This window comes from Sceloporus occidentalis, unplaced genomic scaffold (assembly GCF_023333645.1).
Source record: "Sceloporus occidentalis isolate IW3139 unplaced genomic scaffold, rSceOcc1.0.p SCAF_57, whole genome shotgun sequence".
In the NCBI taxonomy this organism is placed as follows: Eukaryota; Metazoa; Chordata; class Lepidosauria; order Squamata; family Phrynosomatidae; genus Sceloporus; species Sceloporus occidentalis.
Window position 1 is genome coordinate 3,407,589 of NW_028317037.1, and position 71,906 is coordinate 3,479,494.

At 44.6% G+C, this 71,906-nt stretch overlaps 2 protein-coding genes across 2 annotated transcripts; one reads left to right on the top strand and one right to left on the bottom strand.

Moving 5' to 3' along the window:
* Positions 1-9,646: 9,646 nt before the first annotated feature.
* LOC149287720 (uncharacterized) lies at positions 9,647-25,174 on the bottom strand. Its single transcript, XM_089492573.1, has 2 exons — positions 25,082-25,174; positions 9,647-11,054 (listed from the first exon to the last, which is right to left on the bottom strand). Exons 1-2 carry the CDS (start codon positions 25,172-25,174, stop codon positions 9,726-9,728), a joined length of 1,422 nt encoding a protein of 473 aa, XP_089348699.1. The 3' UTR covers positions 9,647-9,725.
* A 22,215-nt stretch (positions 25,175-47,389) lies between these two features.
* LOC149287721 (uncharacterized) lies at positions 47,390-56,503 on the top strand. Its single transcript, XM_089492574.1, has 4 exons — positions 47,390-47,398; positions 47,867-48,010; positions 53,203-53,323; positions 55,851-56,503. Exons 1-4 carry the CDS (start codon positions 47,390-47,392, stop codon positions 56,414-56,416), a joined length of 840 nt encoding a protein of 279 aa, XP_089348700.1. The 3' UTR covers positions 56,417-56,503.
* Positions 56,504-71,906: the final 15,403 nt, after the last annotated feature.

A 71,906-nucleotide genomic window follows, 5' to 3' on the forward strand; every position in this document is an offset into this window, starting at 1 on the left:
GCCCCCTGGACCTATCATAGATTCACTGCAGCTCCCCTACACAACAGATACTCCATGACTTATTAGAGTGGTGAAGGATGAGGGGATGGGGAATTGGAGAGGGCCCTGGTTTTGTCCCTGTAGCTAGATGTGAAATGAGGGCATCATAAATACATAAATAAATAAATCATCTGCTGAAACCTCCAGAGTTCCCCAGTGCTTTCCCCCATCATCAGCCCCTTTCCCAAGAAGGCTGCATCCACACTGCAGAAATAAGACACTTTGACACCGCTTTAAACACTCAGTGCTATAGAATCCTGGGCTTTTACCTTTAGAACTGGATTATTTCTGCAGTGCAGATACAGCCTGAGTTGGTTGTAAAAGGGCAGAAGCACCAAATACCAGTTTTCCTTTAAAAAAAAAAAGCAATCTGCTTTTCTGTCTAATCCTTATTTTTGTTGTTCTTGCTTGTTTCTATGTTTAATTGTTCATATGAAATAGTCTGGTCAGTCAGCTTCCTTCTTGCCTGAAAATCTCTTAATAAGAAAACTGGGGAGACTTTTAAAACCTCCCAAAGGAGCCACTTTTGGCCTTTTTTGGGGGAGTAGCCTCCTCTTAGTGGCCAAAGCCCAATGTTTGTGAAGAATAAGAATAAGGCTTGTATTAAAACTATCCTCCCCATTTCTGATCCCTTTTAAAACCCATGTTCCCCAGAAGGAGCACAACTGTATGAGACACACAAAAGACACACAAAGAGACACACTTCCTTCCTTTTGGCCCAAGGAGCCTGGCCTCCTTCTGACTCTGGAGCCCCAGGAGAGAAAGAGAAGCCTCTGTTCAACTGAGGCCTCAGAGAAGGTTCTGGAACAACATTCCTCACAGGCACAAGCAGCACAAAATGGCTGCCAGAATACAAAATGGCCACTGGGACACAAAATGGCTGCCTCTGCCTGAGCGCTTGGCAGTTGTCAGTTTGAGGCCTTCCGGGAGAGAGAGAGACTGAGGGAAGAGAGGAAGGAGGTCCTGGAGGGAGGGGGCCTTGGGAGATATAGGGCCTTCCTGAGATATTCAGTGTTCGCTTCCTAACAAAGGGGTTTCTGGCCTCATAAAGGATTTGGGGCAAACTGGATCTGAAAGGCAGAAGTAGCCTTTTCTCTTTCCAATGAGATTTAAAGTGTATTTCCGGGACTCGATCTCCCAGCATCCACAGGGCCAGAAAGAGGAGGGGCCCTGCCCTGCAGTAAGGCCCCTCCAATCCCCTCCAAACTAGGACTACACCTCCCACGTCTTCTTTCTTTCTGTCTGTCTGTCTGTCTGTCTGTCTGTCTTTCTTTCTTTCTTTCTTTCTTTCTTTCTTTCTTTCTTTGTTTCTCCCTAGCTGCCTTGTGTTAGTGGTGTTACTCCTCTTGTTGTCATTGTGTGCCTCCAAGTTATTTCTGACTTATGGCAACCCTAAGGGACGCCCTTCGCAGGGTTTTCTTGCCACAATTTGTCCAGAAGTGGTCTTGCAAGTGCCTTCCTCTGAGGCTGAGAGAGTGTGACTTCTTGCCTAAGGTCACTCAGTGGGTTTCCGTGGCCAAGAGGGCATTCGAACCTTGGTCACCAGGGTCATAATCCAATGCTCCAGCCACTAAACCACGCTGGCTCTTTCTTGAGGTTTTGTGGTTTTTTGTGGTGTGGCTCCAAGTCATTGTCTACTTCTGGGGAACCTCTCCTGGGGTTTTCTTGGCAAGAGTTGTTCAGAGGAGGTTTGCCATTGCCTTCCCTGAGGCAGAGAGAGTGTGACTTCTTGCCCAAGGGACCCAGCTGGTTTCATGGAGGAGTGGGGCACTGGACCCTGAGTCGGTTGTAAAAGGGCAGAAGCACCAAAGTCTTGTTTTTACCTTCCGAATAATGGGTTTCCTTTAAAAGAAATAAGCAGTTTGCTTTTCTGTCTAATTATTATTTTTGTTGTTCTTGTTTGTTTCTATGTTTATTTGGTAAAAATATGAGATGGTCTGGTCTGCCTCCTTCCTTCTTCCCTGAAAATCTATTAATAAGAAAATTGGGGAGACTTTTAAAACCTCCCAAAGGAGCTACTTTTGGCCTTTTTGGGGGACAAGCCTCCTCTTAGAAGCCAAAGCCCAATGTTTGTGAAGAAGAAGAAGAAGTCTTGTATTAAAACTATCCTCCCCATTTCTGATCCCTTTTAAAACCCATGTTCCCCAGAAGGAGCAGAGCTGTGTAATATAAAAACCCTCTCTGAAAATATACACACAAAGACACACAAAGAGACACACTTCCTTCCTTTTGGCCCAAGGAGCCTGGCCTCCTTCTGACTCTGGAGCCTCAGGAGAGAAAGAGAGGCCTCTGTTCAACTGAGGCCTCAGAGAAGGTTCCGGAACATTATTCCCCACAGTCACAAGGAGCACAAAATGGCCTCCAAAACACAAAATTGGATTCCATCCAATCAGGGCCAGGGATGATGGGAGGGACAGGGACTCCAGCCAATCAGGGCCAGGGATGGTGGGAGGGAGGGGATTCCAGCCAATGGCAGCCCTCAGAGTGTCCTCTGGAGCCAATCATGTGTAAAATACATGCCATAAAAACATCACAAAGTATAAACATTTAAATTACAGTAATCGCAGGGCAGTTATGCTGTTATGACTGGAAGTGAACATATACACAGTTATGATTACATATACATACTGATGTTGATCAGAACATGGGGGGTGTATACATGCGCAGGTGCATCCATGTGCATTCATATGTACCTCCATATTTCTGCATGCATTTGCTTATGTTTAAATTGTACACAAGTAGAAGAGTATATATAAATGTGTGTGTTTATTCTAGCCAGCTGCAACAAATCCCAACCCCCCTCTACCTAACCCATTCCACGACCCACAATCTCCAGCCAAATTTACAGCCCAAAGCAATTATCTTTACTATTAGCAATGAAAACCTAATGTTAACAAAATATAACTTTAAAACATAAACAGACATATGGACAGACAAACCGTAAAAGCAAAATCACAAGGGCCTTTTCTTAGCAACACTGCATTGGAAATATAACCTTTGCATTCCTTACTGACAAAAATAATGCTAGTTCACTACTGGGATTTTTGTGGCTTCTCTCCTGTCTGGACTCTCTGATGTGTCAATAATAATAAGAATAATAATAATTGTTATTTATAACCCACTTTTCCAAAAGCGGGGTACAGCAAAGGAAAAAAATGTAGCACAATATGCAATATAAAAACATACAGTATAAAAACATCATAAAATAACCCAATACTTTAAAACACTATAAAATCTACAACAACCGTTAAAACCAAAGAAGACAAACTAGCTAGTTAGAACCATTGCATATCAGGTGAGAACAGCATGTAATCAGGGCACATGGGTGAAAGCCTGTCGGAAGAGAAAGGTCTTTCATTCCTTCCTAAAAAGATCAAGGGAGGTGACGGAGCTTGACTTCAAAGAAACACATTCCCCACAATGCTGGCATTTGTATGGCTTCTCTCCTGTGTGGACTTTCTCATGTGTCACTAGGTTTGATTTCAATGAAACACATTTCCCACAACGCTGGCATTTGTATGGCTTCTCTCCCGTGTGGACTCTCTGATGTCTAACTAGGACTGACTTTGATAATATTATATGTACTTATATATTCCTCTATATATTATACTTATACAGTCTGCCCTTCCTAAACATGGATTTTTTATACACGGCCAGAAAAAGTTCCACAACAATATAAATATAAAATATCAAACCTTGATTTTCCAGTTTTTATTACGGACTCCATTTTGCTCTCTCATTATAGTCAATGGGACTTGAGCATCCCCGTATTTTGTTATACAATGGGGATCTTGGAACCAAACCCCGGCCTACAACAAGGGTCCACTCTGTGTGTGTGTGTGTGTGTGTATTATCATCATATATAATCCATATATCTATATCTATATTTCTCATTAAAACACATCAATAGTGGCTTTTTTTGGCGCATGCGCAAAAGCCTCCTACACCGCCATCTGCTGTCCAGCAAAAAGTTTTCGTGGGAAGGCCCTGTGGCGAATAGAGCCTCAAGCTGACCAATGAAGAGGCAGCTAGAGCTCAGCCAATCAGGTGCTGGATGAGAAGAGGGGAAAACCAACTGGTGGCTGTCAGTTGGAGAAGACTGACATTTGGGACTTTTGATCTGAGGGGAAGGCTGTAGCCAAGGCAGTGTGAGGGCTTGGGTTGTTAGCAGTCCTCCCGAGGGACTGGAAACGGGGTTTTCCTTGAGTCCAAAGGAAAGGACTTGGGTCGCAAACAGACTCTAGGAAAGAGAGGGATGGGTTGCGTACCTTAACTGTGTCGATAGTCTATGGGGCTTGGGCCCTAGAAGGGAATTTGGTAGCACTAATTATTTATTCATATTGAACAAACTTTAAAACGAGTTATATTTATTCCATCCTGTATTACAATAAGCCTTTGTTTTTATTTTAAACATCACTTGGCTCATGGTTAGGGTTGCCATAAGCCAGGACCTCCAAACCGGGACAAATGTAGGACAACATTTTCAAATGTAGGACACAGTTTTAATAAATGGAGGACAGGCGAAAAAATTGATGCTTTTTAAAAAATGTTAATATAAATGCATGTTTCTTAGGCATGATCAAAATGGAGGACATTTTCAAATTTGACAGAAGAGGACATGTCCTGGAAAAGGAGGCGGATGCCTGGTCACCTTGTCTCTGGTCCAAAAGACACTGCAGAAATAAAACATAGCTGGACTGAAATGCCCAGAGTTCCTCACCAAAGCTGCATCCACACTGAGGAAATAATCCAGTTTGAGAGTGAATTAACTGTCCTGGGTTAGTGCTGGGAATGCTGGGAATTGTAGTACACTGTGGCCCCAGAGCTATCTCTGACAGGGAGTCCCATAACCCTCCAAACGTAGTTGAACTGCAGTGCCCAGAATTCCTCCTCAGGTGCATCCGCACTGAGGAAATGGTCCAGTTTTAGACTGCTCAGTGCTGGGGAATCCTGGGAATTGGAGTCTATTGTGGCCTCAGAGCCATCTCTGACAGAGAAGTCTCAATGTCTCCCAAACACTAGCATTCCCAGGATTCCCTAGCACTGAGTTAAAGCAGTCTCAAAGTGGGTTATTACTCATGCAGAGTGTGAGAGAGATAGAAAGGCTAGGGACTGGATTCATTCATTAACTCACAAAAGGAGGATATGTGTGTCCAAAACACACTGCTTTGACTGCCAGGGCTCAGTGCTATGGAATCCTGGGAATTGTAGTTTATTGTGGCACCAGAGCTCTCCAACAGAGAAGGCTAAAAATGCCTCACAGACACCAGACTTCCAGAGCATTGAGCCCTGGCAGTCAAAGTTAGAAAAAATACACAGGGGCAACATAAATATTGAAAATGGCCACGCACCTCCTCCTCCTCCTCCTCCTCCTCCTCCTCCTCCTCCTCCTCCTCCTCGGTGCCAAAGGAAATGGCCCTCTCCCCACTGCTGCCTTGCTGGGACCAAACAGAGGAGGAGCTCCTCTTCCTGAGTCTGGCAACCTCCAACAAGCCTAGAAGATAATTCCCCAAACGTTTGGCCAAAACTCACCAAATCCCCCCATATCTCACCAAATATTCAGTCAAAATCCCTGAAAAGTCCCTGTAATGTTAATATGGCAATAAACCGTAGCCCTAATTGAATAAAAATAATTGGAACTTATTTCAACTCTCAAAATTGCCATTAAAACCAAGCACCAAAATCACACCAAAGGCTCTGAAAAGTACCCATTTTGGTGTGAAAGTCACCAGATTGGCAACAGACCGGGAGACAAGGAGGAAACCGTGCAGGGACGCCCCCTAGTGGTGAAAAACCGGGAATGTCCCGACGGCAGGAGGGTTATGGCAACCCTACTCATGGTGAGGTTAAAAACAGCAATGCTACCCATAGTTTAAAATCTTTGGTGTGCCTCACACATATTTTGGTGGCAGTGGTGGGATAACAAAAGTCCCAAACACCTGCCACAATAGAAAGGTTGACCCTCACAGGCCCAAACTCCTGAGGTGAGTTTTGGGTCCTATGGCTGGGAGTATTGGTAGTGTGCTTTGCTTTACTCTGCCCATAGACAATGCCCAGAGAGTGGAATCACTGGACCAATGGGGAGGTGCAGTACTTTTATCACTGTCTGGAGAGGAATGTGGACCTGGACGTCATAATGGGGTCCACATCCCACCCTAAGAGGGCAATCTACTCAAAGATTGCCAAAAAGATGAGAAGGGGTCTGAGAGGTCACAGAAGCAGGTGGCCTCCAAAGTGAAGGTGATGAGGACAGCCTTCTATCTTGCCATGCGCGAGCATGGCAACAGCTGCGCACCATGACACAAACCTCCGGTTTTTTATGAGATGTGGCATCTCTGGATGCTGGCTGGGGGTCCTATATTGGACCTCAATGCCACTGCGGGTGAGTCTTGGTTGTTGACATTTCCTGTACTGGGGTGCTATGATTGGTTGTCTTGAGGCACCTGAGCTCATTTCTGCACTTGTGTCTCCTGTTCCTCTTTCCTCCGCACAGAACACCTGGGGAGGCGACACAGGGCGGCCATGCGGAGTCCACCTCGCCCGGACGAGGAAGACAATGGGAGTCCACGGCATCACCCTGAAGGTTGGCGTATGAATATATACAGTCAGCCCTCCTTATACACGGATTTATTATACACGGATTCAAGCATACACGGTTTGAAAAGGTTCCAAAAAAGTATAAATTTCAAATATCAAACCTTGATTTTCCACTTTTTATAAGGGACACCATTTTGTTCTGCCATTATATTTAATCGGACTTGAGCATACACGGATTTTGTTACACACGGTGGATCTTGGAACCAAACCCCAGCGTATAACAAGGGTCCACTGTATATATATGTATACACACACACACACACACACACACACAGAGTTAATATATATACATATATGATATATATATATACACACACATTTATGTATATATAAAATATAATTATATATACATACACATATGTATGTAAGTACGTGTGTGTGAAGATGCACACGTTCAGACAGATATCTATGGTTATGTATGCAAAGACATGTTCTATGCAAGATTTATGTTTAGAGACTTGCAACGGTTATGAGTTGCCTTCAGGCACTGGAGCTCATTTCTGCAGCCACTAGGTGTTCAGATTAAGGTATAAGTCTGAGTGCACTTAGATAAAGATGCCTCCACGTATATACATATATGCACACATCCATCTGTTGTTGTCCATTGTTCTGGTTCGTTGTTCCAGGTGATGCTGGAGAAGAGGCCCTGCCTCCAGCGGAACCAGAGGCTGCAGGCAATGAGCGAGAGGGACTCCTTGCCCAATGCATTGCTCACCTGGAGGTCCAGCACCAGGAAGGTCAGTTCCCCACCTTCACAAAGGCCCCATTCCCACTTGGCCCTGTTTATTTGTTCCTTTCCATGATTTTCCCATTCCTCTATAGTTATAGATTTATTTATATCATATGCCCATCTTACCATGCTGTGTTTAATAATTTCATCTTCTAGATCTCTTTCTTTTAATAGTTTATAACATTTGGATATGTGTTTACCTTTTGGGTCCATCATAATTTTATCTATTTCATTGTTATCCATCGTTAACTCAGGAGCTTTATTATCTGCCTTAAAACGATTGTTTAATTAGTTGTATAAAAACCAATCCTTCATGTTTCCTCTTTCGTTAACTTCTTCCGTAGATTTCATATTGTATTTTCCTTCTGGTGTTTTGTTTATTAAATCTCCATACCTTAGCCATGAAGTATCTTTGTCCTTTGTTCTATTGAAATAGGCTTCTTGCAGTGACACCCAAAACTGATGTCTTATTTTATACCATACTTTAAGCAATGATCTTCTTATAACATGATGGTTAAAAGCATTATTATATTTTGGTTTTGTATACCACATATATGCATGGATACCAAGATTCAGGTTAGCTTTTTCTATATTCAATAAATTCTTGTTTTTTAATTTGAACCATTCTTCTAACCATTTGAAACAAGCTGCATAATAATACAGCTTAAAGTTTGGTAAGTTACATCCCACCTTGAAGCAAAGATCATTTACTAAGGCAACCATAACAGTTTCGACTCCGTATCCCATCCTGAGGCCAGTTTGAAATGGGTCCAGATAATCTGTCTCATCCAAGACCGCTTGGAGATGAAGAGCAACTGCCCTCAAAATTATGTTGGTTAGAAATGGAAGATGGGAGACCGGTCTGTAATTGTTCATGTCCAAGGGATCTAGGGAGGGCTTTTCCAGAAAGGGCCGTAGCACCGCTTCTTTTAAGCATGATGGAAAATAGCCCTAACTAAGAGATGCATCTATGATATATCTCAGGTGATATAAAAAGGGCAAGGGTTGGGAGGACAAGTTCTCCTCTTCACACTTAAAAGGAGCTTGTCCACATCCTCAGTACTCAGATTCAAATTGATCCAGTATGATCTTACTCATGGACACCTCACTTATAGCCTCTACAATAATGCTGATGTCCAATTTGGCTCTTATCTGAGAGATATTATCTGTGAAATAGCCATTTAAAGTATCATAGTGAACTGTGGAAGGCTCTAATAATGGGTTCCGGGAGGAAGGTGCCTGATACAGGTCCCAGATCCAAACCCCCCCCCCCCCCGACTTCAGCAGTCCCTTTATGCTTCTCTTCCCTTGGCACTTTCATTCCTTTATTCCTTCCTTCTCCTCTTTTAACATACATCGCTTCAAGGGGGTCCAAGGCCCTTTCAGCATGATCCCAGAACCATGAGATTCCCCCAAATGAATGAGGGCTCTCCCCACTTCCCGCCCTCAGAGCAGCTTCAGGGGCTGAGAGTCTGCATGCGCAGATGCCCCAAAGACCCCTTCTCAGCATGCGCAAGGACCATAAGGCCTTTGCTGCTGCTGCTGCTTATTCCGCTGGCGGCCTTTGGAAGAAGGGAAGGACTATGGCCTTTTTTCCTTCCTTCCAGAATGGAGCCCAAGCTGCAGAGCTGGACTCAGGAGAGAAAGGCTGGGAAGGCTCTGCTTTGTACATATAGCTCTGTCTCTCTGAGTGTGTGTGTGTGTGTGTGTGTGTGTGTGTTTGCCTCTGTTTTTATGGCTGGGAAAGGAGCTGAGGGCTGAGGAGAGAAGAAAGGGTACATTTTGTGCAAATGCAGAATTTCTGTACACCAATGAGTCCAGTGTGTTGAAACAACAAAAACTTTATTGCAAACACATAATCAGAAATTCAGCGCTTAAATCACAGCTGCCCTCCCCAAACCAAACATTAAAACCCCAAAACAGAAAACATCACCCTCTTCCAAACCTAGCCCCCCCTCCAATTCCCACAGTCTATGCCCCACAGATAACAAGGCCCCCTTTGCCCTTCCCAGAAAATAGCCCTTTCTGTTAATGCCTGTCCCAAACTTTCTTCAGCCAACATCCCACACATTCCAAATGCTATAATTCCCATAACTGTTCTAACCAGCTGGAGCCAATCCCACCCCTCTGTTTAACTAACCTATTCCACCACCCATAATCCCCACTCAAATTTATAAACTAAAGCAATAATCTATACTCATGGCAATTAAAACCTCAACTCAACAAAATATAACTGAAAAATATAAAGAGACATATGGACACACAACCCTAACACACGAAATCACAAGGGCCTTTTCTTATCACCACAGGATTTAAAATATATTCTTTAGTATTGCTTATTGACAAATATAATGTTAGTTCATTTCTGGGATTTGTGTGGCTTCTCTCCTGTGTGGACTCTCTGATGTATCACTAGGCTTGATTTCGATGAAAAACATCTCCCACAATGCTGGCATTTGTATGGATTCTCTCCTGTGTGGACTCTCTGATGTGCCAATAGATATGACTTGGAAGAAAAACATTTCCCACAATGCTGGCATTTGTTTGGGTTCTCTCCTGTGTGGACTCTCTGATGTGCCAATAGGTATGACTTGGAAGAAAAACATTTCCCACAACGCTGGCATTTGTAAGGCTTCTCTCCTGTGTGGACTCTCTGATGTGCCAATAGGTTTGACTTTGAAGAAAAACCTTTCCCACAACGCTGGCATTTGTAAGGCTTCTCTCCTGTGTGGACTCTCTGATGTGCCAATAGGTATGACTTTGAAGAAAAACCTTTCCCACAACGCTGGCATTTGTATGGCTTCTCTCCTGTGTGGACTCTCTGATGTGCCAATAGGTATGACTTTGAAGAAAAACATTTCCCACAACGCTGGCATTTGTATGGATTCTCTCCTGTGTGGACTCTCTGATGTCTCACTAGGTGTGCCTTTGAAGAAAAACATTTCCCACAATGCTGGCATTTGTAAGGCTTCTCTCCTGTGTGGACTCTCTGATGTGCCAATAGGTTTGACTTTGAAGAAAAACCTTTCCCACAACGCTGGCATTTGTATGGATTCTCTCCTGTGTGGACTCTCTGATGTGCCAATAGGTTTGACTTTGAAGAAAAACCTTTCCCACAACGCTGGCATTTGTATGGATTCTCTCCTGTGTGGACTCTCTGATGTGCCAATAGGTATGACTTTGAAGAAAAACATTTCCCACAATGCTGGCATTTGTATGGCTTCTCTCCTGTGTGGACTCTCTGATGTGCCAATAGGTATGGCTTTGAAGAAAAACATTTCCCACAATGCTGGCATTTGTTTCGCTTCTCTCCTGTGTGGACTCTCTGATGTGTCACTAGGACTGACTTCCAAGTAAAACATTTCCCACAACGCTGGCATTTGTAAGGCTTCTCTCCTGTGTGGACTCTCTGATGTGCCAATAGGTATGACTTTGAAGAAAAACATTTCCCACAACGCTGGCATTTGTAAGGCTTCTCTCCTGTGTGGACTCTCCGATGCATGACTAGGACTGACATGTAAGCAAAATATTTCCCACAGTGCTGGCATTTATGTGGCTTCTTTCTTGTGTGGACTTTCTCATGACTGACAAATTCTTCTGTAAAGGAGGACAATGACAGGCAAAACTGAATATCAGTGTTAAGAGAGGAAAGGGTTACCCCAAGATTCAGCCCCACGTTCACCCCTCTCTATTTGAGATTAAATTAATAGAATTGGTGTGAATGACCTGAGCATGACCCTGTTCTAGATGCCCCCAAATCCATATAATGACTGTATTCTTACTCATAGGTGCTACCAAAGAAGTGATTGAAGGGGAACTGCCATGAAGAAATCAGGGAAGGAGATAGTCAGGCAGTTAAAAAATATTCCATTAAATGTATATAAAACTATTTCAATTGAAAAGTGGCATCATTTCCTGTGAGACTGCCATAGAGTGCTGAGTCAGAATCCAAGACATGATGGAAGCTAACTGCAGAGGATGCTTCATGCTGTTTGGCACCAGGATATGACTCACAGCCAATACAGTATATAGCTCAAATTGCGGATTGGTGTGGGTTGGAGTTGGGTGTGTAAGAGATTGTGAAATGGATAGAAGTCAGAGAGGAGAGTTGGTAAATATTTGTTTTATATTGCAACTCAAGATAAAGAACCTCTAAGGACTTTGAGCAAATCAACTGTGTCTGTGAGTTATTTTTAAGTGTGGAAAGTGGTTTGTGCATTGCCAATGCCTATATCTGGAGATTTGCTTCTGTACTCTGCTATGTTATTGTTGAGTTCTGGGAGTGTCGCCTTCAGACTGTGCTATACATTGGCTTGTGAATGGGATCAGAATTCAGAGCCAAGAAGGACCTAAGAGCCAGTGTGACAATCCTGTTTGGCTGAAGTATTTCACCAAGCACCCATTGCACTTATTTCAGTTTCAGACAATTGTTTCCCCACCCAGGAAACATCCTAAAGCAATTTAAACCTTTTTGAATGCTCGGTTTCTGCCCCCATGCAACAACTTCAGTATAAATATCAGCCCCAACTGGCTGTTCTTTAGTTTCAGTCCAGTTGCAGAGAGACAGTCCATTGGTGTACATCTCACTACACTCGCCAGCCCCACTTGCCACAGGACTTACTAACTTCTCTCCCCTTTCTGGACCTTCAGCAATTGGAATCAAGATCCATCTAGGTAATGTATTACCATTTGCAAAGCCTCAAAGTATTCGCCACTCCCACCTTTGTTTCTCAGTTCTTGTGTGTATGCGTGAACACCTATATGTGTATATGTCTATGTATGCGTGTATTTTGCTTTTCCCCTAAATAAAACACAAAAAACTATTTGAAATGCCTCTGGAGTTCTGTGTGCTTCTGGACCTGGTATAGTTGGGATGAATCCTGAGGTCACTGTTGCTTCAATCTCTCCTTTGAGCTAAGTATGAAATTCCCCTAAAAGCATAGCACTTGTGGGTCTCCTCCCCAGACTCCAGCATTTCGAGTGACAAAGGGCCTCTGGAATCACCCACGGAGCTAAGCAAACTTAGGTTGGAAAAGAAACATTAGAGAAAAAGGAGTTTTTGTGTTACCCTTTCCACTCTTCATAGACATTGCTTATAATTGCTAAATGGAACCCTTAATATGTATGAAAACAAGGGCCTGATTTCAAGTTCAGTTCTTAAGTTCAGTGCTCTACAAGGGGCTACCTTTGTCCCAAGTTCAGAAGCTTCAATTAGTTCAAAATGCTGCACCAAATTGGTCATCGGAACATCTAGGTCAGACCATTTAACACCAGTTCTAAAATCTCTTTATTGGCTTCCAATTAGCTTCCAGGTGCAATACACAGTGATGGTTATTACTTTTAAAGCCCTACATGGCTTGAGCCCGAGCTTCTTGAGGGAAGGCCTCTTCCTACACAATATGCCCCATACTCTCAGAACATCTGGGAAGACATTATTAGATTACCCAAAGGTCAGGCTAAGAACAACTTCCCACAGAGCGTACATAGCCATGGCCCCCAAGTTATGGAACAACTTGCCGGAGGAGATCCGTCTTATCACCACCTTGGATGCTTTCAAGAAAGCACTTAAGAAGGATCCTTTCTGGCAGGCTTACCCACCCGACCTCTTCTAAAGAACTTAAGGGAAAAACCACTTCTGATCGCAATTGTGCATTTTATACGATGTTTTTATTTGTCCCTAACTGAGTTTTAAGCAACTTGTTTTTTGACTGTGTGCAAATTGGATGCTATTGTGGCTATTTTAAAGGTAAATACAAATAAAACCTATTATTATTATCTGTCCAGTTGGTGGCTGCCTCCCAATCCCTAAGGCCTCTCTCCTGGCCCTTCCCAGAGGTCCCTTCCTGTCCACACAGAGCTAGGCGATCCTGGCTTTGCTCCTGCCTTCCCCTCCTGGCTCCCAGAGGCTTGATCCCCTTCCCTTTCTCCCTCCACTCTCCAACCTTCCCTCATGCCCATCTGCACTGCTTTACCATTTCACCTTCAGCATCTCTTTCCTGCCTTTCTGTTTTTCACATTCCTTCCATCTCTCTATCACAGACAGAGTGTGTGTGATGCATAAACGGGACACTTTGAGTCCCATTTGTTGAGAAAGGCAGGATAATCAATATACAAATAACTCATTGGGAAAGGCAAAGCAAGGGGTCTGGGACCTGGTTTCTGATATTAGTGAGGGTCAAGTGCCAGGGAGGAGCCTTAAAACAGCTTTAAGACATCTCCAATACTGGGATGGATTACTGTTGGGATTTGGGGGGGGGGGTATATTGGACCCCAGGGGTTCTCAGAGAGGAGGTGGGGGCTGTTTTGCCACTGTTGGGCCCTCTCTGATCCACTGCAGGGCCAAGGGAGCCTTTTTCACATGAAGCCTCTCCAGAGCCTCAAAAGGCTGGAAGAGGGGCCACAAAAGCCAGGAAACTTACTCAGGAATGTGCTGAGGACTATTTAGGGGCAAAAAGAATTAATCTCCATGGGTCCTTCCCACAAAATTCCAGAACTGGCAGTTTAGGATTGGATATTTAGAATCCTTACAAAGTGGAGAACAATATTGCCTCACTAAAACTAGACATTCCAAGATTCCACAGGAAGTTGTTATGACAATTATATTACGTGTGAAAGGGAACTAGGAATGGTAGTAGAGCACAAGTTGAACATGTGTCAACAGTGTGATGCAGCAGCTAAAAAGGCCAATGTGATCCTAGGCTGTATCAATAGGAGTGTAGTGTCAAGATCAAGGGAAGTAATAGTGCCACTCTATTCTGTTTTGGTCAGGGCTCACTTGCAATAATCCTGTGTCCTGTTCTGGGCACTACAATTCAAACAGATGTTGAGAAGCTGGAGGATGTCCAGTGGAGGGAAACCAAAATGGAGAACGGTCTTGAAACCATGCTCTCTGAGGAATGACTTAGGGAACTGGGTATGTTTAGCTTGGAGAAGAGAAGGTTAAGAATGGATATGACAGCCCTGTTCAAATATTTGAAGAGATGTCATATTCAGGATGGAGCAGGCTTGCTTTCTGCTACTCCAGAGAAAAGGACATGGAACAATGGATGCAAGCCACAGGGACAAGAGATTCCTCTTAAACTTTAGGAGGAACTTCCTGAGAGTAAGAGCTCTTCAACAGTGGAATATACTCCCTCAGAGTTTGGTGGAGTCTCTTTCTTTGGAGGTCTTTAAACAGAGGCTGGATAGCCATCTCTTGGGGTGCTTTGAATGTCTATTCCTGCATGGCAGAAGATTGAACCGGATGGTCCTTGTGGTCTATTTCAACTCTTTGATTATATCATTCTAAAGTAGAATCATAGCGCTCTGACAGTAAATTATGAAACGGCCCTCAGTCTTCATAGAAAGAACAATGGATTCAGGTTCCTTACCCACAGAAGCCACATTCCCATAATTCTCCATCATCACAGAACTGTACATAAGTCTCTGTTTCTTCGTCAACAGTTTCCATTCCTCCTCGGTGAAATATACAGCCACATCTGCAAAGGTCACCTGCAACAGAAAATAGCCCTCATCCAGAGAATGACTAAACAAAAGGGGAGGAAAGCAAATGGTGCATTGCAAATATTGTTTCAACAATTCAGAATTCAGTCCAGGAAATAAACTTTAAATTCTGCAAACAAGCAAAAAGTGTCTCAATCCTTTCAAAATAATATACAATTTGATAAACAGTATAATTTAGGCCATGTCTGATATATTATTGATTGATTAGGATACTGACTATCCCAACATGTATAGTACATTTAGTCACCAATGAATTATAATGCATTTAGCCATATCTCACCTAATTTCAGAGGCATATTTCCTTTTTAAAAAACAGTTCTGGGGAGTACTCTGGGCTTGGGGCCACTAGGCTCACCCTCAATTTAGGTGCAGAGATATTCCTCCATATCCCCCAGCATTTTACAGATGGGGAAAGCAAGACATATGTGGCTAAGCAACACCAGAAGGGGGTCAAGATGGCCAAAGTTGTTAATGATAAAGATCACACAAGCAAGGAAGGGTACCGCAGTTTGCTTTTGCCTCCAACTCCTGACAAGGACAAGACCCTGACTCCATCCCTCCTCCCATCTTCCCTCTTTTAAGATGATGGGATGCAGACTCTTTTGAACTTGTAACACATTTTGCAGCAACTGAACTGACCTGAGGAGAAGAGGGAAAGTGGGAGGAGGAGAGTGAAACAGGACATTTTCAAAGCCCCTGAAAAAATGAGGTGACAGAGGATTAACCAGGACTCTTTCTGCCAAACTGGGACAGTATGTTCTCCGCTTGCTTTCATGAGCCGGCCCAGACATAGATAAAACTAATAGTAAGGATGGCAACTTACCAAAGAGCTGTTGTACTTCAGGAGCCTCTTTCTTTTGGAGCGCAACTCCCTCCGCTTGGCCTCTGTGTCGGCCATCAGGTGGGCAGGGGTCCTGGTTGTCCTGCACTCGGGTCTCTTCCAGAAAGACAGGTTCCAAAGCCGTGTACAAGAAGGCCGAGATGAAGGCCCTGAGAAAAGGGACCAGGGTTAGGATTGGCTTGGCAAGAAACCCTGCAGCACTCAAAGACACATAGAACAGCATCCTGCTGGTGACATACGCAGGTGACATATACCTCCTTTGGGCCGATGCACAGGTGGATATCCCCTTCCTCCCTCTACACCAAACAAAGCCCCCTGGACCTAGCATAGATTCACTGCAGCTCCCCTACAGAAGAGATACTCCATGCCTTATTAGAGTGGGGGGGGGGAATTAGGGGATGGGGAATTGGAGAGGGCCCTGGTTATGTCGCCATAGATAGATGTGAAATGAGTGCATCATAAACAAACAAACAAACAAACAATCTGCCAAAATATCCAGAGGTTTCCAGTACTTTTCCCCAGCATCAGCCCCTTTCCCAAGAAGGCTGCATCCGCACTATAGAAATAAGGCACTTTGACACAGCTTTAACCACTCAGTGCTATGGAATCCTGGGATTTTACCACTAGACACTTAGCCTTCTCTGCCAGAGAGCTCTCATTCCACAACGAACTACAAATCCCAGGATTCCACAGGATGGAGCCAGGAGAGTTAAAGTGGTTTCGAACCGGATTATTTCTTCAGTGCAAATAATTTCTGTAGTGCAGATACAGCCTAGCTCTGTTGTAAAAGTCAAATTATTATCTGGTTAAAAATGGTTTTCCTTTTAAAAAATAAGTTTTTTTAGTCTCTAATCCTTATTCTTTTTGTTCTTGTTTGTTTCACTCTTGGTAATATGAGTTATTCTGGTCTGTCTCCTTCCTTCTTCCCTGAAAATCTATTAATAAAGAAACTGGGGATACTTTTAAAACCTCCCAAAGGAGCTACTTTTGGCATTTTTGGGGGACAAGCCTCCTCTTAGAAGCCAAAGCCCAATGTTTGTGAAGAAGAAGAATAAGGCTTGTATTAAAACTATGCTTCCCATTTCTGGTCCCTTTTAAAACCCATGATCCCCAGAAGGAGCAGAGAAAAGAGACACAAAAGACCCACAAAGAGACACACTTCCTTCCTTTTGGCCCAAGGAGCCTGGCCTCCTTCTGACTCTGGAGCCTCAGGAGAGAAAGAGAGGCCTCTGTTCAACTGAGGCTCAGAGAAGGTTCTGGAACAATATTCCCTCAGACACAAGCAGAAGAAAATGGCCACTGAAACACAAAATGGCCGCTTGAACAAATGTCTACTAGAACACAAGGAACAGGGACTGGGATTCCAGCCAATCAGGGCCAGGGATGGTGGGAGGGACTGGGATTCCAGACAATCAAGGCCAGGGATGGTGGGAGGGACTGGGATTCCAGCCAATCAAGGCCAGGGATGGTGGGAAGGACTGGGATTCCAGCCAATCAGGGCCAGGGATGGTGGGAGGGACTGGGATTCCAGCCAATCAAGGCCAGGGATGGTGGGAAGGACTGGGATTCCAGCCAATCAGGGCCAGGGATGGTGGGAGGGACTGGGATTCCAGCCAATCAGGGCCAGGGATGGTGGGAGGGACTGGGATTCCAGCCAATCAGGGCCAGGGATGGTGGGAGGGACTGGGATTCCAGCCAATCAGGGCCAGGGATGGTGGGAGGGACTGGGATTCCAGCCAATCAAGGCCAGGGATGGTGGGAAGGACTGGGATTCCAGCCAATCAGGGCCAGGGATGGTGGGAGGGACTGGGATTCCAGCCAATCAGGGCCAGGGATGGTGGGAGGGACTGGGATTCTAGCCAATCAAGGCCAGGGATGGTGGGAAGGACTGGGATTCCAGCCAATCAGGGCCAGGGATGGTGGGAGGGACTGGGATTCCAGCCAATCAGGGCCAGGGATGGTGGGAGGGACTGGGATTCCAGCCAATCAAGGCCAGGGATGGTGGGAGGGACTGGGATTCCAGCCAATCAAGGCCAGGGATGGTGGGAGGGACTGGGATCCCAGCCAATCAGGGCCAGGGATGGTGGGAGGGACTGGGATTCCAGCCAATCAGGGCCAGGGATGGTGGGAGGGACTGGGGTTACAGCCAATCAGGGGCAGAGATGTGGGAGAGACTGTGGTTCCAGCCAATCAGAGCCAGGGATGGTAGGCGGGACTGGGATTCCAGCCAATCAGGGCCAGAGATGTGGGAGGGACTGGGGTTACAGCCAATCAGGGCCAGGGATGTGAGAGGGACATAGCAACATCATCTGAAATCTTGGGATTTGTAGTCCATTGAGCTACTAGATCTCTCTAGTTAAGGATCGCAAATACTCCTTCCTTGACTGCCAATCCAAGGATTTCCTAGGAAGGAACCATGTCAGTTAATGTTTTTGGCCCCAAAAGTTCCCCAGTATAGCCTTCAGCAAGTTTACAGGGATTTTTTGGTCCCTGTTTTTCTATGCTCTGGAGAAGCTTCCAATGTCCTCTTGGGGAAAAGGCCTCCCTTGGCCCTACTACAGAGTTGGGGCTTAGAGTGGCCCCAACAGTGACAAAACTGCCTCTACTTCCCCTAAGGAAAGTGGGGGGGTATTGAGTTATTTCAACGGGAGGTACCTCTGAGATCCCTGTGGGTCCAATGTTTCTCCTCAACCTTGTTTTGACGATGCCTTCAGGCTGTTTCAAGTGTCAGGAAAAAGCCACATGGGATATATAGTCACAAGAAATATAATATGTATATGAATGTATTTGAAAGTAACATGACACAGCAAAAGTTATTGAATTGTCACACAGGTGTTGTAAGTAATGTAATTAGAAGGTCCTGAAAGCCAAGGACATATGAGGCAATGACAAAGTGAAAAGGTGCAAATTGATATCACCTGAGAGTCATTGAGTGGACAGTAATGTATGATGCAATGTGAGGTCTAGATTGAGCCAAGTATGGTATGTCAATCATAATGTATGTACACGCCCAGGAGGTGGCAACTGTATAATGAATAGAGAGACAAATGTCTATATAAGCAATAATGTATGGCAATACTTTTTGTGGGTATTGAGGAGTATAGTAGTGTGGGTATTGAGGAGTATAGTAGTGTGAGTTTTGTGAGTAGTGAATTGTTTTGTGCATAGTGTATATATTAGAATAAAAGTAGATCTTTTATAGAAGACTACTGTGTTGACTGGTGTCTTGAGAGCTGAACAAGAACCAGCAGACTCCAGAGAAGATTGGAAGACATCTTCAGCCAATTCTCAGAGCTACTGGTCAAACTGGTTGTTCTTCCGCTGACCAAGGGGGTGAGAGTGAAAGCCAGGAGAAGAGCTGCAACTCCCATCATCCCTAACATCAAGGCTCCTCCCTTGAGCCCTAGCCTCACCAAAATTGGGGTCTAATTCCAAGCCCCCTTCTCCAGCCTTTCCTATGGGTTCATTTATCTATGCATTACCCTACCTTTCTCACCAAATGGACTGAAGGTGTCTCTTTCCTGCCCCATACTATCTCAGTCCATCTAAGAGAGAGAATGGCAAGGAAGAGATGCTGAAGGTGAAATGCTTTAGCAGTGCAGATGGAGAAGAGAGCAGGTGGGGAAGTTGGAGAGAGGAGGGAGAAAGGGAAGGGGATCAGGGATCTGGAAGCCAGGGAAGGAGGGAAGGAGCAGAGCAAAGATGTCTGGCTCTGTTTGGACAGAACTCAGCTTGGGACTCTGGGAAAGTGCATAATAGAGGCGCCTCAAGTATTGTGAGGAAGCTGCGAACCTAAAAAACGTTAACAACCGCTACAACTAAACTTGTGTGACCCAGGTCAAGTTGTTGTTTTCAGACATTTTAAGGGGTTCCATTGCAGCCATTATGACTGATATCTATGAAGGGACACCCAAACTCCTTTATCTCTCATATCTGTTTTCCTAGTTGAGCTTGCTTAGCTCCATTGTAGATTGTGAGGCCTCTCCTCTCTTAATGCTGAGCTGAGCCTTGTCTGTCTTTGGGCTTCTTTCTAGAAGAATTTGAGACTCGTGAGAGAATGGAGACTGGGGAGAAACCATACGAATATCCGCAGTGTGGAAAGTGCTTTGCTCAGAAGACGCACTTTGTGGTGCATAAGAGAGTCCACACAGGAGAGAATCATAGAATCATAGAATCGTAGAGTTGGAAGAGACCACTAGGGCCATCCAGTCCAACCCCCTGCCATGCAGGAAATCCAAATCAAAGCATCCCTGACAGATGGCCATCCAGCCTCTGTTTAAAGACCTCCAAGGAAGGAGACTCTATCACCTTCCAAGGAAGTGCATTCCACTGCCGAACAGCCCTTACTGTCAGGAAGTTCCTCCTAATGTTGAGGTGGAATCTCTTTTCCTGTAGCTTGCATCCATTGTTCCGGGTCCTGTTCTCTGGAGCAGCAGAAAACAAGCTTGCTCCCTCCTCAATATGACATCCTTTCAAATATTTAAACAGGGCTATCATATCACCTCTTAACCTTCTTTTCTCCAGGCTAAACATCCCCAGCTCCCTAAGTCGTTCCTCATAGGGCATGGTCTCCAGACCCTTCACCATTTTTGTCGCCCTCCTTTGGACACGCTCCAGTTTCTCAATGTCCTTTCTGAATTGTGGTGCCCAGAACTGGACACAATATTCTAGGTGGGGCCTGACCAAAGCAGAATACAGTGGCACTATTACTTCTCCTGATCTAGACACTATACTTCTATTGATGCAGCCTAAAATAGCATTGGCCTTGTTAGCTGCCTCATCACACTGTTCACTCATGTTCAACTTGTGGTCTACTTGGACTCCTAGATCCCTTTCACACGTAGTTTCATTCAGCCAGGTGTCACCCATCCTATATCTGTGCATTTTATTTTTCCGCCCTAAGTGCAATACCTTACATTTCTCTGTGTTGAATTTCATTTTGTTAGCTTTGGCCCAGCTTTCTAGTCTATTCAGGTCATTTTGAATCTTGATCCTGTCCTCTGGGGTATTAGCTATTCCCCCTAATTTGGTGTCATCTGCAAATTTGATAAGTATGCTCCCAATTCTGTCATCCAGGTCATTGATAAAGATGTTGAATAGCACTGGGCCCAGGACAGAGCCCTGTGGGACCCCACTGGTTACTTCTCTCCAGGATGAAAAGGAGCCATTGTTGAGCACCCTTTGGGTTCGGCCGGTCAACCAGTTACAGATCCATTTAACAGTTCCTTTGTCTAGCCCACATTTTACAAGCTTGTTTGCAAGAATGTCATGGGAAACCTTGTCAAAGGCCTTACTGAAATCAAGATATACTATATCCACAGCATTCCCTTCATCTACCAAGCTGGTAATTTTATCAAAGAAAGAGATTAGATTTGTCTGGCATGACTTGTTTCTCTGAAACCCATGTTGACTTTTTGTGATTATGGCATTGCCTTCTAGATGTTCACAAACTCTCTGTTTAATGATCTGCTCCAGAATCTTTCCTAGAACTGATGTCAGACTAACTGGACGATAATTGTTGGGATCCTCTTTTTTCCCCTTTTTGAAGATGGGGACAACGTTTGCCCTCCTCCAGTCTGCTGGGATCTCTCCTGTTCTCCAGGAGTTTTCAAATATGATTGCCAATGGCTCCGATATTACTTTTGCCAGTTCTTTTAATACCCTTGGATGGAGTTCATCTGGTCCCGGAGACTTAAATTCATTTAGATTAACAAGGTGTTCCTCTACTATCTCTTTACTTATTCTGTGCTGAAATTCCCCTATTCTGTCCTCTGCTCCATTATCCTCAGGTTGAGCACCCTTTGCCTTTTCTGAGAAGACTGAGGCAAAGAAGGTGTTGAATACTTCTGCCTTTTCTCTATCTCCTGTTAGCATTTTGCCATCTTCTCCACGCAGTAGCCCTACCGTTTCCTTCTTCTTCCTTTTGCTGCGGACATATCCAAAAAAGCCCTTTTTATTGTTCTTAACCTCTCTAGCAAGCCTGAGTTCATTCTGCGCTTTAGCTTTTCTGACTTTACCCCTACACATGCCTGCTATTTCTTTGAATTCCTTTTTCGTGATTTCCCCCTTTTTCCATTTCTTATACATGTTCCGTTTCAAACTTAGCTCGGTTGAAAGGTCCTTAGTCATCCATCCTGGTTTCTTGAGACACCTCCCGTTTTTCTTTCTCACTGGAACTGTTTGAAATTGTGCCTTCAGTATCTCCCTTTTGAGAAAGTCCCATCCGTCCTGAACTCCTTTATCTTTTAGTATTTCTGACCATGGAATCGCCCTCAATACTTCTCTAAGTTTACTGAAATCCGCTCTCCTAAAGTCTAGGATGCGTGTCTGACTCTGCCTGGCTTCTCCTCTCCATTGTATAACAAACTCCAGGAGAACATGGTCGCTTCCACCTAAGGATCCCACCACTTGCACCCCATTAACCAAGTCATCCTTGTTGGTTAGGATCAGATCTAAAATAGCTGACCCCCTTGTTGCCTCTTCCACCTTTTGGACCATGAAATTGTCTTCCAGGCAAGTGAGGAATTTGCTAGACCTTGAGGATTTTGCTGAGTTTTGCTGAGCAAATATCAGGATAGTTGAAGTCGCCCATCACTACTACATCTCTCTTTTCTGAATGTGTGGTCATCTGTTCTAGAAAGGCATCATCCAATTCCTCCGTCTGACTTGGGGGTCTGTAGAAGACTCCCACCATAACATCCTTGTTGTTTCCCTCCCCTTTGATTCTTATCCAGATGCTCTCCACCTGGCTTCCATGATTGATGTCCAGGATCTCTTCACTGGTGTAAATATCTCTGACATATAGTGCTATTCCTCCTCCTTTCTTGTTTGGCCTATTTCTCTTAAAAAGGTTATACCCCTCTATTTCCACATTCCAATCATGAGACTCATCCCACCAGGTTTCAGTGATGCCTATTATATCATATTTGTTTTGTTGTACTAGGAGTTCGAGTTCATCTTGCTTATTTCCCATGCTCTGTGCATTAGTGTAGAGGCATCGCAGACCACGGGTCCCATTTACTTTTTGCTTGTGCAAGTTTTTTTGCCTCCCACTGTTGGATCCTTGCACATTTTTCTTGTTTCCTCTATGTCAGTTTGACTATTTTCGCCATCCCTTTCGCCTTCCTTAATATTGTCTCCCTTCCCCTCGGAACTCAGTTTAAAGCTCTCCTGATCAAGTTCTTGAGACTGTTGGCAAAAACATTTCTTCCAACTGGTGTGAGATGCAACCCGTCTGTTGCAAGAAGTCCCTCCTCATGGAACCGCAGCCCATGATCAAAGAATCCAAATCCTTCTCGGCGGCACCATCTGCGAAGCCAGTTGTTCACATCCGCTATTTTCCTCTCCCTTCCTTTATCGTGCCCTTCGACTGGCAGAAGAGATGAGATGACAACGTGGACATTCATTCCTTTCAGTTTCCTACCAAGTGCCTCGTAATCCCTTTTGATGTTCTGCAGGCTGTGTCTTGCAGTATCGTTGGTTCCCACATGGACCAAAAGGAAGGGGTATTGGTCAGTAGGCTTGACCAGTCTTGTCAGCCTCTCTGTCACATCACGGATCTTTGCCCCTGGGAGACAACACACCTCTCGAGACATCTTGTCAGGCCTACAAATCACTGCTTCTGTACCCCTCAGCAAGCAGTCCCCCACTACGACCACACACCTCCTACAAGATTTAGCAGCAGCTGTTCCCTTGGGTGGGACACCCAGGCTTGCCTGCTCTGTCCCTGAAGTCTGTCCATGCTGCTCTTCTTCATCCTCTTTGACAAGGGAAAGAGCTTCGAATCGATTCTCTAGCTGCAAGCTCCCAGAACAATCCCTTCTTGGCCTACTTCTCTGTGTGACCTTCCTCCAGCTGTCTGCCTCCTGTGTATGTGAAGTGACTTCCCCGGCTCCAGCATCTTCCTCTGCGTGGTATTCGTCCAGGATCCAGGAAATCCTCCTGCTCCCTAATATGCTGAAGTGTAGCTACTCTGGACTACAACTGCTGCACTTTCTCTTCCAAGAGGGCTACCAACTTGTACTTGGGGCATGTGAAGTTCTCCACTTCTGTAGGCAAGAAGACAAACATCCCACAAGTGTACCAGGTGACTGCTGTGGTTCCCTCAGTCTCCATACTGAAAAGTCTTAGGAAATCACTGAAACAGGACTGTGGGCTTCCTCCTGAAAAAAAGAATCCTCCAGAAAACACCAAAGTTAAGCCCCTGAGGTTTCAACAATTTGTGGCAGTAAGCTCAATCAAATTCTGCCTCTGCTGTAGATTTCCTTGGATGAAAAAAATGAAATAAAAGTAGAAAAGGAACTGCTCTGCAGAGGCTCTGGGAAGAATAATAAAGAGCTAGTCTATCTCTGCCCCTAATGACTCACAGGTGTGACTCACTGAAGATGTGACTACAAGCACACTCTTCCTACAGTTTAAAAAAAAAATTCAACATGTTTAATTTAAAAACAGCATCAGAGAGGGAGAAAGGGGGCAAACCTGACTTCAAAAGATCCATTTAGGATTAGAACAATTAAAGGAGCCCTTATATATCACCTATAATAGTATTATAATAGCTATTGGCTCCATCTTTTTTCCATTCTGATCTCAAACCACAATCATTTAATTGTGTGTGTGTGTGTATGTATATGTCTATATGCGTGTGTGTGTGCGCGCATATGATCTTACAATACTGTACTCCAAACATCTGAGAAAGGCTGTATCTGCACTGCAGAAATAATCCAGTTTGGCACCACTTCCACTACCATGGCTCAGTGCTATGGAATCCTGGGAACTGTAGTTTGTTGTGGCACCAGAGCTCTCTGACAGAGAAGACTAACACAAAACTCACAAAACTATAATTCCCAGAATCCCATAGTATTGAGCCAGGGCAGTTAAAGTGGTGTCAGATGAGATGATTTCTGCAGTGCAGATGCAGCCGAAATGAATCACAACCCACAGAAGCTGATGCTGAAATAAAACCCTTAAGTCTTTACTTGCTTTGTTGTTATTAGCTGCCTTCGACTCACAGCAGCGCTGCGGATGAGACACCTCCAAAGCCCTCTATCCTCCATTGCTCTGCTCAGGTTCCCTTGATTCAGCCCCATAACCTCCCGAATTATGTCTAGCCATTTGGCATGCGGCCTTCCTCTCTTTCTTCTCCCTTCTACCTTTCCTAGCATTATTCTCCTTTTTAATGGTTCATGCCTCCTCATGATGTGGCCAAAATACAACAGACTCAGTTTAGTCATTTTGGCTTCCGGGGAAATTTGAGGCTTGGTCTGTTCTTGGACCCATTTGTTTGTCTTTTTGACTGTCTGCGATATCCTCAGCCCTCTTCTCCAGCACCACATCTCAAACGAATTTATGTTCTTCTCATCCACTTCCATTACTGCCCAGTTCTCACAGCTGTACATGGCAACAGGGGATACAATGGACTGGACATTAGTGCTCAGTTGTATATCTTTAGACTTTAGGACCTTCATGGCTACTCTTCCCATTCATAGTCTTGTTTCGATTTCTTGACTGCAGTTTCCCATTCTGATCAATGTTTGCTCCAAGATACAAGAAACCTTTTAACTTCCTCATTATCTAGGTTAGATTTATGTAAATCTTCCCTAGACATTATTTTTGTTTTCTTTATGTTCAGTAACAAGCCTGCCTTTGCCATTTCTTCCTTGACCTTCCTTAGTCATTGTTCCAAGTCTGTGGTGTTTTCCGATAGTAGTATAGTATGGTCCATGTATCTTAAGATTGCTGATGTTCCTTCCTCTTATCTTCCCTCCTCCTTTTCAAACCAGCTCTTCATTTATTTTCTGCATGTAAACTGAACAGTTGGAGTGATAAGATGCAGCCTTTTGCCAATTGAGAACTATTCTGTTTCTCCATGTTCTGTTCTGACAGTAGCCTCTTGTCCTGAGTACAGATTCCTCATCAGGACTATCAGAGGTCTTGGCACTCCCATGGCTTTAAGGGCTTTCCATAGCCTTTCATGATCTATGCAGTCAAAGGCTTTGCTATAGTGACCAGTGTTTCACAAACTCTGGTCTTCCAAGTGGTTTGGACTTTACTGGTCAGTAAACGGAGGAGCTGCAATCCTGGGAACAAGTTTAGGAAACACTGCTATAGTCTGTTAAGCACACAGTGACTTTTCCCCCTGGAATGCCTCTGTACAGTCACACAACTACAAATCCCAGAATTCAGTATCACTGAGAGCCATGGCAGTTAAAGGTGGACTATTTCTGCAGTGTAGATGCAACCAAAATGAATTACAACTCAGAGTTGGAAGAGACCCCAAGGGCCATCCAGTCCAACCCCATTCTGCCATGCAGGAACTCCCAATCAAGGCATCCCTGACAGATGCCCATCCAGCCTCTGCTTCAAGACCTCCAAGGAAGGAGACTCCACCAAAATCTCTGAGGGAGTTTGTTCCACCATCAAACAGCCCTTTCTGTCAGGAGGTTCCTCCTAATGTTGAGGTGGAATCTCTTTTCCTGCACTTTGCATCCATAGTCCCTGGAGCAGCAGAAAACAATCTTGCTCCATCCTCAATATGACATCAAATATTTAAACAGGGCTGTCATATCACCCCTTAACCTTCTCTTCTCCAGGCTAAACATCCCTAGTTCCCTAAGTCCTTCCTCATAGGGCTTAATGGGTTCCAAATCCTATGAAACATTTCTGCTTCAGACTGAAGCATGGCCTTTCCTCTTCTGTGAAGAAAACACTGTGGCATCTGAAAAGGTGATCTGCAATAGAAAATAGCCCTCATCCAGAGAGCGATTGAGGAGGGAAGCACAGGGTGAATCCCAAATATGATTTAATCCCTTCAGGATATCAATATTGGAATATCCTCCCTTCTCTTTTCCTTAGCTCCCTGGATCTTCAAGAATGGGGTGAGAGGGAAGAGACAAGGCCACAATCTGTGTTCCTGGTCATCTAGATTTCTTGTGTGATGGGAGAGTTTTTTAGCACATGAAAGGTTTTCCAGGTAGGTCCTGTCAATCTGCTTCACTAAACTGATATAAGTCTAGGGCAGCCTCTCCCAATCATCCAAGTTTTATTATTTATGTATTTGATTTCAAGTCTGTTTGGTCAAGTTCTTTTGCCACAAAAGGCAGAGAACACTCCAGGGCCGACTTCCCTTCCCTGGCAATGAAAATAGGAAGACCACATATTCAGCCATTAGGAATGACTTCCTTCCATGATCGCTCCAAACCAGGAGCCTCACTGCATCAAAATGGAGGACCAGCCCTGTCTCAAAGCCATGGGTTCAATGCTCTTTTAGGAACAAAATAAATCCTCCCGAGGACACTCTGAGGGCTGCCATTGGCTGGAACTCCAGTCCCTCCCACCATCCCTGGCCCTGATTGGCTGGAGTCCCAGTCCCTCCCACATCCCACACTGAATGACATCACTGCTACGGAAGGCTCTCTTGACCAATCAGAGAGCAAGATGAAGGTTGTTCTGGAAGCTTCCGTGAGAAGGAGATATAAGGCCTGAGAGACCAAGAGACAGTTGGGGGAATTGTGTCGGTTGGAGATCGAGAGAGAGAGAGTTAAAGAGCGGATCTTGGAAGTTAGTCTCAGGATTAGATGCTTAGGTTTATTTATTTGTTTTAATAGCTTTTATGAATTGAATATTATATACTTACAAATATTGTTCCTGCAAGATTCTTAATATCTTTCATGACTTATATTTCAGTTATATTTTGTTATTTATAGTAAATATCTCCTTGGAGTATCTACTACTCATTGCTCCTTTTACACGTGTCTTGGATCAGTTGATGCTTGGAAAGATCAGTAAAGAAGTAGAAATAAGATTCCTTAACTGGTCCCAGTGTAGATTAAGGGAAACCCTTTTATAATTCACTGGATGATGGCAGTGTGATTTGAGGAAGTTAAGGGTTTGCTGGGCTAAGAGCCATAATGTCTAAATGTCTAATTAACAATTTGTAATCCACTCTGATAGCCTTTTGGCTGAAGAGAGGTTATAAAACTATTATTATTATTATTATTATTATTATTATTATTATTACAATTACAGGGCTGCAGTTTGGCTGCTTGGACCACCGGAGATCATCACAGTGAGTCAGTTGGAAAAGCCCATCTCACTCCAGAAAATAAAGGTACTTGAGGAGTTTGCATTCTACGTCTTTCTGTAATAATAGCTACAAAACTGATGATAGCATTTGGGACATTTAGTCTTTTAAAAACAAATATGGCAGATTTAAATTCTGCTTTAAAACCTCTTTCCATCTGCCAGCTTTGTGCTGGTTTTGGGGGGAAATGAGAAAGTGTTGGGAGGGAGGGACTGCCAACAGAATTAGGAGATGCATTGCAGGCTATGGACAGTTTGTGGCAAAGAAAGGTCCAAAACACACGGCAGCAATAGTCCAGTGTGAGAGCGCTTTAACTGCCCTGGCCCCAGTGCTAGGGAATCCTGGGAACTGGAGTTTATTGTGGCACCAGACCTCTCTGACAGAGAAGGCTCAATGTCTCACAAAATTACATTTCCCAGAATTCCCTAGCACTAAAGCGGTCTCAGATTGGATTATTGCTGCAATGTGTTTTGGACCCTTGGCAAGTCACACTCTCTCAGCCTCAGAGGATGGCAATGGTAACCCCTCTCTGAAGAAACTTGCCAAGGAAACCCCATGATAAGGTTGCTTTAGGGTTGCCATAAGTTGGAAACGACTTGAAGACACACATGAAGAGCAGAAAAAAGTCTGCACTTATTTCACAGGTTGTACATGGGAATGGGAGGCAGTGTGGTGTAGTGGTTTAAGTGTTGGGTTACAACTCTGGAGGCCAGGGTCCAGTGCCCCACTCCTCCATGAAACCAGCTGGGTCCCTTGGGCAAGAAGTCACACTCTCTCTGCCTCAGGGAAGGCAATGGCAAACCTCCTCTGAACAACTCTTGCCAAGAAAACCCCAGGAGAGGTTCCCCAGAAGTAGACAATGACTTGGAGCCACACCACAAAAAACCACAAAACCTCAAGAAAGAGCCAGCGTGGTTTAGTGGCTGGAGCATTGGATTATGACCCTGGTGACCAAGGTTCGAATGCCCTCTTGGCCACGGAAACCCACTGAGTGACCTTAGGCAAGAAGTCACACTCTCTCAGCCTCAGAGGAAGGCACTTGCAAGACCACTTCTGGACAAATCGTGGCAAGAAAACCCTGCGAAGGGCGTCCCTTAGGGTTGCCATAAGTCAGAAATAACTTGGAGGCACACAATGACAACAAGAGGAGTAACACCACTAACACAAGGCAGCTAGGGAGAAACAAAGAAAGAAAGAAAGAAAGAAAGAAAGAAAGAAAGAAAGAAAGACAGACAGACAGACAGACAGACAGACAGACAGAAAGAAAGAAGACGTGGGAGGTGTAGTCCTAGTTTGGAGGGGATTGGAGGGGCCTTACTGCAGGGCAGGGCCCCTCCTCTTTCTGGCCCTGTGGATGCTGGGAGATCGAGTCCCGGAAATACACTTTAAATCTCATTGGAAAGAGAAAAGGCTACTTCTGCCTTTCAGATCCAGTTTGCCCCAAATCCTTTATGAGGCCAGAAACCCCTTTGTTAGGAAGCGAACACTGAATATCTCAGGAAGGCCCTATATCTCCCAAGGCCCCCTCCCTCCAGGACCTCCTTCCTCTCTTCCCTCAGTCTCTCTCTCTCCCGGAAGGCCTCAAACTGACAACTGCCAAGCGCTCAGGCAGAGGCAGCCATTTTGTGTCCCAGTGGCCATTTTGTATTCTGGCAGCCATTTTGTGCTGCTTGTGCCTGTGAGGAATGTTGTTCCAGAACCTTCTCTGAGGCCTCAGTTGAACAGAGGCTTCTCTTTCTCTCCTGGGGCTCCAGAGTCAGAAGGAGGCCAGGCTCCTTGGGCCAAAAGGAAGGAAGTGTGTCTCTTTGTGTGTCTTTTGTCTCTCTTTTCTAAGAGGGTTTTCTTATTACACAGCTCTGCTCCTTCTGGAGAACATGGGTTTTCAAAGGGATCAGAAATGGGGAGGATAGTTGTAATACAAGCCTTATTCTTCTTCTTCACAAACATTAGGCTTTGGCTTCTAAGAGGAGGCTAGTCCCCCAAACAATGCCAAAAGTGGCTCCTTTGGGAGGTTTTAAAAGTCTCCCCAGTTTCCTTATTAATAGATTTTCAGGAAAGAGGGAAGGAGACAGACCAGAATAACTCATATTACCAAGAATGAAACAAACAAACATACAAACAAACAAGAAGAAGAAGAAGAAGAAGGATTAGACATAAAAGCAAACTGCATATATTTTAAAAAAGGAAAACCATTTTAACAGGATAAGATTTGACTTGGATGCTTTTACAACTGACTCAGGCTGTATCTGCACTACATAAATAATCCAGTTCAAAACTTCTTTAACTCTCCTGTTTCCATCCTATGGAATCCTGGGATTTGTAGTTTGTTGTGGCATGAGAGCTCTCTGGCAGAGAAGCTAAGTGTCCAAAGGTAAAATTCCAGGATTCCATAACACTGAGCGGTTAAAGCGGTGCCAAAGTGCCTTATTTCTATAGTGTGGATGCAGCCTTCTTGGAAAAGGGGCTGATGCTGGGGAAAAGAGGAGGAATGCAGAAGGAAAGGAGGACGGACGGACGGACGGACGGACTGAGGGCCACCTGCAGCTGGACTGGCCTCCCTGAGCGGTCAAGACCTGAGCTGGGTTGTGGATGATGGGCACTCTTAATATTAATATTAATAGCTTTCATTATTGATTGTAATTAAGGAGGGGATCAGGTTCCTCCTTTCAATAGCATCAGGAAAATGTTTAGGTGTTCTTAAATTTGGAAATCCTGTTTGGGGTCCCTTTCGACTTTGGGGCCCTTTCATCCTCTGTTTTGTGTTCCCTGAAGGCCTCAAACTGCCAACTGCCAAGCACTGAGGCAGAAGGAGCCATTTTGTGTCCTGGTGGCCTTTTTTGCTTTTGTCAGCCATTTTGTGTTCCAGAGGCCATTTTGTGCTGCTTGTGACTGTGGGGAATAATGTTCCGGAACATTCTCTGAAGCCTCAGTTGAACATGTCAGGAAATGACATGGATGTCGCCACTAGGTGGAGCTGTTGTGCAAGTTATATACAGCTTTAGTGGCAGTTATATGTGTCAGCATTCGAACAGTGCATCATTGGAATGTTGATGCAACTGTCAACTGTCCTTCCTAACTGTCACTGAGAGACAGAGTGAGACAGTTGGTGTGTGAGAGCAACTGCCTCTCTGTGGTTGGTGTTACTGTGGCTGCGTCACAGGTTGTGTTATTATTGTTGGTTGTGTAAATAGTGGGTATTAGAGATGGTTGTCCAATACACTGTGTATATATATATATTGCAAACGAAGGATAAAGTCCTCGTGAAGAGTGAAGGCTTGTTCTGTAGTTATTTCTCAAGCCTGGAGTTGAAGGCCGTTTGCAGTGGTGAAGGAATATGTCCTTCTTGACCAGAATACCTTTGCAGACATCTCCACAGATTCCTTCTCCCTGGCGTCCTGTCGATGTGGTTCAACTCTGCAGGTGGTTGTGGTGGACAAAGCACGTCTTTCCACATGCCCCAACAGAACAGAGGTTCCTCTTTCTCTCTCTGAGGCTCCAGAGCGAGAAGGAGGCCAGGTTCCTTGGGCCAAAAAGAGGGTTGTGTGTCCCTTTGTGCCTCTGACCCTCCATTTTGGGGGGAAGGAAGGAAGGAAGGAAGGAAGGAAGGGGCCTGTGGGGGTCTGAGGAAGGGAGGCAGGACCAGTGGAGAGGCTGGGCTTTGGGGGCTGAGAGAGAGAGAGGTGGGGAAAGAGACCCTCCCTTTGGGCCCTAGCTGGGGAGGGTCCACCGGTCCTTGCCTCCCCCTTTGGGAAAGGAGACCCCCTCAGCCCCTGGACTAACTCCTGACACTCATTCCTAGAATGGCTGGGACTCAGAGGAGTTTCCTAGGCATTGTCACCTTCTGACCTCCATGGCCATTGGCACTGACCTTTTCCCATTGCCTTCCCTCCCTCAGCCCTGTGGACCTCCTCCTCCTTCGCACTCACAGCAACCCTTCTCTACGGCTGAGGAGACGGCCTCTGACCCAGGGAAGCTCCGGCCATAAAGGACTGCAGAAGAGGCCTTTCTGGGGCTGAAGAAGTCAGTGTCTTTGTACTGAAGGTAGGTCTTTATTCCTGGAGCTGAAAGAGGACCTTTGTTTAAATGTTACAGTCCAGGATTGTATGGAAGGGTTGCAGCTGAGAGACTGAGCCCATGCTTTGCAGGCATAAAGCCCCAAATTCGCTCTCTAACAGCATTGTCTTCCCAGAAGGTGGAAGGGAGATTTCCAGACCTCAGACACACAGTGCGCAAGTGAGTCCTTTTTATGGGAATTGTGTGGGTATGTGTTGTTTACTAGAACTTTGTGAGATATTAGTTTCACTGGGTTTATAAAATGAATTTATATACGTCTTCACTTACCCCAAATGAGCATAATCCAGGGTGCAATATTCAAGTCATAAACCTATACATTTATAGATATTTGTTATATCAAGTGCAACGTATTCAGCAGTTTGCATCTTTTTAAAAAATATTCAAGGAAAAATGAAGAAATTGTGATTTTAACAATAGATCCATTCAGAAACAATGCACACAAATGTATATGCCTCAATTTCTATGTGGCTTTAGCAAGAAGAGGGAGGAGGTTCATACTTCATGCTCCTGCTATGACTGACATAGGAAACACAGCAGTTAAGCTTAGAAAAATAGTCTCATCTGCAAAAATAAAGTAATTATTTTGGCCAGTGTCTAAATGGGAAGGAGGCCATGATGATGGGAGGACATGGATTAGATCTGTAAGGTAATTCATGTCTCATCCAGCCCTAGAGCTAGAGCTTCTCCACCTGGGACATAGAGCAGGTGCTCCCCCTCCTCCTCTGTGTGAAAGAGAAGTCAAATTCTCATCAGTGATGATGACACAGCATGAAAAATTTGTATTCCTGAATTTAAAAATCTGAGGAGTCCGGAATCCTGTTGGTTAACCCTAGAGAGCAGACCCACTGAACCCATAAGTGACTGGTGAGTCAACTTATAGATAAATCCCACTGATTCAATGATTCTACTCTGATCAGGTTAGGCACAAGATAGAGGCTAGGATTTAGGTCTGCATGTGGCTGGGACAGGATATTCCCAAGACAAGATGGACAGGCAACAATGTGGAAAATGGGCACTCTCCACATGGGCAAAGACACTATCAGAATTGTGACTTCTCTGCATGCAGAAGGCTGCCATGGGAATTGGGTGCTCCCTTTCCATCAGCTCAATCCTCTGGTGCCCCCTGATCCTGGGAGAAGGGCTGGATCCCATGGAAGGGGAGCAACCTGAGAAGAGAGAGCTCCTTTCCTGCCCTTCTTGACTGAGGGCCTCCCTGGGGAAGGGCCATTTTTAGACGCATTCCACCTAGAGCAACACTGGAGCATAGAGAGTTCTGCTGGTTTGGCCACTGGGAGAATGAGGAACCACCAGGCCAGACAGCCTGACCCAGCACAACCCTCTATGCTCCAGTGTTGCTCCGAGTGGAATCAGACTACAACTGGCCATTCAGTGACCCAGGTCCTACCATACAGTTGTGGAAGGCATCCCACATGGCCATTCCATGCCTGGTGAGAGTGTTGGTGTGAGGTATTAGAGAAGCATCCAGCTGTGTTTCTGTAGTCAGAAGCAAAATGAAGAAATCTTCCTCTGAGGGCATTGTGGACCTCTGCAGGTTTCAGCAGATAATGCACTCATTTCACATCCAGCTATGAGGACATAGTCAGGACCCTTTCCAATTCCCCATCCCCTGATCCCCAGCTACTCTCACAAGGCATGGAGTAACTGTTGTGTAGGGGAACTGCAGTGAGTCTGTGCTAGGTCCAGGGGGTTTTGTTTGGTGCAGAGGGAGGAAGGGGATGCTCACCTCTACATCGGCCCAAAGGAGGCATATGTTACCTGCATATGTCATCAGCAGGATGCTCTTCTCTGTGTCTTTGACTGCTGCAGGCTTTCTTGCAAGCCTTACCCTGGTCTCTTTTCTCAGGAACTTCATCACGATCCCCTTGTACACAGCGTTGGGACATTGTTTGCTGGAAGTGACCAAAGTGCAGGGCCACCAGGATCCCCCTGCCCACCTGATGGCCAACACAAAGGCCAAGCAGACGGAGCTGGGCTCCAACAGAAAGAGGCTGCCGAGGGTTAACAGCTCTTTGGTAAGTTGCCATCCTGACTGTTATTTTCATCTGTGTCTGGGCTGGATCATGAAAGCAAGCGGAGAAGATACTGTCCCAGTTTGGCAGAGAGAGTCCTGGTTAATCCTCTGTCTCCTCATTTTTTCAGGGGCTTAGGAAATGTCCTATTTCACTCTCCTCCTCCCATTTCCTCCTTTCTCCTCAGGTCAGGTCAGTTGTTGCAAAGTGCATTCCAGGTTCAAAAGAGTCTACAGCCCATCAATGCAAAATAGGGGAGAGGGGAGGAGAGAAGGGGGCAGGGTCTTGCCCTTGCCAGGAGTCTGAGCCAAAAGGAAAATGCTGTACCCTTTCTCGCTTCTGTGATCTTTATCATTAACAACTTTGGCCATCTTGACCCACTTCTGGTGTTGCTTGTCCACATGTGTGTTGCTTTCCCCATCTGTGAAATGCTGGATGATATGGAAGAATATCTCTGGGCTTAAATTGAGGGTGGGCCCAGTGGCCCTCAAGCCCAGAGTAATCCCCAGAACTGTTTATTAACAATGAAATTTGCCTCTGAAATTAGGTGAAATATGGCTATATGAAAACTAATATACATGTTGGAATAGCCAGTATGTTAATCAATCAATAATATTCCAGAAATGGCCGAAATTATATTGTTTATCATATTGTATATTATATTGAAAGGATTCGAGACAAACTGGATCTCAAAGGCTGTAGCTTTTTGCTTTCTTGCAGAATTTAAAGTTTATTTCCTGGACTGAATTCTGAAGTGTTGAAATAATATTTGCAATGCACCATGTGCTTTCCTCCCCTTTTGTTTAGTCACTCTCTGGATCAGGGCTATTTTCTATTGCAGGTGACCTTTGCGGATGTGGCTGTATATTTCACTGAGGAGGAATGGAAACTGTTAACGAAGAAACAGAGACTGATGTACAGTTATGTGATGATGGAGAATTATGGAAATGTAGCCTCTGTGGGTAAGGAACCTGAATCCATTTCACTTCCTTTGAAGACTGAGGGCCCTTTCATAATTCACTGTCAGAGTGCTATGATTCCACTTTAGAATTATAAAATCAAAGAGTTGAAATATTCCACAAGGACCATCCAGTTCAATCTTCTGCCATGCAGGAATAGACATTGAAAGCACCCCCAAGAGATGGCCATCCAGCCTCTGTTTAAAGACCTCCAAAGAAAGGGACTCCACCAAACTCTGAGGGAGTATATTCCACTTTTGAAGAGCTCTTACTATCAGGAAGTTCCTCCTAAAGCTTAAGTGGAATCTCTTGTCCCTGTGGCTTGCATCCATTGTTCCATGTCCATTAATTTGAAATTAATAATAATAATAATAACCATAATGCGATGCCACCATGCTCTGATGGAGTATATTCCACTGTTGAATAGCTCTTATTGTCAGGAAGTTCCTCCTAATATTTTGGTGGAACCTTTTTTCCTGTGGCTTGTGTGATCGAGTTTGGATTCATATAAATTTTGGGTACCAAGCGATCAAAAATCATGACCCCTGACTGATCCCATCACAGCCGCCATTATCCCTAAAGCGAGCTGACTAAGTAGCCAGACAAGCCTAGTAGGCCATGGCTAAAGCAGAAAGGTAGATTTAAACCTTTAAAACCAGTTCTGGGAGTTGCCATTGTCGCAGGCAACCTGAATGAGGACAAAGGAAGTTTGCCTCACCTACTGATGGTATTAAGTACCCAGCCATCTACATAGTAGTCTTCTCCCAAAGAAGTGGCAGACCCTTTTGTGTATCCATTGTTTAACTTTAGTCTTAGTCAATAGATAGCCATGAAGACCTTTGTTCCGCAGGTAGCTATAGCCTGAGGATACGTTTCACAGTATAAATAAAACCCAGATTCCAGCCCTCCTTTGGGCTTTGTGAGCTACAGTTCCAAACCTCAACTCTGTTGAACAATCGCTCCGGAGCTCTCTTGGGCACTGTGCCCTGCTGAAATCACTTGGGCAAGCCAAAGCCCACTGTCTCTTTCGGGCCTCTTGTTAGCTTAGCCCGCTGGAACTTAGCTCCTAGCCATCGCGGTTGCCGCTTGCTTTCTGTTCCCCGCTGACGTGTTCACTTACCAACATCCCTCACATCTGTCACTTGGAGAAGACTCCTAAGGTAAATATTTCAACGGTGCCTGTATCCTTTCTCCTTTACCCCCAACTCTTCCCCTCCCTTGCTTTAGCATTGAATGTGCGTATGTGTGTGTGATCCCTTTTTGGTTGTGTGGCTTTAATAAATGTTTATATTTTATTTGCAACTCATTGACATTGCAGTCTCTGTTTCTTGGGGTTGGACTATATGACCTCTGGTATACACATAGGGACCCAATCCGCTGCGTGCGTTGTTAGGACACGCCTCTTGTAAATTTGAGCTAATTAAATTCCTCTGATTCGATCCTTCCTAACACTTGCATCCATTGTTCTGTGTCCTTTGCTTTAGAGCAGCAGAAAGCAAGCATGCTGCATACTCAGTATCTCTTCAAATACTTGAACAGGGCTGTGATATCAACTCTTAACCTTCTCTTCTCCAAGCTAAACATACCCAGCTCCCTAAGTCATTCCTCAGAGAGCATGGTTTCCAGACCATTCACCATTTTGGTTTCGTTCCTCTGGACATGCTCCAGTTTCTCAACTTCTGTTTGAATTGTGGTGCCCAGAACTGGACACAGGATCATTGCAAGTGAGCTCTGACCAAAACAGAATAGAGTGGAACTATTACTTCCCTTGATCTTGACACTATACTCCTATTGATACAGCCTAGGATCACATTGGCCTTTTTAGCTGCTGCATCACACTGTTGACACATGTTCAACTTGTGCTCTACTACCATTCCTAGTTCCCTTTCACACGTAATTTAATTGTCATAACAACTTCCTGTGGAATCTTGGAATTTCTAGTTTTAGTGAGGCACTATTGTTCTCCACTTTGTAAGGATTCTCAATATCCAATCCTAAACTGCCAATTCTGGAATTTTGTGGTAAGGAGCCATGGAGATTAATGCTTTTTGCCCCTAAATGGTCCTCAGCCCTTTCCTGAGCAAGTTTCTTGGCTTTTGTGGCCCCTCTTCCAGCCTTTTGAGGCTCTGGAGAGGCTTCATGGGAAAAAGGCCTCCCTTGGCCCTGCAATGGATCAGAGAGGGCCCAAGAGTGGCAAAATGGCCTCCACTTCCACAAAGGGGTGCTGTGGGATATTGAGGGGCAAAACATTATACCATATTTTTAGGCAACACAATTTGGGGTTTCCCCTGAGATCCCCTGGGGTCCAATGTGACCACCCCACTTCCGAACAGTAGTCCATCTCTGTCTTAGAGATGCCTTAAGGTTGTTTTAAGGTTCATCCCTCACACTTGACCCTCACTAACACCAGAAACCAGGTCCCAGACTCCTTGTTCTGCCTTTCCTAATGCATTAGTTGTATAATGATTGTCTTGCCTTTCTCAAGAAATGAGCCTCAAAGTGTCCCTTTTGTGCATCACACTCTGTGGGTGTCTGTGATAGAGAGATGGAGGCAATGTGAAAAACAGAAAGGCAGGGAAGAGATGCTGAAGGTCAAATGGTAAAGCAGTGCAGATGGGCAAGAGGCAGGGTTGGAGAGTGGAGGGAGAAAAGGAAGGGGATCAGGCCTCTGGGATCCAGGAGGGGAAGGCAGGAGCAAAGCCAGGATCGCCTAGCTTGAAAAACAGACAAAGCATCACAAGAAGTAATTTGTATTGTAGCAATAAGGGTAAACATCAATCCATAAAATGAAATCCTAAACCTGGCAGGTAAAAATTGTCCCAAATAACTTTGAGAAATATAGACTTAAAATAGTCGCTTTGGCACGGTTGCTTAGAAAGTTGTATCCTAATCGAGTATCTACCAAGCTGAGTTATATAACATTTCAAGCAGAATACAAGCTGCACATGGCGTGTTTATAGTGTTTATAGTGGCAACCTACTCATTAACTTCAAACTTCTAAAATGATTCATATAAAACAGAACAGTCAAATGGATATAGTGCAGAAAACACCGTATACAATCCTATTAATTCCAAAATGGAAGTTGTATAAAAATGTAATAGCCTGACTCTTGGTCATAATTATTTCAAGATATTACATGGGTGTTTCTACATCTGTTCCAAAAAAAATCTGCTACAAATAATCGCAGATGCACAATATCTGGCAACTTTAACAGTTACCTGCTCCTAATAATACAATTATTTGCAAGCTCTCCTCTCCGACTTCCATCAACTTCACCATCCCTTGTACACACAACTCTAATCCACACCAATCCACATGTGAGCTGTATACTGTATTGGTTGTGAGTCATCTCCTGGTGCCACACAGCATGAAAGGACCTCTGCAGTTAGCTTCCATCATGCCTTGGTCTCTGACTCAGGACTTTATGGCAGTCTCACAGGATATAAAGCCACTTGTCAATCGAACTATTTCTCCACATGTTTAATAGAATATTTTTGCAACATTCCTTTTTCTCACTATCTGCTTCCAGTGATTCCCTTAAGTCTCCCTCCAATCTCTTCTTTGTTAACTCCTATAAATAAGGATACAATTGTTCCATGGATTTAGGGGCATAAGTAGTACGGTCATGCTTGGGTAACTAACAGAAACTCTCTTAATTTAATCTCTAATAAGGAGGGGTTCATGAGGGCTAAATCATGGGTAACACCCTCCTCTCTTAACGCTGATTTTCAGTCTTATCTGTCACTGTGCTTCTTTACAGAAAAAGATTTGAGTCATGAGAGAATCCACACAAGAAAGAAGTCACATAAATGCCACCATTGTGGGAGACATTTTGCTTACAAGTCAATCCTTGTCATGCATCGAAGGGTCCATACAGGAGAGAAGCCATACAAATGCCAGCGTTGTGGTAAATGTTTTCCTCGGAGGTCACACCTAGTGAGACATCAGAGAGTCCACACAGGAGAGAAGCCATACAAATGCCAGCATTGTGGGAAATGTTTTTCTCAGAAGTCAGTCCTAGTGACACATCAGAGAGTCCACACAGGAGAGAAGCCATACAAATGCCAGCATTGTGGGAAATGTTTTTCTATGAAGTCACACCTAGTGATACATCAGAGAGGTCACACAGGAGAGAAGCCATACAAATGCCAGCATTGTGGGAAATGTCTTTCTCAGAAGTCAGACCTAGTGACACATCAGAGAGGCCACACAGGAGAGAAGCCATACAAATGCCAGCATTGTGGCAAATGTTTTTCTCAGAAGTCAGTCCTAGTGACACATCAGAGAGTCCACACAGGAGAGAAGCCATACAAATGCCAGCATTGTGGGAAAGGTTTTTCTCAGAGGTCAAGCCTAGTGACACATCAGAGAGTCCACACAGGAGAAAAGCCATACAAATGCCAGCATTGTGGGAAATGTTTTTCTCAGAGGTCAAGGCTAGTGACACATCAGAGAGTCCACACTGGAGCGAAGCCACACAAATCTCAGCAGTAAACTAACATTATTTTTGTCAGTAAGGAATATAAAATATTTTCAATCCAACGGTGCTAAGAAAAGGCCCTTCTGATTTTGTTTGTAAGGTTTCTCTGTCCATATGTATGTTTGTTTTAAAGTTGTATTTTGTTAAGTTTAGGTTTTATTTGCTAATAGTATAGATAGTTGCTATGGGTTGTCTATTTGGCTGGGGATTGTGGGTCATGGTATAGGTTAGCTAGATGAGGGGCTGGGATTTGTTGCAGCTGTCTAGAATATTTATGGGAATGATAGCTTTTGCATTGTGTGGGATGTTGGCTGAAGAAAGTCGGAGGCTGGTATTAACAGAAAGGGCTAGTTTCTAGGGATGGCAAAGGGGGGCTTGTTACCTGTGGGGCAGAGACTGTAGGAATTGGAAGGGGGAGCTAGGCTTGGAAGAGGGAGCAGTTTTAGGTGTTTGGGGTTTTAATGTATTGTTTGCTTGGAATGGGCAGTTCTGGCTTAACCACTGAATTTTTGACTCTGTGTTCTCAATAAAGTTCTTTACTATTTCAACACACTGGACTCTTAAATGCACATAAGTTGTGAATTTGTGCTAAACTGACCCTTTATTCCCTCCTCAGTTTTCTGTTCCATTCCCAGCCATAAGAACAGCAGAGGCAAACACACACAAACACAAACATAGAAGATACACAGAGAGAGCTTTATTTCCAAAGCAGAGCCTTCCTTTCCTGCCTTTTCCTCCTGAGTCCAGCTCTGCACCTTGGGCTCGCCTGGAGTCTCCTCAAAGGAAGAAAGAAGGGAAGACTGCTGAATCCCCAGCGCATACCTTCCTTTCCCGCAAAGGCCACCAGTGGAATAAGCAGCAGCAGCAGAGAGGCCCTTGCAAATCCTGCGCATGTTGAGGAGGGGCCTCGAGGGGGATGTTGAGGTCGCCCAGGACCAAAAGCCTAGGTGACTCCAGCAGCATCTCAGAGACCAGTTATGTCAGCTCCGCTAGGGAGTCTGTTAAGGAACGGGGTGGACATTAAACCAACAGAATCCCTAGACTTCGCCTAGTCTTTAAGCTGAGGCAAATACATTTGATGTGGTCGATCATATGGATAGGTATCCTGCTCAAGGCAAGATTGTCTTTATGGACCAAAGCGATGTCCCCTTACCTGCTCACTGATGGAGAACCCGGCTGGTAAGGCCTGATCCCAGGTGGCTGAGCTATCATCACCCAGCCAGGTCTCCATGAAACAAGCCAGGTCAGCCTCTTCGTCCAGTAGGAGATCCTAGACTATCTGCGTTGTATTTTTGACTGACCTGGCATTACACATGGTTGGTTTGGTATGCTCTCCAGCCCTTTTGGGATAGAAGGGTGAATGGAAGGGGAGAGAGATATCTGTCAGGGTCCTAATTGCAGCCCATCTTGCAACACAAAAGGCAGTACTTTGAAAAAGGAATAGCTTTTATTGAAGAAGAAGTAATGGAAGTGACTTTTTTGTCAGGAATTAAAGAAGGTATAAACATATCCCTTTTATAACCATATGCATCCACCTCACTCCATTTACCAATGAAGCTAATTAATCGGGTAGCCCTTTCCCGCACAGCGTTCTCCCGCCCTTTTAGGTGCAGTGTCCTCCCATCCGGGATTCTGGCAGCTTTCCTAAAAGCAATGAAGCTCTCATGTGCCTTTTCTCAACCACTGCACCTGTGGCCTTGGACCACAGAACTCAGCCACACAACGGTTTTAATTTACATTATGGCTTAGCAATATATATAGCTATCTATAATATAAAACCCTATCAATCTCCACATAATATGATACCACATGAAAATATAATATGCCTAAACCCATAGCAACATAATATAATATAAAAATATCCATAACTCTCTATGTTTCCCGTCCTTTTCCAGAGACCAGTCTTTTAAACTCAAGCCTCTGTTAGAAGAGTGATTCCCACACATTCCAATCCTAGCAAAGAAGCACATTCTTTAGCCATGATCTCTCTACCTCTTTCTAGTATATTCTATTAAAGCACATATTAAAACATGTTATTTTAACCCACCATAAATCCCATCTATCTTAACTCTAACCTAAACCTAAACCTATAACCCTTATGACATGAATCCCTAAATGAATAGATGCATAATAAAGGTATTCATGATATAATATGACTTCAGGCTGGTGCTCCTTACCTGAATGAGACTGGCCCATTGCGACCTCAGGCTGATGCTCCTTGCCTGCAGCAATGAGATGGGACCATTGTGAATTTAGGCTAATACTGCTTATCTGAAGGTTTGAGATGTGACCATTGCAACCTGAGGCTGATGCTGCTTGCCTGAAACACTGAGACTGGCCCATTGTGATCTCAGCCTGAGGTTCCTTGCCTGAAGCATTGAGAGAGTACTATTGTGACTTCAGGGTGGTGCTCTTTACCTGAAAGATTTAGACTGACCCATTGCAACCTCAGGCTTATGCTCCTTGCCTGAATGATTGAGATGGGAGAATTGTCTCTTCAAACTGGTGGTGTGTCCCTGAAGGATTGAGACTGGCCCATTGTGTGTCAGAGTTCTGTCATAAAGGGTAAAAATATTAGGGTTTGGTTATTAAAGTAGGAGTTATAGTTGCAGTCCATAGTAGACAGTGTAGAGTGATGGGTTATAGAAAGCCCATAATGGAAAATGATAGAAGGGCAGATGGAGTGGCTTTTAGATTAAGCAGGGCGTTTGGAGAGGGGCTGGGGTTGCAGCTGTAGATGGTTCTCAAGGAGGAGTGAAGCTGGCTTGGGAAGACCCCTCTTCAGGGTGAGGCTGTCTGGGAGAAGGGAAGGGAAGTATACACAACCTTGGTATCTATGCAACCTCCGCTTGTGTTGCTTTAGCTTGGGAATTGGGGGCTGGCTTAGGGAGGGATTGAGCAAGTACCTTTGGACTTCAGACTTTGCAAAAAGGTGTTAATGGGTGTTTCTGCCTGGATTCATCAATAAAGCTTCTTTTGTTTCAAATGAGTTTCATTTTCTGAGCACAGGACTGACTCCAGATCTCACTGTTTGCAAAGTCTCACAGTTTTACCTCCAATGGAGACCCAGGAACAAGAAGAGTTCTTGGGGAACCCGGTGGTTCTGGAGATCCCGGTGGTGGAGGAGCAGGTGCCTTCTTCAGAGGAACTAGGGCCAAGCCCAAGACTGGGAAACCTCCTGAAGCTCACACCATCCACGCCACCACTGGAGGATTTGGGTTTCTGGCACCAGAATGGGGAAAGGAAGGCCGTCGGGGGGCAGAGTGACAGCCTGGGACCTGGCAGTGGGGGAGTTGCTTGATAGCCGCCCCAGCACAGAAGAACCCCAGGTAGACGTTTATCGAATGGAGGAAGACATAAAGGAATTAAAGGACCTTATGAAGTGGATGGTGCCCAAGTTAAAGATACGGAGGAGGAAGATGTCAGAGGCGAACCGAGGGCAGCTGATGCTCATTGCCTGAAGCACTGAGGATGTCCCATTGTGATTTCCAAATCCTTCACCATTTTAGTTGCCCTCCTTTGGGTGTCCTCCAGTTTCTCAACATCCTTTTGAATTGTGGGGCCCAGAACTGGACACAGTATTCCATGTGGGGCCTGACCAGAGCAGAATAGAGTAGTACTATTACTTCCCTTGATCTTGGCTCTATACTTCTATTGATGCAGCCTAAAATCGCATTGGCCTTCTTAGCTGCCACATCGCACTGTTGACTCATGTTCAACTTGTGGTCTACTTGGACTCCTAGATCCCTTTCACACATAGTTTCATTCATCAAGGTGTCCCCCATAATCCTATATCTGTGCATTTCATTTTTCTGCCCTTAATGCAGTACCTTACATTTCTCCATGTTAATTTTCATTTTGTTAGCTTTGACCCAGCTTTCTAGTCTATTCAGGTCCTTTTGAATTTTGATCTTGTCCTTTGGGGTATTAGCTACTCCTCCTAATTTGGTGTCATCTGCAAATTTGATAAGTATGCCCCCAATTCTGTCATCCAAATAATTGATAAAGATGTTGAATAGCACTGGGCCCAGGAAAGGACGCCACTGGACACAGCACTGGTCACTTCTATCCAGGATGAAAAGGAGTCATTGTTGAGCACCCTTTCGGTTCGGCTGGTCAACCAATGACAATTCCATGTAACAGTTACCTTGTCTAGCTTGTTTCATGTTTTTGTTTTATCTACCGTTTAATTTGGTTAATTGCTATTAGTGAATTGCCAAGAGTGGCCACCAGATGGCGATCCAGGATAGAAGTTGGTGAGAAGCCCAAGGAGGCTGCAGTGCCCTGAGTATCCACAAGAGGGCGGCGTTGTATTAGGAATGTTCTTTATTGATAAAACCGAAGTCTATGGGGACTAATGTGATTTTCCCATTGGCTCCCCATTCCTGAAGGGGCGTGGCCTCCTTCCCTTTACCTGGACCTTCCTCTGCTCCCATTGGCTGCCTATTCCCCCCCCCCCCTTGGTTGCCCTGAAAGCGAAAGGACCACCGGAAGGAAGTGGGGGGAATTGCAGCACTGCATCATGGGAAATTTGCAACCGGGGTTTTTGCAGTGGTGAAACAGAGCAGAAGCAGAGCTGCATTCCACACCAGACCAATTCGGAGTGGAATCAGAGTGAGCTTGGAAGCAATTTCTGAGCATTCGCTTGTTACCTATTTCACCAAAATGAGGGGTCACTTTGGAACCACTGCGGAAGCCCCATGGAAGGAGCCCCCATAGAAAGGAATCCTGTGTGATGACACTCACATTTTCCCGTGGATTCGCATCGTTTGACCTGCAGTGGCTTCGGATCTGAGCTGCAAAGAGCTGCAAAAACCTCCGTGTGATAAACACAGTCTTTCAGATTTCAGAAAACTCTGTGGTTTGGGGAATAAGAAGCTAATTATCATAATTGTTGTTGAAATCCAATGCCCCAATAATATGGAAGTCACAGTCTGTCAAAGTTTACATGAACTGTGTGAAATGTGGTTTTCGTTTTGCAGTTGTCTGTCCTGAATTTCCCATCTCCACTAAATGACCCCAAGATCAAGCAAGAAGAGAGAAGGAGAAAACTGTGTCTCCTTCCACTTTTTCAACCTCATGCAGTAATGTATGAACCTCTTTCATGGCCATTCTTAGAGACAGTTTGGCTCCTTAAAAAACACAAGGCTTGTAATCTTTCACAGAAGACATATTATTTGGGAGGCAGTTCAAGAAAAATCCTGCCAGGAAGGTGCCCTCAATTTCTTTTCTGAGGCATGTAGGCTGGTGGGCTTTTTCATCCACAGTCATACGGTGGAGGTGGCCTATGACAAACATCCTTTGAACACAGACAAATGAAGAACTGCCTTCAACTTGACCACTAGCGAACCTGTTAAAAGGTTACATGCATGAAGAGAGTTCTGCCTGAAATATCCTATGATGCTTCTTCTGAGTTTCACTTAATTTGCTCAGGTAAAATTGTATTTATTTGTTAGACTGTTCTTATACTTAAAACAAAAATCTTATCCAGACAAAGGACTTGGAAAGAAGAAAGGTCCCTCCCCAAAATTGTCTGGCCTTAAGATGAATGACAAAGGCATCATGCGAAATGAAGAAGAGACGGCGATCCTGAACCAGACAATTCTTTCTGACCCAGAGGAAGGGAGCCAAGTGAGTCTGAGACACTTTTATGCAAGAGGTTCTTGGCCTTAGGAGAAAAGACGCAATATGGAAAAGGGGCATCAGCTCATCTTTCTACTCTTTGTTCAAATGGACAGGTTTTCTCTGACCTACGGAGTCAAAGCAGCCCATTTGGATGTTGAATGCGGATTGGAGGATGACTCACATTTGCCACTGGGATCTTACTGGCATGGCTACAGAAACATGGATCTCATAGAATCAGATGACGACCTGGAACTAACTGAGAAGGTACAGAAGAAGCCTATGCACTTTCCATGGGGTTTTAGAGTTGGGCATCGTGTTCACATATGGCTGTCTTGCAAAGAGAGTTAGTTATTCCTCCCCACTGAGAATTTATCCTTAAAGTAACGGAGGTCAGGGCAGGGGAGCATTAAATCCACCCCAAACTTTTTAATGAACTCTCCCCCCCCCCCCCCAATAAATTCAATGCCTTGGACAGTCAAATTAAAACCAACATGGATTCACTGTCCCATTAAGATGGAAGCCACTAAGGGGCTTAGACATAATGGGACACAGACCTTTGTCTTTAGTGAGAGCCGTTCAGTGAATTTTATGAGGCAAGTCAGGTTTATTTACATACCACCTTTCTACTGTAACAGTGAACAGTGACCAAATTATCAATGGGGAATTTAATTAGCACAAGGTCACAAGAGGAGGCCTGTTACTAGACCTCAGGATTCGCCCCTTCGATCTGGATACCAGGAACTAGAAATCCAGAAACAAGGCAGAGGCTCTAAGTACAATCAATGACTCTTTTATTGGAAAGGGGTTCAAACACACAGAGACACATACGCACATGCATTCATAGAAGGCTCAGGTAGATGTGGGATAGATAATAGGCTTTTCTTATGGTAATACTCACCTGAAGTAGAGGTTCTATCTTGGGAAGTCCAATTTGTGTGAGGGTTTGTAAGTCTGCTTAATATTTAAGGCTTAGCAGACCAGGTCAGAGCGACTCTGACTTCAAACTGACATAGATGTTGGCTGCAAAATGACCAGAGACCTGGGTGAGGGAGGCAGCTGAGAGTGGCTGGCAGCAGCACATCCCTAAATTTAGCAGCCCTTTTAAGGGTTTAACAGGGTCTCTAGACAAAGGGCAATCAGTCTGAAACTGTTTGAAGTGTATTTCACATCTTAGGTCCATGTTTTGATCTCACCAAATGTTTCTGCTAGAGTAGGGACCCAAATGGCTATGCCAATGCCATTCCTTTGATTCGAATGGCTCCCCCTCAATCGCAAGAGAGAAACACTTCCTTAAGGCATCTGCCTGATAGCAGCTAAGCAGCTCCTGGCATGATCTCACCATCTTCAGAGCTGGGAAAGGAAATTCGTTTACATATCAAAACCCATGGCTTCCCCTTGTTTCAGTGGGAACCTGTTATTTAGATCCCATGCTAGAGCCATACAGCTACTCAGGTCAAGATGCACTTTTGATATCAAGGTGCAGGTCAGAGCCTATCATTTAGATATATTAAAAGGTGCAGATCAATGCCAATCAATACTGGGAAAAAAGTATATAAAGTGAATTCCTTACCAAAATAAACACACAACTAATAATAATAATAATGATGATGATGATAATTTACTTATACCCCGCTTTCAACCAAGGCTATCAGAGTGGCTTACAAATTGTTAATTAGACATTTCCCAGATACAAGAGAATATTTGATTATACAACATTTTTGTTGGAGATTTGGGATATCTGCATTGCACATGTAAACAAAAATAGACACATCTCCCTTTAAACCTCCTGCATCTGTTTGTAGAAAGGTACACAGGTCCAAATGATTTGTCTTGCTGGGTTTTCCTATCTGACATGATTTGGAAATCGTTGTCGAAACTCATTTGTTTGTTTATTGCATCATTACCTTTACGTGTCTGTTATTTCTCAGTGTTATGTTTATTAATACAGAATGAGAAGGAGAAAAACTGCAATCAAAGAGCATATATTGTTGTTTTCCAATTACAAAAGAACAACCAGTAATACCCTGATGACCATGTGAACCAGATGTGCCACTTACAACCTTCCCCCAGAAAACAAAGTTCACATCAGGTTCAGACTCTCGCCTTCCAACTCTTGTTTCTCCTGCTCCGGCAGGGAATTTTAATTAAAAACTATGTGAGATTTTCTTTTCTTTTTGTTCTTTATTTTCCCATCCAAAGGTCATGTTAGTTGAGAGATACAAAAGGCCACAGGAGAAGCAGCTCCAAGCCCGAGTTCACTACCTGCTGAATTTAGTCCAGAAATGGAGGAGAAAAAGGACTGTGTGAAAGATACAAGTGAGGCCAGTTGTGCCAAAAACCCAGTGGAGAAGCCAAGAGGAGCTGGACCAGGTCTTTTGCCTTCGAAATAAGTTTTAGCATCAGCTTTTGTAGACTTGATCTCCTTCGGCAGATGCAAGGAGTGAGAGGGTGCTCCGGAAGGATCTAAGGTCTTTCTTGGGCACCTGTTGACTCCATGCATTTGAGGACAGAGACCAAGTCTACAAAAGTTTATGCTTCAGCTTCTTTTGCTCAATTAGTCTCACAGGTGCCACACGATGGCAATGCAATTTAAGACAAGAGTGATTTAAGTGGGCTTAATCTGTATTTTAAAATATGGCAAATTAAAAGAGAAGAGCCAGCAGCCTTTTAAAGCAATTTGAAGCGAAACACATGCAGAAATTTGAATCAAATCCAGTGGTCCCTGGAAGTAGACCTCAGGACTGGCAAAGCCTCGCGGAGGGCAGCAGGGGCACGGGCCCATTGCTCCTCCCCACCATGGGCCCCTACTCTCCCCCAGCTGAGAGACAGCTGGAGGCCAGGGGAAGGGCAGGAGGAGCAGGAGCAACAGCATGTGCCCATCAACCCCCTAATTTCCCCTGGCTTCTAGCTGTCTCTTCCTGCCCTGGAAGCCCCGCCTCCGATAGTGGAAGCCCTGCCCATGGATGGCAGAAGTCCCACCCACAGAGGGCAGAAGCCCCACCCCCGCCACTCGGACCTAGAAATGTTTGCCATCACCGCAAAGGAGGCCAAGGCAATGCAAAATGCAGGGTGTTATGGTGACCCCAAGTTGAGCCTATCATGGGGTTTTCTTGTAAGATTTGTTCAGAGGAGGTTTGCCATGGCCTTCCCCTGAGGCTGAGAGCGTATGACTTGCCCAAGATCACCCAATGGGTTTACATGGCCGAGCGGGGATTTGAACCCTGGTCTCCAGATCCATCGTCCACAACTGGAGGCCAGGGGAAGGGCAGGAGGAGTCCACTACTGCACCCTGGCTCCCGTGGTCTACCTTGCCAAGCTTTGTTGTCTTTTTCTAGTGATTCAGGTCTTCTCGTGGCATGTCCAAAGTATGACAGGCTCAGCTTAGGATGGGTGACACCTTGCTTGAAAAGAGCACTTGTGAAACGGATCTTGGGGTCTTAGTAGACACCAAGCTAAACGTGTCAACAGTGTGGAGCAGCAGCCAGAAAAGCTAGTATGATTCCAGGCTGAATCAGCAGGACTCTAGATCATAGGAAGTAATAGTGCCATTTTATTCTGCTCTGGTCAAGCCTCCCTGGAATCCTGTGTCCAGTTCTTGGCACCACGATTCAAGAGGATGTGGACAAGCTGGAATAATGTCTCCAGAAAAGGATGAGTGAAGATGATCAAAGATTTGGAAACCAAGACTTGTCCACAATACAAAATATATACCTTTATTGGACTCCCAAAATGGGGAAAAAGTTGCATTGTGCAAACTTTCAAAGCTTCACTGGCTTCTTCGTCCGGCAGAGATGCTGAGATATTGAGTTATGTGACATTGGTAGCCAGAATCTTAATAGCATCGAAATGGAAAGAGTTCAATCCTTTTGGAGCAAGATTGGTCATTAAAACTATTGGAAATGGCTGAAATAGACAAATGGATATGTCTCATGCATTTGTTTATTTATTTATACAGCGCCTTTCTCCCAAGGCGGCTCTCAAGAGAAAACGCCTTTAAAACAATTTTAAAAAACCAATTTAAAATAAGACCATTAAAACAGTATAAAATTAAGGTTAAAAACATACAAAAGTGAAAACGCATTATCTAATACATCTACCCCATATAAAAGCCATGAAACCTGAAAGCCTAGGGAAACTTGTCAGTATTTGGGAACTGGTAATGAAATATTTAAGTAACATGTTGGGAGAAATGTCAACTGTTGGTTTTCAGGATTAAGTAAGAGAAGCTGTTGTATAGTTATTCAGAATTTGGGATGATCCATATATTTAAGATAGATCCAAAAATCATTTGTATATAAGTAACAGCATTGATTCTACATTGTAGGTGCAGCCTTTATTATTATCTATTATCATGTGTATATAAGGAAGGAACATTACCAAAAATATGTATAAACACCAAGCATAGATATCTTAGGAAGGAGAGAAAGAATGAAAGGAATTCTTATTATATATTTTATGTCATTTTGTATGTCATGTCATGTTTATGTTATGTTTTAGGTTACAATAAACGAATAAATAACTGTTGTTGTGTGCCTTCAAGTCATTTCTGACTTATGGCGATCCTATCAGGAGGTTTCTTGTCAAATTTCTTCAGAGGGGCTTTGCCTTGATCATCCTCTGAGGCTGAGAGAGATCATCCTCTGAGGCGTAGCCTGACTACGGTCACTTAGTGGCTTTCTTGGTTGGGCTACGATTCGAACCCTGGTCTCCAGGGTCATAAACTTGTGCTCAACAACTACAGGCCTACATGCTGCCTCTGATGCCACTCAGGCCCTGTACACAACGGCTATTAAGGCCGGCATAGGGGCGGTGTCAGGGCATAGTGTCCTCACAATGCATGCCCAACTCTGCCTCCCAGGACGCCCTGATGCCATGTGCTGCTCCACATGACGCAGCCCCAAACGAGTGCTGCATAGCTGTGGCAATGCAGCTATGGTGCCCTTTTGAGGGCGCAAAAGGGAGCTGCTTTTTGTGGCTCCTTTTCTCACCCTTGAAAGGCCAGATCAGGGCCACAGGGTGAGCCTGCTGTAGCCCTGATCAATCAGAAAAAGGGGCGACTGCAGGCCGTCCCTTAGGGGTGGTCTGTAGAGCTTCTCAGTTAAGATGATAGTGAAGGATCTCAATGCAGGCAGAGGCCATTCCCCTTCTTGCTTTTATGGACAAAGGGCAATAAAAGACAGATAATAAAGGCTGCACCTACACTGTAGGATTAATGCAGATTGACAGATCCATGCTTTGGAATTCTGGGGGATATACTGTATATACTCATGGATTCATAGAATCAAAGAGTTGGAAGAGACCACAACGGCCATCCAGTCCAACCCTATTATGCCAAAGCATCCCCGACAGATGGCCATCCAGCCTCTGTTTAAAGACCTCTGAGGAAGGAGACTTGACTGCGCTCTGAGGAAGGAGTGTGTTCCAGTCTTGTACAGCTCTGTCAGTTCCTTCTTCCTAACTTTGAGGTGAAATCTCTTTTCTTGGAGCTTGTCCAAGTCTCTGGAGCATTAGAAAACAAGTTTCCTCCCTCCTCAAGATTACATCCCTTCAAGTATTTAAACAGGGCTATCATATCACCTCTTAACCGTCTCTTCTCTAGGCTGAACACCCCCAGTTCACTAAGGTGTTCTTCATAGGGCATGGTTTCCAGACCCTTCACCATTTTAGTCACACTCCTTTGGACATGCTCCACTTTCTCCACATCCTTTTTAAATTATGGTGCCCAGAACTGGACACATTATTCCAGGGTATTTCCTCTGCTCCACTTTCCAGGAGGGAGGGAGCTCCTCAAAGACCTTTGTATATTTGGATAATGATCCCCTCCATGGCCATGTCTCTCTCTAAGGGACCCCCGCCCTCTTTTCTCATAATAACCCCCTAAGTACCTGGGCCCCAAGGAGTCCTCCTCGGAGGAGGCAGGGATGGAAAGAGAGAGAGGAGGCCTGGCACCCCCCAGCTGCCTTTCTTTGAGGAAAAAGGGGCTTCCTTCCTTCTTGTTATCCCCAAGCCCCCCCCCCCCCGCCAGAAGATCCTCAAGCCATTGTTCTAAAGGAACGAGGGTTGTCCCCCATTTCCATCCCTCAGACTGTGAGGGCAGCAATGGCTTCAGGTCTGAGACTGCGCATGCGCGCATACATCCAAAGGCCCCTTCTGATCATGTGCAGGTATCACCAGGGCCTTACTGCTGCTGCTGTTATTCCACTGGCGGCCTTTGAGGGAAGGGAAGGAGTGTACTGGGGTCCAGCAGCCTCCCCTCCCTCCCTCCCTCCTTTTGTTCCTTCCTTCCTTCTTTTGAGGAGATTTTGAAGAGGCTGCAGTGGAGCCCAGGAAAGGCAGGAAAGGAAGGCTTTGCTTTGGAAATAGTCTCTCTGTGTATACTGTAGATAGATAGATAGATAGATAGATAGATAGATAGATAGATAGATAGATGTGTGTTTGTCTCTGCTGTTCTTACAGCTAGGAATGGAGCTGAGGATTGAGGAGAGAAGAAAGTGTCAGTTTTGTGCATATTCACAATTTCTGTGCATCAAAGAATCCAGTGTGTTGAAACAGCAAAGACCTTTATTGAAAACACATATCAGAAATATGTTTAAGCCAGAACTGCCAGAATATATTGAAACCTCAAAACCTAAAACTCCACCTTCTACCAAACCCAGCCCCCACCTACAATTCCCATCATCTATCCCCCACTATGAGCCCCACTTTGCCATCCTTCTCACAAGCACAATCTCTCCCTGCCCCAGACATTTGAAGAAACTAGCTCCCTTTCTGTTACTACCGGTCCCCAACTTTCTTTGGCTAAAATCCCACAAATTCCAAATGCTATCATTGCTATTCTAGATAGCTGCAACAAATCCCAGCCCCCCTCTAACTAACCTAAACCACAGTCCATAATCCCCAGTCAAATTTATAACCCAAAACAATTGTCTATACTAGTAGCAATTAAAACCTAAACTTAACAAACCATAACTTTAAAACTTTATTTGAAATTTTGTCAATCTTCTTGATTTCTGTACTTTTTATTGTAAAATTTAATAAAGATTATTAAAAAACAAAAATAATGTTCCTTCACTGCTTGGATTTGTGTGGCTCCTCTCCTGTGTAGCCTCTCTGGTGATTGAATAGGCCTGACCTCCAAGAAAAACATTTCCCACAATGCTGGCATTTGTATGGCTTCTCTCCTGTGTGGACTCTCTGATGTCTCACTAGGTTTGACTTCCCAGAAAAACATTTCCCACAATGCTGGCATTTGTATGGCTTCTCTCCTGTGTGGATTCTCTGATGGTTCAATAGGTCTGACTTCCAAGAAAAACCTTTCCCACAATGCTGGCATTTGTATGGTTTCTCTCCTGTGTGGATTCTCTGGTGTGTCATTAGGCTTGACTGCCGAGAAAAACCTTTCCCACAATGCTGGCATTTGTATGGCTTCTCTCCTGTGTGGACTCTCTGGTGTGTCATATACAATAATATCCGAGTTTGGCAGACACAGTCCTGGTTAATCCTCTGTCACCCCATTATTTGGGGGGCTTTTAAAATGTCCTGGTTTCTCTCTCCTCCTCCCACTTTCTCCCTTCTTCAGCTGACTCCAATTTCTCCATAATGAATGCCAAGGAGTTTGCACCCCATCAACTCAAAAGTGGGGAGAGGAGAAGAAAGAAGGGGGCAGGGACATGTCCTTGCTAGGAGTCTGAGGCAAAAGTGAAGTGCTGTGCCCTTCCCTGCTTGTGTGATCTTCCTCATAAACAACTTTGACCATCTTCACCACTTTCTGGCATTGCTTGTCCACATGTGTCTTGTTTTTCCATCTGTGAAATGTTGGGAATATGAGAGAATGACTCTGGATCTAAATTGGGGGTGGCCCCATGGCCCTCAAGCCCACAGTGCTCCCCAGAACTGCTTTTTAGAAATGACCTTTGCCTCTGAAATTTGGCAACAAATGGCTAAATGCACAATAATCTTTGGAAGCCAAATGTACTATACGTGTTGGGATAGTCAGTATCCTAATCGACCATCAATATCCCAGCCATGGTCTAAATTATATTGTTGATTATATTGTATATTACATTGAAAGAATTCGAGACAAACTGGGTCTAAAAGGCAGTAGCTTTTCTCTTGCTAACAGAATTAAAAGTTTATTTCCTGGACAAAATTCTGAGGTGATCAAATAATTTTTGGGATGCATCATGTGCTTCTCCCTCCCCTTTTACTAGTCATTCTCTGGATAAGGGCTATTTTTTATTGTAGGTGACCTTTGCGGATGTGGCAGTATATTTCACTGAGGATGAATGGAAACTGCTGACGAAGAAGCAGAGACTTATGTACAATTATGTGATAATGGAGAATTACGAGAATGTGGCCTCTGTGGGTAAGGAAGCTGAATTCATTGCCCTTACTATGAAGACTGAGGGCCCTTTCATTCTACATTATCATGGCACTATGATTCCACTTTAGATCTGGAATAGACCACAAGGACCATCTGGTTCAACCCCTTGCCATGCAGGAAACACATTGAAAGCATCCCCGACAGATGGCCACCCAGCCTTTGTTTAAAGGCCTTTACAGACTTTCAAAGGAGGTGAACTTTAACAATTAATAATAATAATAATAATAATAATGAGATGCCACCCTGCTCTGAGGGGTAATATTCCACTGTGGCATAACTCTTACTTTCAATAAGTTCCTTCTAAAGTTTAGGTAGAACCTCTTTTCCTGTGGCTTCTGACCATTGTTCTATGTCCTTTGCTCTAGAGTAGGGTTGCCATATTCTTCTTGGGCTAAACCGGGGTGGGGTGGACACCCCCCCTTCCCAGCCGCGCAACCAATCAGAGAGGCTTCCAGGGGCGGAACTTCCGGTCGCAATGACCGCTGGGGCTTGTAATCACAGTGGGTTCCTACTGGCGACTACAAGCCATTGCGACGGGAGGTCCCTTCCCAGGACGCCTCTCTGATTGGTTGTGAGGCTGGGAAGGGGCAGGGCATCTTGCAACTACAGGTCCCATTGGCCTTTGCGGCTGGAGGTCCCGCCTCTTTACCCATCCAGAAGCCTCTCTAATTGGCTGCGAGGCCGGGAAGGGGAGGGACGTCCGGCCGTGCTTCCAAGGGCTGGGAAGAAGGCCAAAATGGAGGTTAGTGGGCTGGAAGACAAGGGCGGCAGGCTGGAGGACAGGAGGCCAAAACCCGGGATTGTCCCGCCTAAATTCATGGCATAGCAACCCTACTCTAGAGCAACAGAAAGCAAGCTTGCTCCATCCTCAGTAACTCTTCAAGTAGTTGAACAGGGCTCACATATCCACTCTTAACCTTCTCTTCTCCAGGCTAAACATTCCCAGCTCCCTAAGCCACTCCTCATAGGGCTTGATTGTTTCCAGATCCTTCACCATTTTCATTGCTCTCCTTTGGATAGACTCCAGCTTCTCAACATCCTTTTTGAATTATGGTGACCAGAAGTGGACACAGTATTCCAAGTGAGGGCCTGACCAAAGCAGAATAGAGTTGCACTATTACTTCCCTTCATCTATAACATAGAATCATAGAGCTGAAAGAAATTAGCTTATCTGAAAGGAGATATATAGTTTGGTTGGGGCAAGAGCGACCTCAGGATTCATCCCAACTATACCACGCCTGGAAGCCCACAGAACTGCAAAGGCATTTGAAATAGGTTTTTATGTTTTATTTAGATGAAAAGCAAAATACACACACACACATAAGCATTCACACACACGCACAAGAACTAGATAACAGGTGGAAGTGGAGAAGAGATGTAAGACTTTCACAATGGTAATACTTTATCTAGGTGGATCTTTATTCCAATTGCTAAGGGTTTGAAATGGGAAGAGAAGTCAGGAGCTCCTGCAACAAGTGGGGTTGGCGAGTGCATTGAGGTGCTTAGCCATGTAAACCGACTGTCTGTCTGTCTGTCTGTAATTGGACTGACGTCAAAGAACAGCCAGTCAGGGCAGATACACACACACACACACACACACACACTGGAATTGTTGATTGAGGGCAACAAGGTTTATATTGCTTTAGAATGTTTCCAGGGGGAAGAATGGTCTGAAACCAAATTGAATGCAATCGGTGCTTGGTGCAAATATCTCAGACAAAAAGCATTAGCACAATGGCTCTCAGGTCCTTCTTGGCTGTGAATTCTGATCGTGTTCACAAGCCAATATACAGCACAATCTGAGGGTGATGCTCTTAGATGCAACTCAACAATAACATAGCAGAGTACGGAAGCAAATATCCTGATATAGATATTGGCAATGCACTGACCACTTTTCACACTTAAAAGTAAGTCACAAACACAGTTGATTTCATTGAAATCCTTGGAGGTTCTCTATCTTGAGTTACAGATTAATACAAATTTTTGCAAGCTTTCCTCTCCGACTTCCATGAACTTCATCATCTCTTCTACACACAACTACAATCCGATCCACACCAATCCGCATGTGAGCTGTATACTGTATTGGCTATGAGTCATATTCTGGTGCCAAAAAGTATGTAGTGACCTCTGCAGGTAGCTTGCATCATGAAATGTGCTCTAACTCAGAACTCTATGGCAGTCTCACAGGATATGATGCCACCTATCAATCAAAGTATTTTTGCACATGTTTCATGGAATATTGTTTCAACAGTCCTTTGACTATCTGCTTCCACTGATTTCCTAAAGGCAGTCCCCATCCAGTCTCTTCTTTACTAGCTCCTATGAGTAAGGAGACAATCATTCCATGGATTTAGGAGCATAAGCAGCAGGGCCATGCTTGGGTTACTCACAGCAACTTGATTAATTTAATTTCAATTAAGGAGGGGTTAATGAGGGCTAAATCATGGGGTAACACCCTCTTCTCTTAAGTCTGATTTTCAGTCTTAACTGTCATTGTCCTTTTTTACAGAAGAACATTTTAGACATGAGAGAGTCCACACAGCAAAGAGGTCATATAAATGCCAGCATTGTGGAAAATGTTTTTCCTCGAAGTCGTACCTACTGACACATCAGAGAGTCCACACAGGAGAGAAGCCATACAAATGCCAGCATTGTGGCAACTGTTTTTCTTTGAAGGGAGACTTAGTGAGACATCAGAGAGTCCACACAGGAGAGAAGCCATACAAATGCCAGCACTGTGGGAAATGTTTTTCTTGGAGGTTAAGCCTAGTGAGACATCAGAGAATCCACACAGGAGAGAAGCCATACAAATGCCAGCATTGTGGGAAATGTTTTTATTTGAAGGGAGACTTAGTGAGACATCAGAGAATCCACACAGGAGAGAAGCCTTACAAATGCCAGCATTGTGGGAAATGTTTTTATTTGAAGTCAGACCTAGTGACAAATCAGAGAGTCCACACAGGAGAGAAGCCATACAAATGCCAGCATTGTGAGAAATGTTTTTCTCAGAAGTCACACCTAGTGACACATCAGAGAGTCCACACAGGGGAGAAGCCATACAGATCTCAGGAGTAAACTAACATTATTTTTGTCAGTAAGGAATATAAAATATTTTAAGTCAGTGTTGCTAAGAAAAGCCCTTGTGATTTTGTTTGTAAGGATTGTCTGTCCATATGTCTCTTTGTGTTTTAAAGTTGTAGTTTGTTAAGTTTAGATTTTAATTGCTAAGAGTATAGATAGTTGCTTTGGGTTGTAAATTTGGCTGGGGATTGTGGGTCATGGTATAGATTAGCTAGATAGGGGGGGGGGGCTGGGATTTGTTGCAGCTGTCTAGAATAGTTATGGGAATTATAGCTTTTGCAATGTGTGGGATGTTGGCTGAAGAAAGTTGGAGGCCAGTATTAACAGAAAGGGGTCTAGTTTCTGGGGATGGCAAAGGGGACCTTGTTTCCTGTGGGGCAGACACTGTGGGAATTGGAGGTGGGGGCTAGGATTGGAAGAGGGTGGAGTCTTAGGTTTTGGGGTTTGAATGTATTGTTTGGTATGCAGTGGGCAGTTATGGCTTAAACAGTGAATTCCCGACTATGTGTTCTCAATAAACTTCTTTGCTATTTCAACACACTGGACTCTTTGATGCACAAAACTGACCCTTTATTCTCTCCTCAGTCCTCAGCTCCATTCCCATCCATAAGAACAGCAGAGGCAAACATACAGGATAAACAGAGAGAGCTTTATTTCCAAAGCAGAGCCTCCCTTTCCTTCTTTTCCCTCCTGAGTCCAGCTCTGCACCTTGGGCTCCATTGCTTTCTTCTCAAAGGAAGAAAAGAGAGAAGGAAGGGGAGGCCGCTGAATCCCTGATGCATACCTTCCTTTCCCGCAAAGGATGCCAGCGGAATAAGCAGCAACAGCAGCAGCAGTACCTAGGCCATGTCAATCCCTGCGCATGCTGAGGAGGGGCCTCGAGGGAGATGTTGCGGTCGGCCAGGACCAAAAGCCTAGGCTACTCCAGCAGCAGCTCAGAGACCAGTTGTGTCAGCTTGGCTAGGGAGTCTGTTAAGGAACAGGGAGGACGGTAAACCAACAGATTCCCCAGACTTTCTCTAGTCTTTAAGCTGAGGTAAATACATTTGAAGTGGTCCATCATACGGATAAGTATCCTGCTCAAGGCAAGAGTGTCTTTATGGACCAAAGGCACTCCCCTTACCAGCTCACTGACAGAGATCATAAAATCATAGAATCATAGAGTTGGAAGAGACCACACGGGCCATCCAGTCCAACTCCCTGCCATGCAGGAAATCCAAATCAAAGCATCCCCAACAGATGGCCATCCAGCCTATGCTTAAAGACCTCCAAGGAAGGAGAATCCACTGCACTCCAAGGAAGTGTGTTCCACTGTCAAACAGCCCTTACTGTCAGGAAGTTCTTCCTAATGTTGAGGTGGAATTTCTTTTCCTGTAGCTTGCATCCATTGTTCTGAGTCCTGTTCTCTGGAGCAGCAGAAAACAAGCTTGCTCCCTCCTCAATATGACATCCTTTCAAATATTTAAACAGGGCTATCATATCACCTCTTAACCTTCTCTTCTCCAGGCTAAACATCCCCAGCTCCCTAAGTCGTTCCTCATAGGGCAAGGTTTCCAGACCTTTCACCATTTTAGTCGCCCTCCTTTGGACACACTCCAGTTTCTCAATGTCCTTTTTGAATTGTGGGGTCCAGAACTGGACACAGTATTCCAGGTGGGACCTGACCAGAGCAGAATACAATGGCACAATTACTTCTCTTGATCTAGACACTATACTTTTATTGATGCAGCCTAAAATTGCATTGGCCTTTTTAGCTGCCGCATCGTTCACTCGTGTTCAACTTATTGTCTACTTGGACTCCTAGATCCCTTTCACATGTACTTTCATTCAGCCATGTGTCTCCCATCCTATATCTGTGGTATAGGTATAGATCCCGGCTGGTGAGGCCCGATCCCAGGTGGCTGAGCTATCATCACGCAGCCAGGTCTCCCTGAAACAAGCGAGGTCAGCCTTTTGGTCCAGTAGGAGATCATGACTATGTGCGTTTTATTTTTGACTGACCTGGCATTACACAAGAGCAGGGAAAGGTTCTGTGGTTGGTTTGGTATGCTCTCCAGCTCTTTTGGGATAGCAGGGTGAATGGAAAGGGAGAGAGATATCTGTCAGGCTCCTAACTGCAGCCCCTCTTGCAACACAAAAGGCAGTAGATTGAAAAGGAAGAGCTTTTATTGAAGAAGAAGATACATGTAATGGAAGTGACTTTTTTGTCAGGAATGAAAGAAAGTATAAACATACCCCTTTTATAAGCATATGAATCCATCCCACTCCGTTTACCAATAAAGCTAATTAATTGGGTAGCCCTTTCCCGCACAGCGTTCTCCTGCCCTTTTCTGCGCAGTGTCCTCCCATCTGGGATTCTGGCAGCTTTTCTAAAAGCAATGAAGCTCTCATGTGCCTTTTCTCAACCACTGCACCTGTGGCCTTGGACCAAACAACTCAGCCACACAACAGTATTCATTAACATTATAGTTTACCAATATATATAGCTATCTATAATACAAAATCCTATCAATCTTCACATAATATGATACCATATGAAAATATAACATAAGCTCATAGCAACATAATATAATATAAAATATCCATAACTCTCTAGGTTCCTCCTCCTTTTACAGAGACAGTCTTTTAAACTCAAGCCTCTGTTAGAAGGGTGATTCCCACACATTCCAGTCCTAGCAAAGAAGCACATTCTTTAGCCATGATCTCTCTACCTCTTTCTAGTATCTTCTATTAAAGTACATATTAAAACATATTAATTTAACCCCCCATAAATCCCATCTATCTCAACTCTAATCTAAACCTATAACCCAGGGGTAGGCAACCTTTTTGAGCCAGGGGCCGGGTTGCTGTCCCACAGACAACTGGGGGGCCAAAGCCAAAAAATAAATAATTGAATAATTTTTAAAAAAAATAAAATTAAATATATAAATAAACTGGGACAAATGTAGAACAAAATTTTCAAATGGAGGACACTTTTTTAAAATTGAAGACACGCGAAAAAATTTGCTGTTTTTTTAAAAAATGTTAATATAAATGCATGTTTCTGACGCTTCTATAGACAATTGCCCCCCAAAGGCCCTGGTGGCAATTGGCAGCAGGACCGGGCTGGGGCCGGTCCCAAGGCCTCGCCGGGCCGCATCCGGCCCCCGGGCCGTAGGTTGCCTACCCCTGCTATAACCCTTATGGCATGAATCCCAAAATGAATAAATGCATAAATAAAGGGATTCATGACATATTGTGACTTCAAGCTGGTGCTCTTTACCTGAATGAAACTGGCCCATTGTGACCTCAGGCTGATGCTCCTTGCCTGTAGCAATGGGATGAGACCATTGTGAATTTAGGCTAATGCTGTTTACCTGAAGGTTTGAGATGTGACCATTGGCACCTGAGGCTGATGCTGCTTGACTGAAACATTGAGACTGGCCCATTGTGACTTCAGTTTGATGCTCCTTTCCTGAAGATTGAGACTGGCCCATTGTGATCTCAGCCTCAAGTTCCTTGCCTGAAGAATTGAGATGGGACTATTGTGACTTCAGGGTGGTGCTCTTTACCTGAAGGATTAAGACTAGCTATTGCAACCTCAGGCTGATTCTCCTTGCCTGAAAGATTGAGATGGGAGAATTGTCACTTCAGACTGGTGCTGTATACCTGAAGGACTGAGACTGGCCCATTGTGTGTCAGAACTAGTGTATAAGGGTTCAGTCACAAAGGGTAAAAATATTAGGGTTTGGTTATTAAAGTAGGAGTTATAGTTGTGGTTCATAGTAGGTAGTGTAGAGTGATGGGTTATAGAAAGCACGCAATGGAAAATGATAGAAGGACAGATGGAGTGGCTTTTAGATGAAGGAGGATGTTTGGAAAGAGGGATAAGGTTGCAGCTGGAGACTGGTTATCAAGGAGGAGTGAAGCTGGCTTGGGAACACCGCTCTTCAAGGTGAGGCTGTCTGGGAGAAGGGAAAGGAAGTATAGACAACCTTCGTATCTGTGCAACCTCCGCTTGTGTTGCTTTAGCTGGGGAATTGGGGGCTGGCTTAGGGAGGGGTTGAGTGGGTTAAGAAGGGAGCAAGTTCCTTTGGACTTCAGACTTTGCAAAAAGATGTTAATGGATGTTTCTGCCTGGATTCATCAATAAAGCTTTTTTTTTGTTTCTTTTTTATTTAATAATTTTTATTAAGAATAAAGTATAACAATCTATAAAGAATAAAGAATAAGGAAAAGAAAAAAGAATAGAAACCCTAAAACAACATATATCTACACTAAACAATAGAAATACATATCGACAATATAACATACACACATATATTTACATAAGATCATCGATGTTTCTGCCTGGATTCATCAATAAAGCTTCTTTTGTTTCAAATGAGTTTTCTTTTCTGAGCACAGGACTGACTCCAGATCTCACCGTTTGCAAAGTCTCACAGTTTTAACTCCAATAGAGACCCAGGAACAAGAGGAGTTCCTGGAGAACCCCGTGTGATAAACACAGTCTTTGAGATTTCACAAAGCTCTGTGGTTTTGGGAACAAGAAACTAATTATCATAATTGTTGTTAATAATAATAATAATAATAATAATAATAATAATAATATCTCTTTCTCCCTCATAAAGGGACACAACTGAAATTACAAGTTTAAGAAAATAAACTCTCTTTTCCTGGAGTTTGCACCCATTGCTCCGTCTCCCGGTCTCCTCCGCTGGGAGGAGGGAGAGTGTGGAATTCTGGGAAAGGCTGGCGGTTGGCTTGGAGCCTGAATAGGGTTCTAGAAGGCTGGTGCCTTTGACCCTTGGCTGCTTAGGAAGAAGAAATGCTCCTTCTGGGTTTCCTTGGCAGGAAAGGAAAGGTGGGGGCCTCGAGATGGCGATGGGAGACCCCCAATTTTGGTTCTTCTGTGAGAAGGATGGCTGAGGGGAAGAGCCCCCATTTTGGAGCCAAGGATGGGGGTCTGGAGGGTCTTCTGTAGGGAGTCAGCTATGGGGGCTGGAAGCCAGGAAGCCCCCTCCTCCTCCCCTCTTCTCTGGGTGCCAGGCCTCCTCTCCTCTCTTGGGAGTTTCTGTGGGACCCTGAGATTTTGGAGAGAGATCCAAGAGGATCAAAGGGAGGCTGGGACCAAACAACCTCAGAATATGATCAAGACTACAAGGTTCTTTCTGAGGAAGGAGAGGCAAACTAGGAGAGGCTGCAGCTGTTTGCTTTTGCCTGAGCCTCTGGAAAGGGCCCCTCTTCTCCTTTCTCCTTGGCTGTATATACATATTATCAGACATAACTCCAGAGAGTGTTAGCCTTTTGGATGCCAGAAGATTCTTCTCATTCTTCAATGCAAGAAGTAACACTTCAGCTGCCTTCTAGAAGATAAAGCAAAAAGGCTTCCAAAACAACTGAAGCCTTGGGCAAGTCACACTCTCTCAGCCTCAGAGGAAGGCCATGGGAAACCCACTCTGAAGAAACCTGCCAAGAAAACCCCTTCAGAGACTCTCATAAGGTCACCATAAGACCTGGAAACAACTGGGAGGCAGACACCAAGAACAACATTAGGAAATAGGTGCAAGCCTTGCCTTGGGCTCCAGTCAATGGAGGTCTCCTTCAGGCAGTAAAGGGAGGTTTATGCAAATGCAGAATGACATCACTGCTACAGAAGGCTCTCTTGACCAATCAGAGAGCAAGATAAAGGTCCTTCTGGAAGCTTCCGTGAGAAGGAGATATAAGGCCTGAGAGACCAAGAGACAGTTGGGGGAATTGTGTCGGTTGGAGATCGAGAGAGAGAGAGTTAAAGAGCGGATCTTGGAAGTTAGTCTCAGAATTGGACACTTAGGTTTATTTATTTGTTTTAATAGCTTGTATGAATTGAATATTATATACTTACAAATATTGTACCTGCAAGATTATTAATACCTTGTATAACTTATATTTCAGTTATATTTTGTTATTTATAATGAATATCTCCTTGGATTATCTACTACTCGACGCTCCTTTTCCACGTGTCTTGGATCGGTTGATGCTTGGGAAGATCAGTAAAGAAGTAGAAATAAGGTTCCTTAACTGATCCCAGTGTAGGTTAAGGGAAACCCTTTTATAATTCACTGGATGATGGCAGCGGGATTTGAGGAAGTTAAGGGTCTCCTGGGCTAAGAGCCATAATGTCTAAATGTCTAATTAACCATTTTTAAGACACTCTGATAGCCTTTTGGCTGAAGAGAGGGATATAAAACTACTACTACTATTATTATTATTATTATTATTATTATTATTATTATTATTATTACAGGGCCGCAGTTTGGCTGCTTGGACCACCGGAGATCATCACAGTGAGTCAGTTGGAAAAGCCCATCTCACTCCAGAAAATAAAGGTACTTGAGGAGTTTGCACTCTACGTCTTTCTGTAATAATAGCTACAAAACTGATAATAGCATTTGGGACATTTAGTCTTTTAAAAACAAATATGGCAGATTCAAATGCTGCTTTAAAACCTCTTTCCATCTGCCAGCTTTGTGCTGGTTTTGGGGGAAATGAGAAAGTGTTGGGAGGGAGGGACTGCCAACATAATTAGGAGATGCATTGCAGGCTATGGACAGTTTGCGGCCAAGAAAGGTCCAAAACACACGGCAGCAATAGTCCAGTTTGAGAGCGCTTTAACTGCCCTGGCCCAGTGCTAGGGAATCCTGGGAAATGGAGTTTATTGTGGCACCAGAGCCCTCTGACAGAGAAGACTCAATGTCTCACAAAACTACATTTCCCAGAATTCACTAGCACAGAGCCAGGGCAGTTAAAGTGTTCTCAGATTGGATTATTGCTGCAGTGTGTTTTGGACTTAGGTGACCCTTGGCAAGTCACACTCTCTCAGCCTCAGAGGTTGACAATTGCAACACCTCTCTGAAGAAACCTACCATGGAAACCCCATGATAAGGTTGCCTTACGGTTCCCATAAATTGGAAACGACTTGAAGACACACATGAAGAACAGAAAAAAGTCTGCAATTATTTCTCAGGTTGTACATGGGAAAGGGAGGCAGTGTGGTGCAGTGGTTTGAGTGTTGTGTTACAACTCTGGAGGCCAGAGTCCAGTGCCCCACTCCTCCATGAAACCAGCTGGGTCCCTTGGGCAAGAAGTCACATTCTCTCAGCCTCAGGGAAGACAATGGCAAACCTCCTCTGAACAACTCTTGCCATGAAAACCCCAAGAGAGGCTCCCCAGAAGTTGGCAATGACTTGGAGCCACACCACAAAAAACAAAAAGGCTCAAGAAAGAAACAGTGTGGTTCAGTGGCTGGAGCATTGGACTATGACCCTGGAGCCCTGGGTTCGAATGCCCTCTTGGCCACGGAAACCCTCTTAGTGACTTTAGGCAAGTCACACTCTCTCAGACTCAGAAGGAGGCACTTGCAAAACTGATTCTGGACAAATCTTGCCAAGAAAAGCCTGCGAAGGGCTTCCCTTAGGGTCCCCATAAGTCAGAAACAACTTGGAGGCACACAACGACAACAAGAGCAATAAGACCACTAACACAAGGCAGCTAGAGAGAAAGAAAGAAAGAAAGAGAGAGAGAGAGAGAAAGACAGACAGACAGTCAGACAGACATGGGAGTTGTAGTCCTCGGTTCAGAGGGATTGGGGGGCCTTAGAGCAGGGAAGGACCTCTCCTCTTTCTGGCCATGTGGATGCTGGGAGATCCAGTCCAGGAAATACACTATGAATCCCATTGGCAAGAGAAAAGGCTACTACTGCCTTTCAGATCCAGTTTGCCCCAAATCCTTTATGGGGCCAGAAACCCCTTTGTTAGGAAACGAATTCCGAATATCTCAGGAAGGCCCTATATCTCCCGAGGCCCCCTCCCTCCAGGACCTCCTTCCTCTCATCCCCTCAGTCTCTCTCTCCCCTGAAGGCCTCAAATGTCAACTGCCAAGCGCTCAGGCAGAGGCAGCCATTTTGTGTTCTGGTGGCCATTTTGTGCTCTGGCAGCCATTTTTTGTTTTGGAAGCCATTTTGTGTTCTAGCGGCCATTTTGTGCTGCTTGTGACTGTGGGGAATAATGTTCCAGAACCTTCTCTGAGACCTCAGTTGAACAGAGGTATCTCTTTGTCTCCTGAGGCCACAAAGTCAGAAGGCGGCCAGGCTCCTTGGGCCAAAAGGAAGGAAGTGTGTCTTTTGTGTGTCTCTTTGTATGTCTTTTCTGAGAAGGTTTTCTTATTACACAGCTCTGCTCCTTCTGGGGAACATGAGTTTGAAAGAGGATCAGAAATGGGGAGGATAGTTTTAATATAAACCTTATTCTTATTCTTCACAAACATCGGTCTTTGGCTTCTAAGAGGAGGCTAGTCCCCCCAAAAAAGGCCAAAAGGAGCTCCTTTGGGAGGTTTTAAAAGTCTCCCCAGTTTCCTTATTAATAGATTTTCAGGCAAGAAGGAAGGAGACAGATCAGAATAACTCATATTACCAAGAATGAAACAAACAAATATACAAACAACCAACAACAAGAAGAATAAGGATTAGAAAGAAAAACAAACTGCTTATATTCAAAAAAAGCAAAACCATTTTTAAAAGTATAAGAATTCTACTTGGGTGCGTCTATCCTTTTACAACCAATTTAGGCTTTATCTGCACTACAGAAATAATACGGTTTGAAACCGCTTTAACTCTCCTGGTTCCATCCTATGGAATCCTGAGATTTGTAGTTTGTTGTGGCATGAGAGCTCTCTGGCAGAGAAGGCTAAGTGTCCAAAGGTAAAATCCCAGGATTCCATAGCACTGAGCGGTTAAAGCGGTGTCAAAGTGCCTTATTTCTATAGTGTGGATGCAGCCTTCTTGGGAAAGTGGCAGATGCTGGGGAAAAGAGGAGGAATGCAGAAGGAAAGGAGGACGGAGGGACAGACAGACGGAAGGCCACCTGCAGCTGGACTGGCCTCCCTGAGCGGTCAAGACCTGAGCTGGGTTGTGGACGATGGGCACTCTTAATATCAATATTAAAATCTTTCTCTATTGATTGTAATTAAGGAGGGGATCAGGTTCCTCCTTTCAGTAGCATCAGGAAAATGTTTAGGTGTTATTAAGGTTTGGAAGTCCTGTCTGGGGACTTTTTGTGTTCTCACAGCCATCAGGTGCCATCAGCAAAACCTTTCTTTAGGATCAGAAATCGTTTTTGGGGTCCCTTCTGACTTTGGGGCCGTTTCATCCTCCATTTTGCGTTCCCTGAAGGCCTCAAACTGCCAACTGCCAAGCGCTGAGGGAGAGGCGGCCATTTTGTGTTCCAGGGGCCATTTTCTTCTGCTTGTGACTGTGGGGAATAATGTTCCAGAACCTTCTCTGAGGCCTCCTCAGTTGAACTGAGACACTCCTCTTTCTCTCCCTGAGGCTCCAGAGTCAGAAGGAGGCCAGGCCCCTTGGGCCAAAAGGAAGGAAGTGTGTCCCTTTGTGTCTCTGGCCCTCTATTTTGGGGCGAAGGAAGGAAGGAAGGAAGGAAGGAAGGAAGGAAGGAAGGAAGGAAGGAAGGGGTCTGTGGGGGTCTGAGGAAGGGGAGGCAGGGGACTCAGAACCAGTGGGGAGGCTGGGCTTTGGGGGCTGGGAGAGAGAGGTGGGAAAAAGACCCTCCCTTTGGGCCCTAGCTGGGGAGGAGCCACCAGTCCTTGCCTCCCGCTTTGGGAAAGGAGACCCCCTCAGCCCCCTGGACTCACTCCTGCCACTCATTCCTAGAATGGCTGGGACTCAGAAGAGTTTCCTAGGCATTACCACCTTCTGCCCTCCATGGCCATTGGCACTGACCTTTCCCCACTGCCTTCCCTCCCTCAGCCCTGTGGACCTCCTCCTCCTTCGCACTCAGAGCAACCCTTCTCTACGGCTGAGGAGACGGCCTCTGACCCAGGGAAGCTCTGGCCCTAAAGGACTGCAGAAGAGGCCTTTCTGGGGCTGCAGGAATCAGGGTCTTTGTACTGAAGGTAGGCCTTTTTTCCTGGAGCTGGAAGAGGACCTTTGTTTAAATGTTTCAGCCCAGGATTGTGTGGAAAGGTTGCAGCTGAGCGAGTGAGCCATTGGGAGAATGAGGAACCACCAGGCCAGACAGAACCATCTATTCCCCAGTGTTGCTCCAGGTGGAATCAGGCTACAACTGGCCATTCAGTGAACACAGGTCCGACCATAGAATTGTGGAAGCAATCCCACATGGCCATTCCATGCCTAGTGAGAGTGTTGGGTGTGAGGTACTGAAGAAGCATCCAGCTGTGTTTATGTAGTGAGAAGCAAAATGAAGACATCTTCCTCTGAGGGCCACTGGGGAGGTCAGGAGGTTTCAACAAACGATACACTCATTTCACATCTAGCTATGTAGACATAACTGTATCGGAGGCACTGCGCTTCAGTGGTTCCGTTCCTACCTCTCGGGTAGATTCCAGATGGTGCAGCTGGGGGACGTTTGCTCCGATAAGAGGGAACTTACATCTGGCGTCCCTCAAGGAGCAATTTTGTCCCCCATGCTATTTAACATTTACATGAAACCGCTGGGAGAGATCATCTGGAGACCGGGGCGCGGTGTTATCATGCTGATGACACCCAAATATGTTTCTCTGTGTCTCCGACTGATGCAGTGACTAGGGATGGCATCTCTCCTCTAAATGCCTGTCTGGAGTCGGTAATGGGCTGGATGAGGGAAAACGGAAGTACTCATGATAGGTTCTCCAGGCCCGGGAAAGGAGATTTGTCCACCTGTCATGAATGGGGTCATGCTCCCCCTGTACGTCTCAGTTCGCAGTCTGGGAGTGCTTCTGGACTCATCGCCCCACCTTACATCTCAGGTGGATGTGACAGTCAGGAGCACCTGTTACCAGCTTCGGCTGATACGCCAGCTGCAACCCTACCTGGGCCGGGGGGGACCTTGAAACGGTGGTACACGCTCTGGTGACCCCTCGGATGGATTTCTGTAATGCGCTCTACATGGGGCAAGCCTTGAACCAAACCCGGAAGCTTCAACTAGTACAGAACATGGCAGCAAGGCTAGTCACTGGATGCTCCAGGACTAGCCACATAACACTTATTTTGCAAGATCTTCACTGGCTGTCCATTCGCTTCCGGGAGCAATACAAGGTGTTGGTTATTACCTATAAAGCCCTAAATGGCTTGGGCCCAGGGTACTTGGAGGACCGCATCTCTCCATATAATCCGTCCCACACTGTCAGGACAGTCGGGAAGCAATTATTAAGGGTTCCTAAAACGAGATACACCTCGTCCTCGTGAAGGCCATTTTCTGTCTCGGCCCTGCAGATTTGGAACTCTCTTCCCAACGAGCTCCGCTCTGTTACTTCCCTTGACCTGTTTAGGAAGAAACTTAAGACCTGTCTCTTCTAACAGGCTTTCCCCCATGTGTCTTGACATCTGTTCCCCATCATATATGCTGCTTTCCAGCTAGTTCTGTTTTTTGGCTATGGTTTGTATTTCTGTGGTTTTATTGTTTTTAATTCTGGAAAGTTTTATGATGTTTATATACTGTTGTTCAAAATTGTATAATGTTTTATATCCTTGTTGTAACCTGCTTTGATCTCCCTTGGAAAAGTGGGCTATAAATAAACAGTATTTTTATTATTATTATTATTATTATTATTATTATTATTATTATTATTACCAAAGCCCTCTCCAATTACTCATCCCCTAATCCCCCACCATTCTTTGAAAGCATGGAGTATCTGTTGTGTAGGGGAGCTGCAGTGAATCTATGCTAGGTCCAGGAGGCTTTGTTTGTTGCAGAGGGAGGAAGGGGATGCCCACCTCTGCATCGGCCCAAATGAGGGATATGTCACCTGCGTATGTCACCAGCAGGATACTGTTCTCTGTGTCTTTGAGTGCTGCAGGGTTTCTTGCCAAGCCAATCCTAACCCTGGTGCCTTTTCTCAGGAACTCCATCTCGGCCTCCTTGTACACGCCTTTGGGGCCTCTCTTGCTGGAAGTGACCCCCTGCCCACCTGATGGCCGACACAGAGGCCAAGGGGAGGGAGTTGGGCTCTAACAGAAAGAGGATGCCGAGGTACAACAGCTCTTTGGTGAGTCGCTATCCTATTAGCTTCATCTGTGTCACTGCTGGGCCAATTTATGAAAGGAAGCAAATAAAATACTGTCTGAGTTTGGCAGAGAGAGTCCTGGTTAATCCTCTGTCACCCCACTTCTTTAGGGGCTTTTAAAAATGTCCCGGTTGGTCTCTCCTCCTCCCACTTTCCCCCTTCTCAGCTCACTTCAGTTCCTGAGTGCACTTGAGTTTGCAGCCCATCAACTCAAAATTAGGGAGAGGAGAGGAAAGAAAGAGACAGGATATGGCCCTTCCCAGGAGGCTGAAGCAGAAGCAAACTGCTGTGCCCTTCCTAGCTTGTGTGATCTTCTTCATAAACAACTTTAGCCATCTTCACTGCCTTCTGGATTGCTTGTCCACATGTGTCTTGCTTTTCTCATCTATGAAATGTTGGGGGCTATGGAAGAACATCTCTGGATCTAAATATGGGGAGGGCCCAATGGCCCTCAACCCCAGAGTGCTCCCCAGAACTGTTATTAAAAATGATGTTTGCCTCTCAAATGTGGCAAGAAATGTCTAATTGCACCATAATTCTTTGGTGGCTAAATGTACTGTATGTGTTGGGATAGTCAGTATCCTAATCCATCCTCAATATCCCAGCCATGGCCTAAATTATATTGTTTATTATATTGTATATTATATTGAAAAGATTCAAGGCAAAGTTTATTTCCTGGACTGAATTCTAAAGTGATCAAATAATATTTGGATGCACCATGTGCTTTCCTCCCCTTTTGCTTAGTCACTCTCTGGATGAGGGCTATTTTCTATTTCAGGTGACCTTTGCGGATGTGGCAGTATATTTCACTGAAGAGGAATGGAAACGGATGACGAAGAAGCAGAGACTTATGTACAACTATGTGATGATTGAGAATTACGAGAATGTGGCCTCTGTGGGTAAGGAAGCTGAATTCATTGCCCTTACTATGAAGACTGAGGTCCCTTTCATAATACATTATCATTGTACTATGATTCCACTATAGAATCATAGAATCATAGAGCTGGAATATACTACAAGGACAATCTGGTTGAACCCCTTGCCATGCAGGAATACACATTGAAAGCATCCCTGCCAGATACCACCCAGCCTTTGCTTAAAAACCTTCAAAGACCTTTAAAACCCTTCAAAGATGGAGTGCTTTAGAAATTAATAATAATAATAATAATAATAATAATAATAATAACCATAATGAGACGCCATCATGCTCTGAGGGAGTATATTCCACTGTTGAATAGCTCTTACTGTCTGGAAGTTCCTCCTAATGTTTAGGTTGAACCTCTTTTCCTGTGCCTTGCTTCCATTGTTCTGTCCTTTTTGAATTGTGGTGCCCAGAACTGGACACAATATTCCATGTGGGCTCTGACCAAAGCAGAATAGAGTGGAACTATTACTTCCCTTGATCTAGACACTATACTTCTATTGATGCAGCCTAAAATTGCATTGGCCTTGTTAGCTGCTTCATTGCACTGTTGATTCATGTTCAACTTGTGGTCTACTTGGACTCCCAGATCCCTTTCACATGTATTCTCATTCAGCCAGGTGTCACCCATCTTATATCTGTGCATTTCATTTTTCTGCCCTCAGTGCAGTACCTTACATTTCTCTGTGTTGAAATTCATTTTTTTAGCATTGGCCTATCTTTCTAGTCTATTCAAGTTCTTTTGAAGTTTGATCCAGTTCTAAGGGGTATTAGCTACTCCTTCTAATTTGGTGTCATCTGCAAATTTGATAAGTATACCCTCAATTCTGTCATCCAAGTCATTGATAAATATGTTGAATAGCACTGGGTCCAGGACAGAACCCTGTGGGACCCCACTGGTCACTTCTCTGCAGGATGAAAAGGAGCCATTATTGAGCACCCTTTGGGTTCGGCCAGTCAACCAATTACAAATCCATGTAACCAAGTGTTCAAAAAGGTTTAAATCACTTTAGAATATTTCCTGGGGCGGGGGGGGGGGGGGATGGTCTGAAACCAAATTGAATGCAATGGGTCCTTGGTGCAAATATCTCAGACAAAAATCATTAGCACATAGAATCTCGGATCCTTCTTGGTTCCGAATTTCGATTGTGTTCAAAATCCAGTGTACACTACAATCTGAGAGTGACGCTCCCAGATGCAGCTCAGCAATAACATAGCAAAGTACGGAAGTAAATAGCCAGATATATAGGTATTGGCAATGCACTGACCACTTTTCACACTTAAAAATATGTCACAAACACAGTTGTTTTTATCAAAATTCTTGGAGGTTCTCTATCTTGAGTTGCAAAATAATACAAATATTTGCAAGCTCTCCTCTCCGACTTCCATCTTCTTCAACATACCTTGTACAAACAAATCCAATCCACACCAATCCGCATGTGAGCTGCATACTGTATTGGTTGTGAGTCTTCTCCTGGTGCCAAGCAGCATGAAGTGACCTCTGCAGTTAGCTTCCATTATGCCTTAGGCTCTGACTCAGGACTCTATGGCAGCCTCAAGGATATGATGCCACCTGTCAATGAAAGTATTTTTGCACATGTTTAATGGAATATTTTTTCAACAGTCCTTTCTATGAATATCTCCTTCCAGTGATTCCCTTAAGGTAGACCCCCTCCAATCTCCTCTTTGTTAACTCCTAAGAGTAAATATACAATCGTTCCATGGATTTATGGCCATAAGCAGCAGGGTGATGCTTCGGTTACTCACAGAAACTTTCTTAATTTTATATCTAATAAGGAGGGATGAATGAGGGCTAAACCATGGGGTAACACCCTCCTCTCTTAACTCTGATTTTCAGTCTCATCTGTGCTTGTCTTTCTTTACAGAAGAACATTTGAGTCATGAGAGAGTCCCCACAGGAAACAAGTCACATAAATGCCAGCATTGTGGGAAACATTTTGCTTACAAGTCAATCCTTGTCATACATCAGAGAGTCCACACAGGAGAGAAGCCATACAAATGCCAGCATTGTGCCAAACGTTTTGCTAGGAAGTCACACCTAGTGACACATCAGAGAGTCCACACAGGAGAGAAGCCATACAAATGCCAGCATTGTGGGAAATGTTTTTCTCAGAAGTCAATCCTAGTGACACATCAGAGAGGCCACACAGGAGAGAAGCCATACAAATGCCAGCATTGTGGGAATTGTTTTGCCTCCAAGTCAGTCCTTGTCATGCATGAAAGAGTCCACACAGGAGAGAAGCCATACAAATGCCAGCATTGTGGGAAATGTTGTTCTCAGAAGCCAGACCTAGTGAAGCATCAGAGAGTCCACACAGGAGAGAAGCCATACAAATGCCAGCATTGTGGGAAAGGTTTTTATTCAAAGTCAGACCTAGTGAAACATCAGAGAGTCCACACAGGAGAGAAGCCATACAAATGCCAGCATTGTGGGAAAGGTTTTTCTCAGAGGTCAAGTCTAGTGACACATCAGAAAGTCCACAAGGGAGAGAAGCCACACAAATCCCA

Excerpts from the sequence above, each read along its gene's own strand:
- LOC149287720 (XM_089492573.1), bottom strand. The coding sequence starts at position 25,174 with ATGAAGGTCCTAAAGTCTAAAGATATACAACTGAGCACTAATGTCCAG. Across the intron at positions 11,055-25,081 it reads ACAGCTGTGAGAACTGGGCA|AGAGGGGTGAACGTGGGGCT; the intron begins GTAATGGAAGTG and ends AATCTCAAATAG.
- LOC149287721 (XM_089492574.1), top strand. Across the intron at positions 48,011-53,202 it reads TCACCGCAAAGGAGGCCAAG|GTGACCTTTGCGGATGTGGC; the intron begins GCAATGCAAAAT and ends TTTTTATTGTAG. Across the intron at positions 53,324-55,850 it reads CGAGAATGTGGCCTCTGTGG|AAGAACATTTTAGACATGAG; the intron begins GTAAGGAAGCTG and ends CCTTTTTTACAG.